The sequence below is a fragment of the Aegilops tauschii genome, chromosome 2, assembly GCF_002575655.3.
Source record: "Aegilops tauschii subsp. strangulata cultivar AL8/78 chromosome 2, Aet v6.0, whole genome shotgun sequence".
In the NCBI taxonomy this organism is placed as follows: domain Eukaryota; kingdom Viridiplantae; phylum Streptophyta; class Magnoliopsida; order Poales; family Poaceae; genus Aegilops; species Aegilops tauschii.
Window position 1 is genome coordinate 534314462 of NC_053036.3, and position 72089 is coordinate 534386550.

A 72089-nucleotide genomic window follows, 5' to 3' on the forward strand; every position below is an offset into this window, starting at 1 on the left:
GGATCTCGACGAAGGTAAGGAGTGAGGTATGACACCTAAGTTTGATTGTGTTAAATCTTTTATGGATACCGATGTTTTCCGTAAGTTTAGCACTAAATATGGACTTGACTCTGAGATAGTAGCCTCTTTCTGTGAATCTTTTGCTGCTTATGTTGATCTCCCTAAGGAGAAGTGGTTTAAATATCGTCCTCCAATAGAAGTAAAAGTAGCTGCACCTATTAAAGTTGAAGAAAAGACTATCGCTTATAATGATCCTATTGTTCCTACTTCTTATGTTGAGAAACCACCTTTCCCTGTTAGAATAAAGGATCATGCTAAAGCTTCAACTGTGGTTCGTAAAAGCAATATTAGAACTTATACACCTCCTGAGCAAATTAAAGTTGAACCTAATGTTGCTATTGTTAAAGATCTCTTGGCTGATAATATTGATGGGCATGTTATTTATTTATGTGACGAAACTGCTAGAATTGCCAAACCTTGTGCTAAAGATAAACATAGACCTGTGGTAGGCATGCCTGTTATTTCTGTTAAAATAGGATATCATTGTTATCATGGCTTATGTGATATGGGTGCTAGTGCTAGTGCAATACCTTTTGACTTATACAAAGAAATTATGCATGATATTGCACCTGTCGAGATGGAAGATATTGATGTCACAATTAAGCTTGCCAATAGAGATACTATTTCACCAATGAGAATTGTTAGACATGTTGAAGTCTTGTGTGGGAAAACTAAATATCCTGCTGATTTTCTTGTTCTTGGATCCCCACAAGATACCTTTTGTCCCATTATATTTGGTAGACCCTTCTTGAATACTATTAATGCTAAAATAGATTGCAAAAAGGATGTCATTACTATTGGTTTGGGTGATTGGTCTCATGAGTTTAATTTATATAAATTTAGTAGACAACACCGTGAAGAGGAATTGCCTAGTAAGGATGAAATAATTGGTCTTGCTTCTATTGCCGTACCTCCTAGTGATCCTCTAGAACAATATTTGCTAGACCATGAAAATGATATGTTTATGAATGAAAGAAGGGAAATAGATGAAGTATTCTTTAAATAGGAACCTATCCTGAAACACAATTTGCCTGTTGAAATCCTAGGGGATCCTCCTCCATCCAAGGGTGATCCCGTGTTTGAGCTCAAACCGTTACCTGATACTCTTAAATATGCTTATCTTGATGAGCAAAAGATATATCCTGTTATTATTAGTGCTAACCTTTCAGAACATGAAGAAGAGAGATTATTGAAAACTCTGAGGAAGCACTGTGCTGCTATTGGATATACTCTTGATGATCCTAAGGGCATTAGTCCCACTTTATGTCAACATAAAATAAATTTGGAGGAAGATGCCAAACCAGTTCGTGATCATCAATGATGGCTGAATCCTAAGATGAAGGAAGTGGTAAGAAAACAAATACTAAAGCTCCTTGAGGCAGGTATAATTTATCCCGTTGCTGATAGTCAGTGGGTAAGTCCTGTCCATTGTGTCCCTAAGAAGGGAGGTATTACCGTCGTTCCTAATGATAAAGATGAGTTGATCCCGCAAAGAATTATTACAGGTTATAGGATGGTAATTGATTTCCGCAAATTAAATAAGGCTACTAAAAAGGATCATTACCCCTTACCTTTTATCGATCAAATGCTAGAAAGATTATCCAAACATACACATTTTTGCTTTCTAGATGGTTATTCTGGTTTCTCTCAAATACCCGTGTCAGCCAATGATCAATCAAAGACTACTTTTACTTGCCCTTTTGGTACTTTTGCTTATAGGCGTATGCCTTTTGGTTTATGTAATGCACCTGCTACCTTTCAAAGATGCATGATGGCTATATTCTCTGACTTTTGTGAAAAGATTTGTGAGGTTTTCATGGACGACTTCTCCGTCTATGGATCCTCTTTCGATGATTGCTTAAGCAACCTTGATCGAGTTTTGCAGAGATGTGAAGAAACTAATCTTGTCTTGAATTGGGAAAAGTGCCACTTTATGGTTAATGAAGGTATTGTCTTGGGGCATAAAGTTTCTGAAAGAGGTATTGAAGTTGATAAAGCCAAGGTTGATGCTATTGAAAAGACGCCATGTCCCAAGGACATCAAAGGTATAAGAAGTTTCCTTGGTCACGCCGGTTTTTATAGGAGGTTCATTAAGGACTTCTCAAAAATTTCTCGGCCTCTGACTAATTTATTACAAAAAGATATACCATTTGTTTTTTATGATGATTGTGTAGAAGCATTTGAAATACTTAAGAAAGCATTGATCTCTGCACCTATTGTTCAGCCACCTGATTGGAATTTACCCTTTGAAATTATGTGTGATGCTAGTGATTATGCTGTAGGTGCTGTTCTAGGGCAAAGAGTTGATAAGAAATTAAATGTTATTCAATATGCTAGTAAAACTCTAGACAATGCTCAGAGAAATTATGCTACTACCGAAAAAGAATTCTTAGCAGTTGTATTTGCATGTGATAAGTTCAGACCTTATATTGTTGATTCTAAAGTAACTATTCACACGGATCATGCTGTTATTAAATATCTTATGGAAAAGAAAGATGCTAAACCTAGACTTATTAGATGGGTTCTCTTGCTACAAGAATTTGATTTGCATATTATTGATAGAAAGGGAGCTGAGAATCCCGTTGCAGACAACTTTTCTAGGTTAGAAAATGTTCTTGATGACCCACTACCTATTGATGATAGCTTTCCTGATGAGCAATTAAATGTCATAAATGCTTCTCGTACTACTCCATGGTATGCTGATTATGCTAATTACATTGTTGCTAAATTTATACCACCTAGTTTCACATACCAGCAAAAGAAAAAGTTTTTCTATGATTTGAGACATTACTTTTGGGATGACCCACATCTTTATAAAGAAGGAGTAGATGGTGTTATTAGACGACGTGTACCTGAGCATGAACAGGAACAGATCCTACGCAAGTGTCACTCCGAAGCTTATGGCGGACACCACGCTGGAGATAGAACTGCACATAAGGTATTGCAATCCGGTTTCTATTGGCCTACTCTCTTCAAGGATGCCCGTAAGTTTGTCTTATCTTGTGATGAATGTCAAAGAATTGGTAATATTAGTAGACGTCAAGAAATGCCTATGAATTATTCACTTGTTATTGAACCATTTGATGTTTGGGGCTTCGATTATATGGGACCTTTTCCTGCCTCTAATGGATATACACATATTTTAGTTGTTGTTGATTACGTTACTAAGTGGGTAGAAGCTATTCCAACTAGTAGTGCTGATCATAGCACTTCTATTAAAATGCTCAAAGAAGTTATTTTTCTGAGGTTTGGAGTCCCTAGATATTTAATGACTGATGGTGGTTCACACTTTATTCATGGTGCTTTTCGTAAAATGCTTGCTAAGTATGATGTTAACCATAGAATTGCATCTCCTTATCACCCACAGTCTAGTGGTCAAGTAGGATTGAGCAATAGAGAGCTCAAAATAATTTTGCAAAAGACTGTTAATAGATCTAGAAAGAATTGGTCCAATAAATTTGATGATGCATTATGGGCCTATAGAACTGCATATAAAAATCCTATGGGTATGTCTCCGTATAAAATGGTTTATGGAAAAGCATGTCACTTACCTCTCGAACTAGAACATAAGGCATATTGGGCTATTAAAGAGCTCAATTATGATTTCAAACTTGCCGGTGAGAAGAGGTTATTTGACATTAGCTCACTTGATGAATGGAGAACCCAAGCTTATGAAAATGCCAAGTTGTTTAAAGAAAAAGTTAAAAGATGGCATGACAAAAGGATACAAAAGCATGAGTTTAATGTAGGTGATTATGTATTGCTATACAACTCTCGTTTAAGATTTTTTGCAGGAAAACTTCTCTCTAAATGGGAAGGCCCTTACGTTATCGAGGAGGTCTATCGTTTCGGTGCCATAAAAATCAACAACTTCGGAGGCACAAATCCGAAGGTGGTAAACAGTCAAAGAATCAAACATTATATCTCAGGTAATCCTATAAATGTTGAAACCAATGTTATTGAAACCGTAACCCCGGAGGAGTACATAAGGGACTCTTTACGGAACATTTCAGACTCCGAAAAGGAGTAGGTATGTGGTACGGTAAGTAAACCGACTCCAAAACAGTTTTTATGGCAATATTTCTCCGTTTTGGAATATTTAGAAAAATAGAAAAATAAGAAGCAGTCCGGGAAGTACACGACGGCTCCATGAGGGTGGAGGGCGCGCCCTACCCTACTGGGCGCCCCCTACCTCGTGGGCACCTCGTGTGCTCTTCGGACTCCGTTTTCTTGCACGTTACGTATTTTGGTCGGTAAAAATTCATTATATAATCTCCCGAAGGTTTTGACCATGGTATCACGCAAATATCCTCTGTTTTCGTTTCGAGCTGTCCTGCTGGAGATTAGAGCAACATGTCGTCCCAGGATTCTGAAGGAGAAAGTTATGTGGCTGATTACCTTGCAAATCCCAAGGTCTATGGAGATGTGGAGCATTGTGGTTGGACTACGGAAGAAGAAGAGGACTATGAGCCCAAGAGAGAGGAGGAGACGAGCTCAGATGAAGATGAAGTCCCATTACCTCAACCTGGGGACATGCAGGTGGAGTTCAAAAAGTAAAGCCTCCCTGATAGAGCAAAGAAATTTAAGATCGAGTTTATCCCTTTTCGTCTCTTCCAGGAAAACAAGCAGGAATTATGCAAAAAGATATTAAGCCTGGAGCAGGAGATTGATGACTTGAGGGATCAAAATTCTGTCCTCAAGCGCAAATTAAGGAAGAAGACTACGTCATCAACTAAACCATCATCTTCTTCGCCAGCAAAGGAGATATAATCACATGGGTATGGGCACTCCCCTTGGCAACTGCCAAGCTTGGGGGAGATGCCATGGTATCGTATCACAACCACATCTCCTATCTTTACCGTTTTTCTTAGTTCGATCCTATTAGTAGTATCTTGATCTAGTAGAATAAAAGTTTTGGTATGATCTAGTTTTGAGTTATCTTTACGATCCCTTTATGTAGTCGAGTCCGTGAGCTATATAATAAAGATTAGTGTTGAGTCAAGGGATTGATTATCTTGCTACGATCTTGAGTGAAAAAAGGGGAAAAGAGAAAAGAATAAAAAGGAATAAAAATATCATATTGATCTTATTGAGAGTAATGACTTCACATAGAAAGAGTATGATGATTAAAAATTGTTGAGAGTTGGCAAACATAGCTTTGGTCATCGTTGCAATTAATAGGAAGTAATAAAGAAAGAGAGGTTTCACATATAAATATATTATCTTTGACATCTTTTATGATTGGGAGCACTCATTAAAATATGACATGCTAAAGAGTTGATGTTGGACAAGGAAGACAACGTAATGGGTTATGTTTTCTTATATCTGAGATAAAGTATATTGTCATGGATCTTCCAACATGTTGAGCTTGCCTTTCCCCCTCATGCTAGCCAAATTCTTTGCACCAAGTAGAGATACTACTTGTGCTTTCCAAAACCCTTAAACCAGTTTTGCCATGAGAGTCCACCATATCTACCTATGGATTGAGTAAGATCCTTCAAGTAAGTTGTCATCGGTGCAAGCAATAAAAATTGCTCTCTAAATATGTAAGATTTATTGGTGTGGAGGAAATAAGCTTTATACGATCTTGTGATGTGGAAGAAATAAAAGCGACGGACTACATAATAAAGGTTCATATCACAAGGGGCAATATAAAGTGACGTTCTTTCGCATTAAGATTTTGTGCGTCCAACCCAGAAAGCGCATGGCAACCTTTGCTTCCCTCTGCGAAGGGCCTATCTTTTACTATTATCTTCTACTTTATGCAAGAGTCATGGTGATCTTCACCTTTCCTTTTTATATTTTGTCCTTTGGCAAGCACGGGATGTTGGAAAGATCCTGATACATATATCTATTGGATGTGGGTTAGCATGAGTTATTATTGTTGACATTACCCTTGAGGTAAAAGGTTGGGAGGCGAAACTATAAGCCCCTATCTTTCTCTGTGTCCGGTTGAAACTCCATAACCACAAGTATTGCGTGAGTGTTAGCAATTATGAAAGACTAAATGAAAGTTGAGTATGTGGACTTGCTAGAAAGCTCTGACATAGACTCTTTCTGATGTTATGATAAATTACAATTGCTTCAATGACTGATATTATAGTTTGTTGGTTCTCAATAAAGTTTCTGATTTATACTTTGCATTGTGAATAGATTATTACTTGAGCATAAGAAATCATATGACAATATCCATATATGTTGCAGTTATGAGAATAATCATGATGCCCTCATGTCCGTATTTTATTTTATCCACACCTCTACCTCTAAACATGTGGACATATTTATCGTTATCGGCTTCCGCTTGAGGACAAGCGAGGTCTAAGCTTGGGGGAGTTGATACGTCCATTTTGCATCATGCTTTTATATCGATATTTATTGCATTATGGGCAGTTATTACACATTATGTCACAATACTTATGCCTATTCTCTCTTATTTTACAAGGTTCACATAAGGAGGGAGAATGCCGGCAGCTGGAATTCTGGGTTGGAAAAGGAGCAAATATTAGAGACCTATTCTGCACAACTCCAAAAGTCCTGAAACTCCACGAAAGTTATTCTTGGAAATAATAAAGAATATTGAGCGGAAGAAGTACGTCAGGGGGGCGCCACCTGGCCACGAGGGTGGGGGGCGCGCCCTACCCCCCAGGGCGCGCCCCCTGCCTCGTGGGCCCCCTGTTGGCCCTCCAGTGGCCATCTTCTGCTATATGAAGTCTTTCGTCCGAAGAAAAATCATAAGCAAGATTTCGAGACGAGACTCCGCCGCCACGAGGCGGAACCAATCTAGGGCTCCGGCAGAGCTGTTCTGCCGGGGACACTTCCCTCCGGGAGGGGGAAATCATCGCCATCGTCATCACCAACGCTCCTCTCATCGAGAGAGGGAAATCTCCATCAACATCTTCACCAGCACCATCTCCTCTCAAACCCTAGCTCATCTCTTGTATCCAATTCTTATCTCCAAGTCTGGGATTGGTACCTGTAGGCTGCTAGTAGTGTTGATTACTCCTTGTAGTTGATGCTAGTTGGCTTATTTGGTGGAAGATCATATGTTCAGATCCTATATGCATATTAATACCCCTCTGATTATGAACATGAATATGCTTTGTGAGTAGTTACGTTTGTTCCTGAGGACACGGGAGAAGTCTTGCTATTAGTAGTCATGTGAATTTGGTATTCGTTCGATATTTTGATGAGATGTATGTTGTCTATCCTCTAGTGGTGTTATGTGAACATAGACTACATAACACTTCACCATTATTTGGGCCTAGAGGAAGGCATTGGGAAGTAATAAGTAGATGATGGGTTGCTAGAGTGACAGAAGCTTAAACCCTAGTTTATGCGTTGCTTCATAAGGGGCTGATTTGGATCCATATGTTTCATGTTATGGTTAGGTTTACCTTAATACTTTTGTTGTAGTTGCGGATGCTTGCAATAGAGGTTAATCATAAGTGGGATGCTTGTCCAAGTAAGGGAAGCACCCAAGCACCGGTCCATCCACATATCAAATTATCAAAGTACCGAACGCGAATCATATGAACGTGATGAAAACTAGCTTGACGATAATTCCCATGTGTCCTCGGGAGCGCTTTTCTCTATATAAGAGTTTGTCCAGGCTTGTCCTTTGCTACAAAAAGGATTGGGCCACCTTGCTTCACTTTATTTACTTTTGTTACTTGTTGCTCATTACAAATTATCCTGTCACAAAACTATCTGTTACCTATTATTTCAGTGCTTGCAGAGAATACCTTGCTGAAAACCGCTTATCATTTCCTTCTGCTCCTCGTTGGGTTCGACACTCTTACTTATCGAAAGGACTACGATAGATCCTCTATACTTGTGGGTCATCAGTTGGCAATCATATCCGGATCCCACTGGTAGTTAGACTGTCGTGGAGCTTCAAATTGTGGTTCCGGTTCCGTGGCTGGTGTAGGGTTCCGGTAGGCGTGAATGGCCGCCAACGGAACGAGATAAGGACCTTCACATAAATTAAACAAGGAGGGAGCAGGCAAGGTAATAGTCTCAGGGTGATGTTTATCAAAGAACAATTTGTATTTAAGCGCTCCATCCCTATTCTTAACAATAAAGTCATGCACTACAATAAAGTCTCAGGGTAATAATCTAAATAAGCATTGGGCAACAATTTTTCATCTTTTTCATAGTGCCTAATAGGTATGTTATAATGTGCAGCAAGGCGTGAAGCATAAATACCTCCAAAGATGGGGCCCTTTGTACGGTTCAGACTTAACCGTTTAGCAATAATACCACCCATACTAACAGTGTTATCGCAAGATAAACCATGGAACAAAATGATAATATCAGGAACACTAAGGTTTCCACAGTTTCCGCGACCAATTAAGCAACGACTAGGAAATATGGCAAAGTAGCGTAAAATAGGAAAATGTATGCTAGTGATTCTTGCATCGGAAACCTTCCTAGTTTCCCCCACAGTGATAGTGTCAATAAATCCATCCACATCTTTACGATGTGGTTCCTCTAAACTACCCTCAAAAGGTATTTTGCAAACCTTGCAAAATTCATCTAGTGGCATCTTCTTAACAACATCATATAAATGAAACTCTACTGAAGGAGGTGATTCCTTAGGATAATAGTAGAAGTTTTGCACAAAAGTATTGGTGAGTAAGAGATACTGATTGCGTTGATCGCAGAGAAGTCGGTGAGGCCTGCATTCTCAGCCAATTCATAAAAATCATCATAAATCCCTGCTTCTCTCAAGAAATCATTGGAAGGCCATTCACATGGCCGGACCTCCGCGGTGCGAGGCAAATTATATTTGGGCCTCTGTGCTTCTTCACTTTGCTTTTCCTTCGAGCTTCGGCTCGATGAGCCCCTCAAAAATCTCTTCATTATTTTCTGAAAAATTCTGAAATTTTTAGTAACTTCAAATAAAAGTGAACCAAGCTCAACAAAATTGATAGCAACTACTCCTACAAGTGCCTAGAGCCTATATCAAGCATTAGAACTACTTGGAACCACATAAATTTGACATGCAAGCTCAAGAACATGGTCACCTAGGCAGCACAAATTTGCAATGAATAAAGCACAAGAAGAAAAACTAATTGGACCAATGGAGGAGTCACATACCAAGGAACAATCTCCCCAAGCAGTTTTGTGAGAGGTGCTTTCAGCAAGGGGATCGAAAATCGCAGCAAAATGAGCTAGAACTCGTGCTTGAGCTGGATGGTGATTTTTTGGGAGGAAGAAGAAGTGTGTGGGTGCAGGAATAAGTGGAGGGGAGCCACCGTGGGCCCATGAGGCAGGGGGGCGCGCCCAGGGGGGTAGGGCGCGCCCTCCACCCTCGTGGCCAGGTGCTTGCCCCTCCTGCTGTGTTCTCAGTGCCAGATATTCTAAAAAATTCTAGAAAAAATCATATTCCATTTTCAGGGCATTTGGAGAACGTTTATTTTCGGGGTATTTTTATATTGCACAGATAAATCAGAAAACAGACAGGAAAATACTATTTTTACATTATTTCAACTAAATAACAGAAAATAGAGAGAGGGTACAGAAGGTTGTGCCTTCTAGTTTCATCCATCTCATGCTCATCAAAAGGAATCCACTAACAAGTTGATCAAGTCTTGTTAACAAACTCATTCCGAATAACATGGAACAGGAGAAATTTCGAATAACACTATGTTACCTCAACGGGGATATGCACATCCCCAATAATAAGAATATCATATTTCTTCTTGACAGTATAGGAAGAGGAAATTCAAAACCTCCAAAAATAATCGATGGAATTTTTCCAATAGAATTGATACTGTGAACTTGAGGTTGTTTCCTCGGAAAGTGTACCGTATGCTCATTACCATTAACATGAAAAGTGACATTGCCTTTGTTGCAATCAATAACAGCCCCTGCAGTATTCAAAAAGGGTCTTACAAGAATAATAGACATACTATCGTCCTCGGGAATATCAAGAATAACAAAGTCTGTTAAAATAGTAACGTTTGCAACCACAACAGGCACATCCTCACAAATACCGATAGGTATAGCAGTTGATTTATCAGCCATTTGCAAAGATATTTCAGTAGGTGTCAACTTATTCAAATCAAGTCTACGATATAAAGAGAGAGGCATAACACTAACACCGGCTCCAAGATCACATAAAGCAGTTTTAACATAGTTTCTTTTAATGGAGCATGGTATAGTGGGTACTCCTGGATCTCCAAGTTTCTTTGGTATTCCACCCTTAAAAGTGTAATTAGCAAGCATGGTGGAAATTTCAGCTTCCGGTATCTTTCTTTTATTAGTAACAATATCTTTCATATACTTAGCATAAGGATTCATTTTGAGCATATCAGTTAATCGCATACGCAAAAAGATAGGTCTAATCATTTCAGCAAAGCGCTCAAAATCCTCATCATCCTTTTTCTTGGATGGTCTGGGAGGAAAAGGCATGGGTTTCTGAACCCATGGATCCCTTTCTTTACCATGTTTCCTAGCAACAAAGTCTCTCTTATCATAACGTTGATTCTTTGATTGTGGGTTATCAAGATCAACAGCAGGTTCAATTTCTACATCATTATCATTACTAGGTTGAGCATCATCATGAACATCATCATTAATATTATTACTAGGTTCATGTTCATTACCAGGTTGTGTTTCAGCATCAGAAATAGAGATATCATTTGGATTCTCAGGTGGTTCAGCAATAGGTTCACTAGAAGCATGCAAAGTCCTATCATTTTTATTTTTCTTCCTTTTAGAAGGACTAGGTGCATCAATATTATTTCTCTGAGAATCTTGTTCAATTCTCCTAGGGTGGCCTTTAGGATACAAAGGTTCCTGAGTCATTCTACCAGTTCTAGTAGCCACTCTAACAGCATAATCATTATTCTTACTATTTAATTCATTAAGCAAATCATTTTGAGCTTTAAGTACTTGTTCTACTTGAGTGGTAACCACAGAAGCATGTTTACTAATGAGTTTAAGTTCACCCTTAACTCTAGACATATAATCACCCAAGTGTTCAAGCCTATCGGAATTGTATTTCAATTGTCTGCCAAAATAAGCATTGAAGTTTTCTTGTTTGACAATAAAATTATCAAACTCTTCTAAGCATTGTCTAGCAGACTTATAGTGAGGAATATCACCTTCATCAAATCTATAGAGAGAATTTACGTTTACTACCTATGTCGGGTTATCAAGATCGTGAGTTTCTTCAATAGGTGGAGGATTAAGATCACAAGTTTCTTCAACACGCGGTAAATTAAGACCATGTATTTCTTCAATAGGAGGTAAATTCTTAACATCTTCAGCTTTAATACCCTTTTCTTTCATACATTTCTTTGCCTCTTGCATATCTTCTGGACTAAGAAATAGAACACCTCTCTTCTTTGGAGTTGGTTTAGGAATAGACTCATGAATTGGCTCAGGAAGTGTCCAATTATTTTCATTTGTCAACATATTATTCAATAGAATTTCAGCTTCATCCGGTGTTCTTTCCCTGAAAACAAAACCAACACAACTATCCAGGTAATCTCTGGAAGCATCAGTTAGTCCATTATAAAAGATATCAAGTATTTCATTTTTCTTAAGAGGATGATCAGGCAAAGCATTAAGTAATCGGAGAAGCCTCCCCCAAGCTTGTGGGAGACTCTCTTCTTCAATTTGCACAAAATTATATATATCCCTTAGAGCAGCTTGTTTCTTATGAGCAGGGAAATATTTAGCAGAGAAGTAATAAATCATATCCTGGGGACTACGCACACTACCAGGATCAAGAGAATTAAACCATTTCTTAGCATCACCCTTTAATGAGAACGGAAATATTTTAAGGATATAAAAGTAGCAAGATCTCTCATCATTAGTAAATAGGGTGGCTATATCATTTAATTTAGTAAGATGTGACACAACAGTTTCAGATTCATAGCCATGAAAAGGATCCGATTCAACCAAAGTAATTATATCAGGATCAACAGAGAATTCATAATCCTTATCAGTAACACATATAGGTGAAGTAGAAAAAGCAGGGCCAGGCTTCATTCTAGCATTAAGAGATTGCAGCTTCCATTTAGCTAATAACCTCTTGAGCTCATATCTATCTTTGCAAGCTAAAATAGCTAAAGAAGCTTCTTTTTCCAAAACATAACCCTCAGGAATAACAGGAGAGTCTTCATCATCACTTTCATCAATATTATCAGTTTCAATAATTTCTTTCTCTCTAACCCTAGCAATTTGTTCATCAAGAAATTCACCAAGTGGCACAGTAGTATCAAGCATACACTACAGGAATCAGCTACGGCAGACGGCAAAGGCAAGGATGGCGGATGGCAAAGGCCTTTGCCGTCTGCTGCGGACGGCAAAAGGCTCCGGCAAAGTAGGCATCGGCAAAGAGCTTCTTTGCCGTCTGCTTTTTGAAGCGGACGGCAAAGGGGCCTTTGCCATCAGCGGCAGACGGCAAAGATGCCCTCCCTTTGCCGTCTGCCAAACGCAATCTTTGCCGCCAGCCTCGTAAAACCACGGACGGCAAAGAACTTAGTAAATATTAAAAAAAAACGTTCGGTGAGCAGCCTGTCCGGTGTCCTGCGTTTGGCGTGTCCGGTGCCCGGCGAGCAGTACTCCAACAATACAAACCGACGAGAGGAATGAACGGACGACGATAAACACTACAGTACCATCAACACTTGCTCCAAGAATCGACGAATGAATTTCACAATACATTACCCACAAACACTACAGTATACACGAACAAATTACAAGAGATTTGATTTAACGAGGAGCTCCAATCCGCCCACTGTTGCGCCGGAGCTCACCACGCTCATCCGGGCTTTGGATCTGGTTGCGACCCCTCCCTTCGATGAGGGCCAGCACCCAGCACCCTTGGTTGCGGGCAGAGCTGCCGCAGGCCACCGCTGCTCGAGGTGGGAGGTGGTGCGGCGTCGAGGTATCGGGCCGACAGGGGCAAACGGGGATCGGGCCAGGCACGGCGGCGTCGAGGGCGAAGAGAGAAGGGGCCGGCGCCGGCGGGCGAGGTGGTGGCCGGAAGGGGCAATGGGGGCCGGGGCCGGCGGGGGCAAAAGGGGATGGGGCCGGGCACGGCGGCGTCGGGGGCGAAGAGAGAAGGGGCCTGCACCGGCGGGCGAGGTGGTAACCGGAGGGGGGCGATGGGGCCCGGGGGCAAACGGGGACGGGGCCGGGCATGGCGGCATCGGGGGAGAAGAGAGAAGGGGTTGTGCCGGCGGGCAAGGTGGTGGCCGGAAGGGGGCGACGGGAGCCGGAGACGGCGGCCGGCTAGGGCGACGAGAGGCGGGGAGCAGAGGCGTATGAGAGAGAAGGGACATAGATCATGGTGGGGGTGGCTCTCAGGAGGATAAGGGAGAGAGAGAGTGGGTGGTGGGGGCGTGGGATGGGCCGCATCAGTTTTGCGTTGTGGAGATGCATGTGTGGAGCAGATCATGCCATGTCATCGACCCGTGTGATCGATCTGCGTGGTGTGCTTTCTCTTTGCCGTCCGCTGACGGACGGCAAAGAATTTTTGCCGTCCGCCAGCAGACGGCAAAGAAACTGGCCATTAGGTTGTCCTCGTAAGCCCGCCACCCACCCTCTTTGCCGTCAGCTAGCAGACGGCAAAGCTTCTTTGCCGTCCGCTAGCAGACGGCAAAGATACGGCTGATGGCAAAGCCTATCTTTGCCATCCGCTGCCTCTTTGCCATCCGCTTTCTGGTGGCTGATGGCAAAGCCTTTCTTTGCCATCCGCTGGCTGACGGCACAGAGTCAGCAGACGACAAATCTGCTGATTCCAGTAGTGATAGAAGTAGTTTCATCATAAGTATCATGCACAACAGAAATGGCATCATCAATAACATGCGACATATCAGAACGAATAGCAGAAGCAGGTTTAGGTGTCGCAAGCTTACTCAAAACAGAAGGTGAATCAAGTGCGGAGCTAGATGACAGTTCCTTACCTCCCCTCGTAGTTGAGGGATAAATTGTTGTCTTAGCGTCTTTCAAGTTCTTCATAGTGACCAGCAGATATAAATCCCAAGTGACTCAAAGAATAGAGCTATGCTCCCCGGCAACGGCGCCAGAAAATAGTCTTGATAACCCACAAGTATAGGGGATCGCAACAGTTTTTGACGGTAGAGTATTCAACCCAAATTTATTGATTCGACACAAGGGGAGCCAAAGAATATTCTCAAGTATTAGCAGTTGAGTTGTCAATTCAACCACACCTGGATAACTTAGTATCTGCAGCAAAGTGTTTAGTACCAAAGTAATATGATTGTAGTGGTAACGGTAATGGTAGCAAAAGTAATATTTTTGGTATTTTGTAGTGATTGTAACTGTAGCAACGGAAAAGTAAATAAGCGGAGAACAATATATGGAAAGCTCGTAGGCATTGGATCGGTGATGGAGAATTATGCCAGATGCGGTTCATCATGTAACAGTCATAACATAGGGTGACACAGAACTAGCTCCAATTCATCAATGTAATGTAGGCATGTATTCCGAATATAGTCATACGTGCTTATGGAAAAGAACTTGCATGACATCTTTTGTCCTACCCTCCCGTGGCAGCGGGGTCCTAATGGAAACTAAGGGATATTAAGGCCTCCTTTTAATAGAGTACCGGAACAAAGCATTAACACATAGTGAATACATGAACTCCTCAAACTATGGTCATCACCGGGAGTGGTCCCGATTATTGTCACTTCGGGGTTGCCGGATCATAACACATAGTAGGTGACTATAGACTTGCAAGATAGGATCAAGAACCCACATATATTCATGAAAACATAATAGGTTCAGATCTCAAATCATGGCACTCGGGCCCTAGTGACAAGCACTAAGCATAGCAAAGTCATATCAACACCAATCTCAGAACATAGTGGATACTAGGGATCAAACCCTAACAAAACTAACTCGATTACATGATAGATCTCATCCAACCCATCACCGTCCACCAAGCCTACGATGGAATTACTCACGCACGGCGGTGAGCATCATGAAATTGGTGATGGAGGATGGTTGATGATGACGACGGCGACGGATTCCCCTCTCCGGAGCCCCGAACGGACTCCAGATCAGCCCTCCCGAGAGGTTTTAGGGCTTGGCGGCGGCTCCGTATCGTAAAACGCGATGAATCCTTCTCTCTGATTTTTTCTCCCCGAAAGTGAATATATGGAGTTGGAGTTGAGGTCGGTGGAGCGTCAGGGGCCCCACGAGGTAGGGGGCGCGCCCTCCACCCTCGTGGACAGGGTGTGGGCCCCTGACGTGGATTTTTCTTCCGGTATTTTTCTTATTTTCCAAATAGATGTTCCGTGGAGTTTCAGGTCATTCCGAGAACTTTTGTTTCTGCACATAAATAACACCATGGAAAGTCTGCTGAAAACAACGTCAGTCCGGGTTAGTTCCATTCAAATAATGCAAGTTAGAGTCCAAAACAAGGGCAAAAATGTTTGGAAAAGTAGATACGACGGAGACGTATCACTTCCTCCTCCATGGCCTCCCCCCTAGATGGGGAGAGGTTCTCCCTCTGGTCCTTGGCCTTCATGGCGATGATGGCCCCTCCGGGATCCTCCTCCATGGCCTCCGGTGATGATGGCCCCCTCTGGCAGGGTGCCAGAGAGGGCCTAGATTGATTTCTCGTGGCTACAGAGGCTTGCGGCGGCGGAACTTCTGATCTAGGTTTCTTTCTGGAAGTTTGGGTATATATGAGAGGTGTTGGCGTCGAGAACATGTCACGGGGGTCTCCGGGTTGTCCACGAGGCAGGGAGGCGCGCCCAGGGGGGGTGGGCGCGCCCCCCACCCTCGTGGGCAGCCCGGGACTCTTCTGGCCCAACTCTTTGACTCCGTGGCCTTCTTATGGTCCAAAAATAAGCTCCGTCAAGTTTCAGGTCAATTGGACTCCGTTTGGTTTTCTTTTTCTTCGATATTTTAAAACAAGGAAAAAACAGAAACTGGCACTAGGCTCTAGGTTAAAAGGTTAGTCCCAAAAACCATATAAAATAGCATATAAATGCATATAAAACATCCAAGGTTGATAATATAATAGCATGAACACTTCATAAATTATAGATACGTTGGAGACGTATCATGGTGCAAGCATCTCGGAGTTGGAATATACGCTTTGATAGTGTGATCAAAGCATATGGTTTTATACACACTTTTGGAGAAGCCTATATTTACGAGAAAGTGAGTGGGAGCTCTGTAGCATTTCTGATATTATATGTTGATGACATATTGTTGATCGGAAATGATATTGAATTTCTGAATAGCATAAAAGGATACCTGAATAAGAATTTTTCAATGAAAGACCTCAGAGAAGCTGCTTATATATTGGGCATCAAGATCTGTAGATATAGATCAAGACGCTAAATTGGACTTTCACAAAGCACATACCTTGATAATGATTTGAAGAAGTTCAAAATGGTCAGGCAAAGAAAGGGTTCTTGCCTCTGTTACAAGGTGTGAAGTTGAGTCAGACTCAATGCCCGACCACTGCAAAAGATAGGGAGAAAATGAAGATCATTCCCTATGCTTCAGCCATAGGTTCTTGTTGGGGAACGTAGTAATTTGAAAAAAATTCCTACGCACACACAGGATCATGGTGATGCATAGCAACGAGAGGGGAGAGTGTGTCCACGTACCCTCGTAGACCGAAAGCGGAAGCGTTAGCACAACGCGGTTGATGTAGTCGTACGTCTTCACGATCCGACCGATCAAGTACCGAACGTACGACACCTCCGAGTTCAGCACACGTTCAGCTCGATGACGTCCCTCGAACTCCGATCCAGCCGAGCTTTGAGGGAGAGTTCCGTCAGCACGACGGCGTGGTGACGATGATGATGTTCTACAGACGCAGGGCTTCGCCTAAGCACCGCTACAATATTATCGAGGTGGACTATGGTGGAGGGGGCACCGCACATGGCTAAAAGATCAATCATCAATTTTTGTGTCTATGGAGTGCCCCCTGGCCACGTATATAAAGGAGTGGAGGAGGGGGGAGAGGGCCGGCCCCTATGGCGCACCCTGGAGGAGTCCTACTCCCACCGGGAGTAGGATTCCCCCCTTCCAAGTAGTAGGAGTAGGAAACAAGGAAAGGGAAGAGAGAAGAGAAGGAAGGAGGGGGCGCAGCCCCTCCCCCTAGTCCAATTCGGACAAGGCCTTGGGGGGGGGGGGCGCAGCCTCCCCTCTCTCTTTCCCCTAAAGCCCAATAAGGCCCATATACTCCCCGGCGAATTCCCATAACTCTCCGGTACTCCGAAAAATACCCGAATCACTCGGAACCTTTCCGATGTCCGAATATAGTCGTCCAATATATCGATCTTTATGTCTCGACCATTTTGAGACTCCTCGTCATGTCCCCTATATCATCCGGGACTCCGAACTACCTTCGGTACATCAAAACACATAAACTCATAATACAAATCGTCACCGAACGTTAAGCATGCGGACCGTACGGGTTCGAGAACTATGTAGACATGACCGAGACATGTCTCCGGTCAATAACCAATAGCGGAACCTGGATGTTCATATTGTCTCCTACATATTCTACGAAGATCTTTACCGGTCAAACCGCATAACAACATACGTTGTTCCCTTTGTCATCGATATGTTACTTGCCCGAGATTCGATCGTCGGTATCTCAATACCTAGTTGAATCTCGTTACCGGCAAGCCTCTTTACTTGTTCCGTAATACATCATTTCACAACTAACTCATTAGTCACAATGCTTGCAAGGCTTATAGTGATCTGCATTACCAAGAGGGCCCAAAGATACCTCTCCGACAATCGGAGTGACAAATCCTAATCTAGAAATACGCCAACCAAACAAGTACCTTTGGAGACACCTGTAGAGCACCTTTATAATCACCCAGTTACGTTGTGACGTTTGGTAGCACACAAAGTGTTCCTCCGGTAAACGGGAGTTGCATAATCTCATAGTCATAGGAACATATATAAGTCATGAAGAAAGCAATAGCAACATACTAAACGATCAAGTGCTAAGCTAACGGAATGGGTCAAGTCAATCACATCATTCTCATAATGATGTGACCCCGTCAATCAAATGACAACTCATGTCTATGGCTAGGAAACATAACCATCTTTGATCAACGAGCTAGTTAAGTAGTGGCATACTAGTGACACTATGTTTGTCTATGTATTCACACATGTACTAAGTTTCCGGTTAATACAATTCTAGCATGAATAATAAACATTTATCATGATATAAGGAAATAAATAATAACTTCATTATTGCCTCTAGGGCATATTTCCTTCAGTCTCCCACTTGCACTAGAGTCAATAATCTAGTTCACATCACCATGTGATTTAACACCAATAGTTCACATCACCATGTGATTAACACCCAGAGTTCACATCGTCATGTGACCAACACCCAAAGGGTTTACTAGAGTCAATAATCTAGTTCACATCGCTATGTGATTAACACCCAAAGAGTACTAAGGTGTGATCATGTTTTGCTTGTGAGATAATTTTATTCAACGGGCCTGTCACATTCAGATCCGTAAGTATTTTGCAAATTTCTATGTCTACAATGCTCTGCACGGAGCTACTCTAGTTAATTTCTCCCACTTTCAATATGTATCCAGATTGAGATTTAGAGTCATCTGGATCAGTGTCAAAACTTGCATCGACGTAACCCTTTACAACGAACCATTTGTCACTTCCATAATCGAGAAAAATATCCTTATTCCACTAAGGATAATTTTGACCGTTGTCCAGTGATCTACTAATAGATCACTATTGCACTCCCTTGCCAAACTTAGTGGTAGGGTATACAATAGATCTGGTATACAACATGGCATACTTTATAGAACCTATGGCTGAGGCATAGGGAATGACTTTCATTCTCTTTCTATCTTCTGCCGTGGTCGGGCTTTGAGTCTTACTCAATTTCACACCTTGTAACATAGGCAAGAACTCTTTCTCTGACTGTTCCATTTTGAACTATTTCAAAATCTTGTCAAGGTATGTACTCATTGAAAAAACTTATCAAGCGTCTTGATCTATCTCTATAGATCTTGATGCTCAATATGTAAGCAGCTTCACCGAGGTCTTTCTTTGAAAAACTCCTTTCAAACACTCCTTTATGCTTTGCAGAATAATTCTATATTATTTTTGATCAACAATATGTCATTCACATATACTTATCAGAAATGCTGTAGTGCTCCCACTCACTTTCTTGTAAATACAGGCTTCACCGCAAGTCTATATAAAACTATATGCTTTGATCAACTCATCAAAGCGTATATTCCAACTCCGAGATGCTTGCACCAGTCCATAGATGGATCGCTGGAGCTTGCACATTTTGTTAGCACCTTTAGGATCAACAAAACCTTCTGGTTGCATCAGAAATCCATTAAGGAATGTAGTTTTGACATCCATTTGCCAAATTTCATAAAATGTGGCAATTTGCTAACATGATTTGGACAGACTTAAGCATCGCTACGAGTGAGAAAATCTCATCGTAGTCAACACCTTGAACTTTGTCAAAAACCTTTTGTTGACAAGTCTAGCTTTGTAGATAGTAACACTACTATCAGCGTCCGTCTTCCTCTTGAAGATCCATTTATTTTCTATGGCTTGCCGATCATCGGGCAAGTCATCCAAAGTCCACACTTTGTTCTCATACATGGATCCCATCTCAGATTTCATGGCCTCAAGCCATTTTTGCGGAATCTGGGCTCATCATCGCTTCCTCATAGTTCATAGGTTCCTCATGGACAAGTAACATGACTTCCAGAACAGGATTACCATACCACTCTGGTGCGGATCTCACTCTGGTTTACCTACGAGGTTCGGTAGTAACTTGATCTGAAGTTACATGATCATCATCATTAGCTTCCTCACTAGTTGGTGTAGTAGTCACAGGAACAGATTTCTGTGACGAACTACTTTCCAATAAGGGAGAAGGTACAGTTACCTCATCAAGTTCTACTTTCCTCCCACTCACTTCTTTCGAGAGAAACTCCTTCTCTAGAAAGGATCCATTCTTAGCAATGAATGTCTTGCCTTCGGATCTGTGATAGAAGGTGTACCCAACTGTCTCCTTTGGGTATCCTATGAAGACACATTTCTCCGATTTGGGTTTGAGCTTATCAGGATGAAAACTTTTCACATAAGCATCGCAACCCCAAACTTTAAGAAATGACAACTTTGGTTTCTTGCTAAACCTCAGTTCATAAGGCGTCGTCTCAACGGATTTTTATGGTGCCCTATTTAACGTGAATGCAACTGTCTCTAATGCATAAACCCAAAACTATAGTGGTAAACGATTAGAAACATGATAGATTGCACTATATCCAATAAAGTACGGTTATGACGTTCAGACACACCATTACGCTGTGGTGTTCCAGATGGCGTGAGTTGCGAAACTATTCCACATTGTTTCAAATGAAGACCAAACTCGTAACTCAAATATTTGTCTCGACGATCAGATCGTAGAAACTTTATTTTCTTGTCACGATGATTTTCCACTTCACTCTGAAATTCTTTGAACTTTTCAAATGTTTCAGACTTATGTTTCATCAAGTAGATATACCCATATCTGCTCAAATCATCTGTGAGGGTCGGACAATAACGATAACCGCCGCGAGCATCAACACTCATCGGACCGCATACATCAGTATGTATTGTTTCCAATAAGTCAGTTGCTCGCTCCATTGTTCCGGAGAACGGAGTCTTAGTCATCTTGCCCATGAGGCATGGTTCGCAAGCATCAAGTGATTCATAATCAAGTGATTCCAAAAACCCATCAGCATGGAGTTTCTTCATGCGCTTTACACCAATATGACCTAAACGGCAGTGCCACAAATAAGTTGCACTATCATTATTAACTTTGCATCTTTTAGCTTCAATATTATGAATATGTGTATCACTACAATCGAGATCCAACAAACCATTTTCATTGGGTGTATGACCATAGAAGGTTTTATTCATGTAAACAAAACAACAATTATTCTCTAGCTTACGTGAATAACTGTATTGCAATAAACATGATCCAATCATATTCATGCTCGACGCAAACACTAAATAACATTTATTTTTAGGTTTAACACTAATCCCGAAAGTATAGGGACTGTGCGATGATGATCATATCAATCTTGGAACCAGTTCCAATACACATCGTCACTTCACCCTTAACTAGTCTCTGTTCATTCTGCAACTCCCGTTTCGAGTTACTACTCTTAGCAACTGAACCAGTATCAAATACTGAGGGGTTGCTATAAACACTAGTAAAGTACACATCAATAACATGTATATCAAATATAGCTTTGTTCACTTTTCCATCCTTCTTATCCACCAAATACTTGGGGCAGTTCCGCTTCCAGTGACCAGTCCCTTTGCAGTAGAAGCACTCAGTTTCAGGTTTAGGTCCAGACTTGGGCTTTTTCACTTGAGCAGCAACTTGCTTGCCGTTCTTCTTGAAGTTCCCTTTTCTTCCCTTTGTCCCTTTACTTGAAACTAGTGGTCTTGTTAACCATCAACACTTGTTGCTCTTTCTTGATTTCTACCTTCGTCGATTTCAGCATCGCGAAGAGCTCGGGAATTACTTTCGTCATCCCTTGCATATTATAGTTCATCACGAAGTTCTATTAACTTGGTGATAGTGACTAGAGAATTCTGTCAATTACTATCTTATCTGGGAGATTAACTCCCACTTTATTCAAGCAATTGTAGTACCTAGATAATCTGAGCACATGCTCACTGGTTGAGCTATTCTCCTACATCTTGTAGGCAAAGTACTGTCAGAGGTCTCATACCTGTCAACACGGGCATGAGTATGAAATACCAATTTCATCTCTTGGAACATCTTATATGCTCCGTGGCATTCAAAACATTTTTGAAGTCCCGGTTCTAAGCCGTAAAGCATGGTGCACTTAACTATCAAGTAGTCATCATACCGAGCTTTTGTCAAAATGTTCATAACGTCTGCATCTGCTCCTGCAATAGGTCTGTCACCTAGCGGTGCATCAAGGACATAATTCTTCTGTGCAGCAATGAGGATAAACCTCAGATCACGGATCCAATCCGCATGATTGCTACTAACATCTTTCAACTTAGTTTTCTCTAGGAACATATCAAAAATAAAACAGGGGAGCTAAACGCGAGCAATTGATCTACAACATAGATATGCTAATACTACCAGGACTAAGTTCATGATAAATTTAAGTTCAATTAATCATATTACTTAAGAACTCCCACTTAGATAGACATCCCTGTAATCCTCTAAGTGATCACGTGATCCAAATCAACTAAACCATGCCCGATCATCACGTGAGATGGAGTAGTTTCAATGGTGAACATCACTATGTTGATCATATCTACTATATGATTCACGCTCGACCTTTCGGTCTCAGTGTTCCGAGGCCATATCTGCATATGCTAGGCTCGTCAAGTTTAACCTGAGTATTCCGCGTGTGCAACTGTTTTGCACCCGTTGTATTTGAACGTAGAGCCTATCACACCCGATCATCACGTCGTGTCTCAGCACGAAGAACTTTCGCAACAGTGCATACTCAGGGCGAACTCTTATACCTTGATAATTTAGTGAGAGCTCATCTTATAATGCTACGGTCAATCAAAGCAAGATAAGATGCATAAAAGATAAACATCACATGCAATCAATAAAAGTGATATGATATGGCCATCATCATCTTGTGCTTGTGATCTCCATCTCCGAAGCACCGTCATGATCACCATCGTCACCGGTGCGACACCTTGATCTCCATCATAGCATTGTTGTCGTCTCGCCAACTTATGCTTCTACGACTATCGCTACCGCTTAGTGATAAAGTAAAGCATTACAGGGCGTTTGCATTGCATACAATAAAGCGACAACCATATGGCTCCTGCCAGTTGCCGATAACTCGGTTACAAAACATGATCATCTCATACAATAAAATATAGCATCATGCCCTGACCATATCACATCACAACATGCCCTGCAAAAACAAGTTAGACGTCCTCTACTTTGTTGTTGCAAGTTTTACATGGCTACTACGGGCTGAGCAAGAACCGTTCTTACCTACGCATCAAAACCACAACGATAGTTTGTCAAGTTAGTGCTGTTTTAACCTTCTCAAGGACCGGGCATAGCCACACTCGGTTCAACTAAAGTTGGAGAAACTGACACCCGCCAGCCACCTGTGTGCAAAGCCAGCCGGTAGAACCAGTCCCGCGTAAGCGTACGCGTAATGTCGGTCCGGGCCGCTTCATCCAACAATACTGCCGAATCAAAGTATGACATGCTGGTAAGCAGTATGACTTATATCGCCCACAACTCACTTGTGTTCTACTCGTGCATATAACATCTACGCATAAAACCAGGCTCGGATGCCACTATTGGGGAACGTAGTAATTTCAAAAAAATTCCTACGCACACACATGATCATGGTCATGCATAGCAACGAGAGGGGAGAGTGTGTCCACGTACCCTCGTAGACCGAAAGCGGAAGCGTTAGCACAACGCGGTTTATGTAGTCGTACGTCTTCACGATCCGACCGATCAAGTACCGAACGTACGACACCTCCGAGTTCAGCACACGTTCAGCTCGATGACGTCCCTCGAACTCCGATCCAGCCGAGCTTTGAGGGAGAGTTCCGTCAGCGCGACGGCGTGCTGATGATGATGATGTTCTACCGACGCAGGGCTTCGTCTAAGCACCGCTACGATATTATCGAGGTGGACTATGGTGGAGGGGGGCACCGCACATGGCTAAGAGATCAATGATCAATTTTTGTGTGTATGGGGTGCCCCCTGGCCACGTATATAAAGGAGTGGAGGAGGGGGGAGAGGGCCGGCCCCTATGGCACGCCCTGGAGGAGTCCTACTCCCACCGGGAGTAGGATCCCCCCTTCCAAGTAGTAGGAGTAGGAGAGAAGGAAAGGGAAGAGAGAAGAGAAAGGAAGGAGGGGGCCCAGCCCCTCCCCTAGTCCAATTCGGACTAGGACTTGGGGGGCGCGCAGCCTCCCCTCTCTCTTTCTCCTAAAGCCCAATAAGGCCCATATACTCCCCGGCGAATTCCCGTAACTCTCCGGTACTCCAAAAATACCCGAATCACTCGGAACCTTTCCGAAGTCCGAATATAGTCGTCCAATATATCGATCTTTACGTCTCGACCATTTCGAGACTCCTCGTCATGTCCCTGATCTCATCCGGGACTCTGAACTACCTTTGGTACATCAAAACACATAAACTCATAATACAAATCTTCACCGAACGTTAAGCGTGCGGACCCTGCGGGTTCGAGAACTATGTAGACATGACCGAGACACGTCTCCGGTCAATAACTAATAGCGGAACCTGGATGCGCATATTGGCTCCTACATATTCTACGAAGATCTTTATCGGTCAAACCGCATAACAACATACGTTGTTCCCTTTGTCATCGGTATGTTAGTTGCCCGAGATTCGATCGTCGGTATCTCAATACCTAGTTCAATCTCGTTACCGGCAAGTCTCTTTACTCATTCCGTAATACATCATCTCGCAACTAACTCATTAGTCACAATGCTTGCAAGGCTTATAGTGATGTGCATTACCGAGAGGGCCCAGAGATACCTCTCCGACAATCGGAGTGACAAATCCTAATCTCGAAATACGCCAACCCAACAAGTACCTTTGGAGACACCTGTAGAGCACCTTTATAATCACCCAGTTACGTTGTGACGTTTGGTAGCACACAAAGTGTTCCTCCGGTAAACGGGAGTTGCATAATCTCATAGTCATAGGAACATGTATAAGTCATGAAGAAAGCAATAACAACATACTAAACGATCAAGTGCTAAGCAAACGGAATGGGTCAAGTCAATCTCATCATTCTCCTAATGATGTGACCCCGTTAATCAAATGACAACTCATGTCTATGGCTAGGAAACATAACCATCTTTGATCAACGAGCTAGTCAAGTAGAGGCATACTAGTGACACTATGTTTGTCTATGTATTCACACATGTACTAAGTTTCCGGTTAATACAATTCTGGCATGAATAATAAACATTTATCATGATATAAGGAAATAAATAATAACTTTATTATTGCCTCTAGGGCATATTTCCTCCAGTTCTATCATGTTTGCAATGCTGTGTACCAGACCTGATGTGTGCCTTGCTATTAGTTTATCAGGGTGGTACCAAAGTAATCCGGGAGTGGATCACTAGACAGCGGTCAAGAACATCCTGAAATACCTGAAAAGGACCAAGGATATGTTTCTCGTTTATGGAGGTGACAAAGAGCTCGCCGTAAACGGTTACGTCGATGCAAGCTTTGACACTAATCCGGATGACTCTAAGTCACAAACCGGATACGTATTTTTATTGAATGGTGGAGCTGTCAGTTGGTGCAGTTCCAAGCAAAGTGTCGTGGCGGGATCTACGTGTGAAGCGGAGTACATAGCTGCTTTGGAAGCAGCAAATGAAGGAGTCTGGATGAAGGAGTTCATATCCGATCTAGGTGTCATACCTAGTGCATCGGGTCCAATGAAAATCTTTTGTGACAATACTGGTGCAATTGCCTTGGCAAAGGAATCCAGATTTCACAAGAGAACCAAGCACATCAAGAGACGCTTCAATTCCATCCGCGACCAAGTCAAGGAGGGATACATTAGAGATTTGCAATATACATACAGATCTGAATGTTGCAGACCCGTTGACTAAGCCTCTCTCACGAGCAAAACATGATCAGCACCAAGACTCCATGGGTTTTAGAATCGTTACAATGTAATCTAGATTATTGACTCTAGTGCAAGTGGGAGAGTGAAGGAAATATGCCCTAGAGGCAATAATAAAGTTGTTATTTATATTTCCTTATATCATGATAAATGTTTATTATTCATGCTAGAATTGTATTAACCGGAAACTTAGTACATGTGTGAATACATAGACAAACAGAGTGTCACTAGTATGCCTCTACTTGACTAGCTCGTTAATCAAAGATGGTTAAGTTTCCTAGCCATGGACAAGAGTTGTCATTTGGTGAACGGGATTAACTTGACCCATCCGTTAGCTTAGCACGATGATCGTTTCGTTTGTTGCTATTGCTTTCTTCATAACTTATACATGTCCCTATAACTATGAGATTATGCAACTCCCGAATACCGGAGGAACACTTAGTGTGCTATCAAACGTCACAACGTAACTGGGTGATTATAAAGATGCTCTACAGGTGTTTCCGATGGTGTTTATTGAGTTGGCATAGATCGAGATTAGGATTTGTCACTCCGATTGTCGGAGAGGTATCTCTGGGCCCTCTCGGTAATGCACATCACTATAAGCCTTGCAAGCAATGTGACTAATGCGTTAGTTGCGGGATGATGCATTACGGAACGAGTAAAGAGACTTGCCAGTAACGAGATTGAACTAGGTATTGAGATACCGACAATAGAATCTCGGGCAAGTAACATACCGATGACAAAGGGAACAACGTATGTTGTTATGCGGTTTGACCGATAAAGATCTTCGTAGAATATGTAGGAACCAATATGAGCATCCAAGTTCCGCTATTGGTTATTTACCGGAGAGGAGTCTCGGTCATGTCTACATAGTTCTCGAACCCGTAGTGTCCGCACGCTTAACGTAAGATGACGATCGGTATTATGAGTTTATGTGTTTTGATGTACCGAAGGTAGTTCGGAGTCCCTGATGTGATCACGGACATGACGAGGAGTCTCGAAATGGTCGAGACATAAATATCGATATATTGGAAGGCTATGTTTAGACACCGAAATGGTTCCAGATGAGTTCGGGCATTTTCCGGAGTACCGGGAGGTTACTGGAACCCGCCGGGGAGTGTATGGGCCTTATTGGGACTTAGTTGAAAAGAGGAGGAGGCGGCCAAGGTGGGGGCTGATACGTATCCAACGTATATCTAATTTTTGATTGCTCCATGCTATATTATCTACTGTTTTGGACATTATTGGGCTTTATTATTCACTTTTATATTATTTTTGGGACTAACCTATTAACCGAAGGCCCAGCCCAGAATTGCTGTTTTTTGCCTATTTCAGAGTTTCGCAGAAAAGGAATATCAAACGGGGTCCAAACGGAATGAAACCTTTGGGAACGTGATTTTCAGAACGAACAAGATCCAGGAGACTTGGACCCTATGTCAAGAAATGAAGGAGGAGGCCACGAGGTAGGGGGGCGCGCCTACCCCCCCAGGGCGCGCCCTCCACCCTCGTGGGCCCCCTATTGCTCCACCGACGTAATCCTTCCTCCTATATATACCTACGTACCCCCAAACGATCAGATACGGAGCCAAAAACCTAATTCCACCGCCGCAACCTTCTGTATCCACGAGATCCCATCTTGGGGCCTGTTCCGGAGCTCCGCCGGAGGGGAAATCAATCACGGAGGGCTTCTACATCATCACCATAGCCCCTCCGATGAAGTGTGAGTAGTTTACCTCAAACCTTCGGGTCCATAGTTATTAGCTAGATGGCTTCTTCTCTCCTTTTGGATCTCAATACAATGTTCTCCCCCTCTCTCGTGGAGATCTATTCGATTAATCTTCTTTTGCGGTGTGTTTGTTGAGACCGATGAATTATGGGTTTACGATCAAGTTTATCTATGAACAATATTTGAATCTTCTCTGAATTCTCTTATGTATGATTGGTTATCTTTGCAAGTCTCTTCGAATTATCAGTTTGGTTTGGCCTACTAGATTGATCTTTCTTGCAATGGGAGAAGTGCTTAGCTTTGGGTTCAATCTTGCGGTGTCCTTTCCCAGTGACAGTAGGGGCAGCAAGGCACGTATTGTATTGTTGCCATCGAGGATAACAAGATGGGGTTTTTATCATATTGCATGAATTTATCCCTCTACATCATGTCATCTTGCTTAAGGCGTTACTCTGTTTTTATGAACTTAATACTCTAGATGCATGCTGGATAGCGGTCGATGAGTGGACTAATAGTAGTAGATGCAGGCAGGAGTCGTTCTACTTGTCTCGGACGTGATGCCTATATACATGATCATACCTAGATATTGTCATAACTATGCTCAATTCTGTCAATTGCTCAACAGTAATTTGTTCACCCACCGTAAAATACTTATGCTCTCGAGAGAAGCCACTAGTGAAACCTATGGCCCCCGGGTCTATCTTCATCATATTAATCTTCCAATACTTAGTTATTTCCTTTGCTTTTATTTTACTTTGCATCTTTATCACAAAAATACCAAAAATATTATCCTATCATATCTATCAGATCTCACTCTCGTAAGTGGCCGTGTAGGGATTGACAACCCCTTATCGCGTTGGTTGCGAGGATTTATTTGTTTTGTGTAGGTGCGAGGGACTCGCGCTTAGCCTCCTACTGGATTCATACCTTGGTTCTCAAAAAGTGAGGGAAATACTTATGTTACTTTGCTGCATCACCCTTTCTTCTTCAAGGGAAAACCAACGCAGTGCTCAAGAGGTAGTAAGAAGGATTTCTGGCGCCGTTGCCGGGGAGGTCTACGCAAAAGTCAACATACCAAGTACCCATCACAATCCCTTATCTCCCGCATTACATTATTTGCCATTTGCCTCTCGTTTTCCTCTCCCCCACTTCACCCTTGCCGTTTTATTCGCCCTCTCTTTTCCATTCGCCTTCTTCTTTTTGCCCCTCACTCTTTCTGTCGTTATGTCTGAAATTGGGGAAATTATTGCCGATATGGACAATAATAATATCATGGAAAATTCTGATGCTCCTGCTGAAGAACCCCCTACCTTGCATACAAAAAAATTCGAATTGGTAGTGGTAATATTATTGGAAAAGGGGTTATTCAAGATTTCTTTACTTGTGCCGGTGCTTTGCCTCCTATGGGCGGTTCTATTCTTCATAGAACTAGTAGTCTTGCGGACGCTATTGCCATGCTTATAATTGAACTTGAAAGACAATTTATGCACATGCACCCTTGCATACAAAGGATTTTTCTAGAATTTTCTAATATAGAGCACTCTTCTGTTAAGCGTGTCGCTACTATCTTTTTGGCTAATGAGTTCAGATTTATAATAAAAGAGGCCAAAGAAATCTTTGCGCATTATAGGGTGGACGCTGGCCGTCCTCCCATAGAAGCTATCCTCTTTGACCAAGAAGAAATAATGCGTTTTCAATCTCTAGACTATGTTGCTTTCAATGAAAACCTTAGAAAAAAGGTCCCTACCAATGTTCTAGTTGATAGAATTTCTGAACTTAATGATGATTTGGCTATTCAAAATAATGAGCTAGGATATTCTCTCGAGTATAGGCTCACAAAATTCTGTCAAAAGAATGCTTATAATGATGAATTGGTTGTGCAATACGAAGGGCCGAAGGAGGAACCTATACCTCCTAAAATTGATCTTGGGGACTTTTGTCCCATTAAATTTAGCCCTTTTGATTACTTTTGCTTGCCTCAAAGAAAACATGCTGCCAAACGTAGAGAGTATGAGATAAGTTTCACCGATCTATCCTATTACTATGGCACTACCTAGATCTATCCTTGCTTTTATGCCTAGCTAGGGGCGTTAAACGACATCGCTTGTTGGGAGGCAACCCAATTTTATTTTTCGTTTTTTTTGCTTTTAGCTTCTGTTTAGGAATAAATATTTGTTCTAGCCTCTGGTTAGATGTGTTTTTATGTTTTAATTACTGTTTGTTCCAAGTTAAACCTATAGGATCTTCTTGGATGATAGTTATTTGATCTTGCTGTAATTTCCAGAAACTTTCTGTTCACGAAAATAATTGTTAAAAATCACCAGAACGTGATAAAATACTGATTCCAATTGCTGCTGATCAATAAACAAATTGTCTAGGACGTCCAATTTTGGCTGTTTTTTTGGAGTTCCAAAAGTTTGCGTTAGTTACAGATTACTACAGACTGTTCTGTTTTTCGCGTGGTTTTTGTTTATTTTGATGAATCTATGGCTAGTAAAATAGTTTATAAACCATAGAGAAGTTGGAATACAGTAGGTTTAACACCAATATAAATAAAGAATGAGTTCATTACAGTACCTTGAAGTGGTCTTTTGTTTTCTTTCGCTAACGGAGCTCACGAGATTTTCTGTTGAGTTTTGTGTTGTGAAGTTTTCAAGTTTTGGGTGAAAGATTAGATGGATTATGGAACAAGGAGTGGCAAGAGCCTAAGCTTGGGGATGCCCATGGCACCCCCAAGATAATCTAAGGACACCAAAAAGCCAAAGCTTGGGGATGCCCCGAAAGGCATCCCCTCTTTCGTCTACTTCCATCGGTAACTTTACATGGAGCTATATTTTTATTCACCACATGATATGTGTTTTGCTTGGAGCGTCTTGTATGATTTGAGTCTTTACTTTTTAGTTTACCACAATCATCCTTGCTGTACACACCTTTTGAGAGAACCATACATGATTTGTAATTTGTTAGAATACTCTATGTGCTTCGCTTATATCTTTTGAGTTATATAGTTTTGCTCTAGTGCTTCACTTATACTCCCTCCGTTCGAAATTATTTGTCTCGAAAATGGATGTATCTAGAACCAAAATACGTCTAGATACATCCATTTCCGCGACAAGTAATTCCGAACAGAGGGAGTATCTTTTAGAGCACGGTGGTGGATTTGTTTTATAGAAACTATTGATCTCTCATGCTTCACTTAGATTATTTTGAGAGTCTTTAATAGCATGGTAATTTGCTTAAATAATCCTAATATGCTTGGTATTCAAGATTAGTAAAAACTTTCTTATGAGTGTGTTGAATACTAAGAAAAGTTTGATGCTTGATAATTGTTTTGAGATATAAAGATGGTGATATTAGAGTCATGCTAGTTGAGTAGTTGTGAATTTGAGAGATACTTGTGTTAAAGTTTGTGATTCCCGTAGCATGCACGTATGGTGAACCGTTATGTGATGAAGTCGGAGCATAATTTATTTATTGATTGTCCTCCTTATGAGTGGCGGTCGGGGACGAGCGATGGCCTTTTCCTACCAATCTATCCCCCTAGGAGCATGCGCGTAATACTTTGCTTTGATAACTTGTAGATTTTTGCAAATAAGTATATGAGTTCTTTATGACTAATGTTGAGTCCATGGATTATACGCACTCTTCTTCCTTCCACCATTGCTAGCCTCTCTAATACCGCACACTTTTCGCCGGTATCATACACCCACCATAAACCTTCCTCAAAACAGCCACCATACCTACCTATCATGGCATTTCCATAGCCATTCCGAGATATATTGCCATGCAACTTTCCACCGTTCCGTTTATTATAACACGCTCCATCATTGTCATATTGCTTTGCATGATCATGTAGTTGACATCTTATTTGTGGCAAAGCCACCGTTCATAATTCTTTCATACATGTCACTCTTGATTCATTGCATATCCCGGTACACCGCCGGAGGCATTCATATAGAGTCATATTTTGTTCTAAGTATCGAGTTGTAATTGTTGAGTTGTAAGAAAATAAAAGTGTGATGATCTTCATTTTTTAGAGCATTGTCCCAAGTGAGGAAAAGGATGATGGAGACTATGATTCCCCCACAAGTCGGGATGAGACTCCGGACGAAAAAAAAGAGGCCATAAAAAAGAGAGGAAAAGGCCCAAATAAAAAAATAAGAGAAAAAGAGAGAAGGGACAATGTTACTATCCTTTTACCACACTTGTGCTTCAAAGTAGCACAATGATCTTCATGATAGAGAGTCTCCTATGATATCACTTTCATATACTAGTGGGAATTTTTCATTATAGAACTTGGCTTGTATATTCCAATGATGGGCTTCCTCAAAATGCCCTAGGTCTTCGTGAGCAAGCGAGTTGGATACACACCCACTTAGTTTCTTTTGTTGAGATTTCATATGCTTATAGCTCTAGTGCATCTGTTGCATGGCAATCCCTACTCACTCACATTGATATCTATTGATGGGCATCTCCATAGCCCGTTGATACGCCTAGTTGATGTGAGACTATCTTCTCCCTTTTTGTCTTCTCCACAACCACCATTCTATTCCACATATAGTGCTATGTCCATGGCTCACGCTCATGTATTGCGTGAAGGTTGAAAAAGTTTGAGAATGTCAAAAGTATGAAACAATTGCTTGGCTTGTCATCGGGGTTGTGCATGATTTAAATATTTTGTGTGGTGAAGATAGAGCATAGCCAGACTATATGATTTTGTAGGGATAACTTTTTGGCCATGTTATTTTGAGAAGACATAATTGCTTTGTTAGTATGCTTGAAGTATTATTATTTTTATGTCAATATTAAACTTTTGTCTTGAATTTTTCGGATCTGAATATTCATACCACAATTAAGAAGAATTACATTGAAATTATGCCAAGTAGCACTCCGCATGAAAAATTCTGTTTTTATCATTTACCTACTCGAGGACGAGCAGGAATTAAGCTTGGGGATGCTTGATACGTCTCCAACGTATCTATAATTTTTGATTGCTCCATGCTATATTATCTACTGTTTTGGACATTATTGGGCTTTATTATTCACTTTTGTATTATTTTTGGGACTAACCTATTAACCGGAGGCCCAGCCCAGAATTGTTGTTTTTTTTGCCTATTTCAGAGTTTCGCATAAAAGGAATATCAAACGGAGTCCAAACGGAATGAAACCTTCGGGAACGTGATTTTCAGAACGAACAAGATCCAGGAGACTTGGACCCTACGTCAAGAAATAAAGGAGGAGGCCACGAGGTAGGGGGCGCGCCTACCCCCCCCCCCCAGGGCGCGCCCTCCACCCTCGTGGGCCCCTTGTTGCTCCACCGACGTACTCCTTCCTCCTATATATACCTACGTACCCCCAAACGATCAGATACGGAGCCAAAAACCTAATTCCACCGCCGCAACCTTCTGTACCCACGAGATCCCATCTTGGGGCCTGTTCCGGAGCTCCGCCGGAGGGGGCATCAATCATGGAGGGCTTCTACATCATCACCATAGCTCCTCCGATGAAGTGTGAGTAGTTTACCTCAGACCTTCGGGTCCATAGTTATTAGCTAGATGGCTTCTTCTCTCTTTTTGGATCTCAATACAATGTTCTCCCCCTCTCTCGTGGAGATCTATTCGATGTAATCTTATTTTGCGGTGTGTTTGTTGAGACCGATGAATTGTGGGTTTATGATCAAGATTATCTATGAACAATATTTGAATCTTCTCTGAATTCTCTTATGTATGATTGGTTATCTTTGCAAGTCTCTTCGAATTATCAGTTTGGTTTGGCCTACTAGTTTGATCTTTCTTGCAATGGGAGAAGTGCTTAGCTTTGGGTTCAATCTTGCGGTGTCCTTTCCCAGTGACAGTAGGGGTAGCAAGGCACGTATTGTATTGTTGCCATCGAGGATAACAAGATGAGGTTTTTATCATATTGCATGAATTTATTCCTCTACATCATGTCATCTTGCTTAAGGCATTACTCTGTTTTTATGAACTTAATACTCTAGATGCATGCTGGATAGCGGTCGATGAGTGGAGTAATAGTAGTAGATGCAGGCAGGAGTCGGTCTACTTGTCTCGGACGTGATGCCTATATACATGATCATATATAGATATTGTCATAACTATGCTCAATTCTGTCAATTGCTCAGTAGTAATTTGTTCACCCACCGTAAAATACTTATGCTCTCGAGAGAAGCCACTAGTGAAACCTATGGCCCCCGGGTCTATCTTCATCATATTAATCTTCCAATACTTAGTTATTTCCTTTGCTTTTTTACTTTGCTTTTATTTTACTTTGCAGCTTTATCACAAAAATACCAAAAACATTATCCTATCATATCTATCAGATCTCACTCTCGTAAGTTGCCGTGTAGGGATTGACAACCCCTTATCGCGTTGGTTGCGAGGATTTATTTGTTTTGTGTAGGTGCGAGGGACTCGCGCATAGCCTCCTACTGGATTGATACCTTGGTTCTCAAAAACTGAGGGAAATACTCGCTACTTTGTTGCATCACCCTTTCCTCTTCAAGGGAAAACCAACGCAGTGCTCAAGAGGTAGCAGGGGCGCCCCCCAAGCCCAATCCGAATTGGGGTGGGGGGCCGGCCCCCCTTTCCTTCTCCCTCTCTCTTCCTTCCTTCCTCTCCTCCTCCAACTAGGGAAGGGGGAATCCTTCTCCCACCGGGAGTAGGACTCCCCCGTTGGGCGTGCCATGAGAGGGCCGGCCCTCCCCTCCTAAACTCCTTTATATACGGGGAGGGGGGCACCCCATAGACACGTAAGTTGATTGTTTAGCTGTGTGCGGTGCCCCCCTCCACAGATTTCCACCTCGGTCATATCGTTGTAGTGCTTAGGCGAAGCCCTGCGCTGGTAGCTTCATCATCACCGTCATCACGCCGTCGTGCTGACGAAACTCTCCCTCGACCTCAACTAGATCTAGAGTTCGTGGGACGTCACTAAGCTGAACGTGTGCAGATCGCGGAGGTGCTGTACCTTCGGTACTAGGATCGGTCGGATCGTGAAGACGTACGACTACATCAACCGCGTCGTCATAACGCTTCCGCTTTCGGTCTATGAGGGTACGTAGACGACACTCTCCCCTCTCGTTGCTATGCATCACCTAGATGGATCTTGCGTGTGTGTAGGAGAATTTTTGAAATTACTGTGTTCCCCAACAGAGAGTAAGAGTGGAGTGGAGAGGGGAGAGTGAGGGACACCCGGTTGGAGAAGATAGGCTGGCTTTAACCGTAGCGCACGTTAGGACAAAGCGCTACTGCTAAAGTACATTAGCAGTAGTGCGCTTAAGGAAACGATGCTACTATTATACCTAGGCTGGAGGCAACGCCATGGCAATTGTAGTAGTAGCGCACTATTTGACTAACGCACTACTGCTACTTGGATATTAGTAGCGAGCTTTTCTAAAGCGCGCTACTGCTAAGTAGCAGTAGCAGGTTGTTCAAACCACGCTGCTGGTAAGATTCTGTGTATAAGGTTTTTCCTAGTAGTGTGTGGTTGGTCAAACGAGATATAACGCCCATGATCGAGACTAAGAGCATGCTTAGCTAAACTATGTGCTTCATAATTCACAACATGAATTTTAAAAGTAAAATTACAAGTAAAAAACGACACTTGAAGTTTGATTTCATTGATGATAGCTCCATAGCTTCCCTTCGCGCCTTTGATAATGTCATTCACTGCTTGCTGGGAGTCGGAAGCTATAACAAAATTCTATTGACGCAGGTCCATCGCTAGCGCCAGTGCCTCCTTGCATGTGATCACATCAAGAGTAGCTGGGTCATGTAATCCATCGATTACTAAGCTTGAACTCCCCAAATAGTTTCCTACACTATCTCTGCACACTGCTACAGCCGGTCCATCTTAATTCCAGTATTTTTTATTTACTTCAAAATAATTCTCCAAAAATCACCGTTCAATTCCGAGAACTTTTATTTCTGCACAAAAACAACACCATGATAGTTCTGCTGAAAACAACATCAGTCCGAGTTAGTTTCACTCAAATGATGCAAAGTAGAAGAAAAAACAAGAGCAAAAGTGTTTGAAAAAGTAGATACGTTGGAGACGTATCAACTCCCCCAATATTAACTTATTGCTTGTCCTCAAACAATTCAGCTGACAAACTGAAAGTGATAATGAAAACTTTTACAAACTAATTTGCTCTTGTAGATGAACATAAACATAGCTAGTGCGCATATTTCAACAAAAATCAGAGTAACCATCTATATGATAACAATTAGAAACCACATTTACTCATATCAATAACATAACCTACTAGTGAGCAATACTACTATATCCATTCTATGAATTATCCCCAAAGTTGTTACCACGAATAAGAAAACATATGGGAACACCAAAAAACGGCGGACAAACTAACTGAGATAACTACCCCTGGATCATTGCAAGTGCTTGTTCATACTGGCCACACTTAGACACGACCATGGTGCCGAAAAAGGTCAAGTGTGAACGTTGGTATGGGCCGTGAGGGGAGAGTAGTGCGGAGCAACAACGCGATGTCGGCATCACTCCGTCGAGGCGCATCGCTTCGCGTCGAGTTCGCTGCACATATGGACTCGATACAATCAAGAAACCGGTTTGGTCCGAGCCTTCTTAGATGTAGGTCCTTATCACGCATGGATCCAAACCCGGGCTCTTCGCCTGACTTTGATGCCATCGGTGGGAGGCTGTTGCCATTGTCTCGCGTGGGAGGTTGTTGTCAGCGTTGGCCGACCAACATGTATTGCTGCCAGAATTGGGTACACTATATTTTCATAATGTTTAATTGTATAAAACATGAATATTTGGATTAAAAACATGAGAACTGAAACTGAAAATACATATGATTTATTGTATTTGATTATTGCGTAATACAAAAATTGTTGAATCTAAGTGGTATAATCATCTTGATATGGGATAATTGGTTTTATACCCTTAGTTATGTCTCCCTCGTCAGGATTGCCCCTAGTTTCTGAAAACACGGTCTTGTCCAACCCACTTTAGCATCTTGTGCTTTTGCCCTTTGACCGTTTGATCGTCACTTTGAAAACTTCATACCTAATTCATACTAAATCAGAGAAATGTAAATAAGATACCAAAATATTTTGAAAAACATCATCTATATCTCAATGTCAATTGCATTCATGACAAAAGTGTTGGTAAGTGCCCATCCGAGTTTTAGCTCTTATCACACCATCATGAACAGTAAAATCTAAAAAAAAATTCAGAAAAGAAGTTGGTGGCAAAGAATGACAATTCTTTTAAGTGGTTGCTAAGTTTCAACAGGGAATGACATTCGTGGAAGTCGTGGCAAAAAAAATTCTAGGTCAAACTTACCTTTTTGGTCACTTTCAGAAGTTATAGTTCCAAATTTTGAGAATTCTAGGCCAAACTTTCAGAACTTTGAACGTTCGGAAAATGTGAAAACCTTCAAAAGTTTCTCATTCAAAATTTAACAAGTTTTAGAACTTTTCAAAATTCAAAACTTTCATAGCATTCAAAAATAGGAAATTTTTGAACGTCCTAAAAAACCATCTTCTCGAAATTTTGGAACTTCATTTTTTTTGGAATTTCCATGAAAGAAAAACAAAGTGAAAATTTGGGTCGCATGTGCACGCCCTACTAGGTGAGGGTAACACTTGTGTGTGTGTGTGTGTGTGTGTGTGTTTGGTGGCTTCATGTCCGCTGCATACATGAGTTCAGTGGCTTCATGTCGTGTGTCCGCTGCAAGCATGAGCTCTCCCTTGGAGCGTGTTGTCCAAATTAGATCTTGGATTACTTGTCTATCCGCATATCAAAAGACCGACATAAAATATTTTCTTTCTATCTTTTGAGTTCTTTTTTCTTGCAATTTTTTGGGCAGTTCTTCTGATACTAGAAGGGTTCGACGCGCTTTGCTACGCCGTTGGTGTTGTTGGGTATCTTAAAAAAAGATACTCACTGTGTTTCAAAATATAAGGTGTATTACTTTTTAAAAAGTTGAACATTTTAAGTGTGGTCAAATTTTTAGAGAAATATATCAAAATTCATAATATCAAATAAGTATGATTAGATTCATAATGAAATGAATTTTCATACCTTTTCGTTTAATATTGTGGATGTCAATATTTTTTGCTCTAAACTTGGTCAAAACTAATGCCCCTTATATTTTGGAATTGATGGAATATTTAGTTTGGCGGGGGATGATGGAGTGTGTTTTATTTTTATTTAATAATGTTGTGATTTGGTGGGCTTTCCGCGGTGTGATTCTGTGTTATCCACTAGCTAACCTATATTTATGTGAGGAAATTTCCGCGCCGGTGGTTTCATGTACTATATTGGGGCTACATTATCACATAGTGGCGCCTCTTTTTTCTAGATGGTGGGAGGGTGCACGGGATTGATATGTTTTTATATGCAGGTTGCTGATGATTGATCTAAATAATCGTTGACACTGTCAAAATTGTAAACCAAGTCTGAAATTGAATACCTCAATTCAGTGAAAGAACTTTAAAATTAAGGAACATAGTGATTTAAGAATTGAATAGGTGAGCTCTCCGATAAATTGTTGACCCGGTCAAAATCGGTAGACCCAATTCAAAATGAAAGACCTCAATTAATTATGATGTCTTAAAATTAGAAAAGATAGTGTATAGTATTAAAGAATCGAATAAGATAGTTCTGAGAAATTGTTGACCTGGTTAAAATCGGATGACCCAATTCTAATTGCAGACCTCAATTGAATGTGGGCTCTATAAAATTAGGGAGTTTAGTGTTATAGAGGATAATATTTTAAGGTAGCATATCCTACTGTTTTTGATAAAAAAATATGGCTCCTGTAATGAAGTAAAAGGACAAGAATATAGATAATGAAGATTTGTGTTGGGTCGTGAGAGGAAGAAGAACGTGCCTGAAAAAGACGAAAAGGCGGGACATGGGAAGAACATTAAGAATGTGTGTTCGATTGAATCAGAAAATTTTATTTTCATAGAGATTCTTCCAAGTTCATACTATTACGTAGGCGAATGCATCTTTCGTACGAGGATCCATGCATGCGTTCAATGTTCATTATTCAAAATCCACTTCTTTTCCAAAAAGATTCGAAATCCACATATACATCATAGTGTAGCTAGCTGATAAACCAATACTCGATGCTGGATGGACTGATGTAGTACAAATGTTTATTTTCATATAGTACAAGCTTACAAATTTGTGGTATTACATAGGCAAATGGATCTTTTTTACAAGGATCCATGCTTTACTCAGAAAGTAAATCAGTATATACTGCATGGTGCTGATAAACTATAGTACTCGATGATGCATGGACCGACTGATGTACAGTAGTAGTGGTGTTTAAGAGCCGTCCATGGTCGGGTAGTAGGCGTAGGTGGCCATGCCGCAGTTGCCGCCGTTCCCGCGCGTGAGGCGCATGTAGCCCCCCTCGCCCCACCCCGTCCCCCACTGGTTCTTCACCATCCAGTACGCCTGCCCGCCGCTGTCCGTCCCGTAGCCCACCACCGTCACGCCGTGGTTCAGGTTCTGTCCACACGACGAGCTGCCGGTGTACACGCCCCTCATATAGTGCTGGAAGTCACGGTCAGCCTCCACGGGCACGGCCACCGGCTGTCTGGCCGCGAGCTCCTGCAAGGTGCCCTCGTCGCCGTGCAGTTCCACCATTCGGGGGGCGCCGATGGAGGCGGCCGAGTTTGGGCTGACGCTGCTGCTGCGGCACGCGCCCTGCTGGCCGGTATACGCGTAGGATTCCTCTGGCTGAAGGCCGCCGCTCGAGGCGACGTAGCTTAGGGCGGCGTTGATGTCGCCGCCGTTGCAGGAGTTGGCGCCGCCCGTGCAGTCCAGCACCTGCTGCTCTGACATGGAGATGAGGTTGCCAGTGGCTATCTTTACGAGCCCCTCCGTCGCCGCTACCGCCGCGAACGCCCAGCAACAACCTGTACGTGTATATTCATTTGGGAACTTTGGCTTATGCTACGGCGTTACATTAAATTAATAATATGCATGCATGCATTGCAGGAGCTGTAGATTCTTACCGCATGAGCCTTGGTTCTTGACTTGGGTGACGGCACCCGCGGCCCTCCAGTCCACGCTGTCCGGCGTGGAGTCGAACTGAGCATTGGACATGTTCACCGCGGCCACCGGCGTGCTGTCCACGCCGTGCTGGTGGCGGTACCCGAGGTGCTTCTCCGCGAACTCTTCGCTGGTGAGGTCCGAGAACTGATTGAGGCCGAGCGTGTATGTCCGGTTGCCCGCTCGATTGACAGCCTCGACGTGCCGCGCGTTGGCCGCGAACACCTCCTGCCGGCGTAATTTCTCGGCAGCGTCCGTGTACTCGCGCCCGAACTTGGCCATCCACCGCTCGTGCCGGGCGGCCAGCGCGTCCCCTCGCGCCGCGGCAGCACTGACAAAGGCGGTGGCGGCCGCAAGCACGAGCAGAAGCGCAAACAGTGTGCCGTCGAGGCGGCGCGAGCTGTGAGTCGACGCCATTAAGCTAAGCTATATAATTAGTTGCTTGCTTCTTCTTGCAATGCAATGGTTTACGAGCTACTAAGCACGTAGCAACCATGCTGCCGGCGCTTCTATTTATAGGAGCGGGCATGGCGAGCAAGACGGGGCATACGAGTGGATTCCATACTTTTCGTCCATGGATCCGCGTTCAAACGCCGAAGTCGAACGTACGTATTGACTGGGAGTCCATGGATGTTTGTATCCGACGACGGTGGTTGTTCTCGTCACTCTGTATACTCTTCTTCTACTTCTCCAAGGTTTTTCTTGTTTGCCGGATGGTGCGGCAAAGTGCTCTATCCACACCGTCGCACACGCACAGAGCTGGAGTACGTTGCTGCCTAATCGAAATTGACCGGATCAGCGTGCAGTTTCGCATATAGTTTGGCCGATGTGTGTGGTTGGATTTCAAGTTTGGTTTACGCCATCTAGTCGGACCTCTTAAACCTGCCTCATACGTCCGTGCGGGCCGCCTGTTCATTATCCGGCCATGAAATTTTTAACCCACACGGACCCATCAAACGGCCCTTAAACGCCTGGGCTGACTGGCGCCCCCATATCCAGCCCAAATATGGGGCGGATATGGGGCGCCCGGGCACGTCCGCCACGTCGGACCCGAAAGTCCGACCCCACCCCAAAGTGCACCAAATCCACCCCGAAGACCAGCCGGATCCATTTGCTATCTCCTCTCTTCTTCCTCCTCCGCACCGTCCGTCTCGCGCTCCGCCGCCACGGCCGCTCCGCAGCCGTTCCCAGGCTCTTCGCCGCCAGCTCCGAAAGAGCCCTCCCGTCCTCGCCGCGGGGGACGTCATCGCCGGCCCGGACACCACCGTGGTACGGTCGGCAACTCTCCGGCTCCGCCACTTTGCAACAATGCAGGAAGCGGCTAGGAAGGACGTGGAGAGGGCATTTGGTGTGCTTCAGCCTCGTTGGGGAATTGTGCGGAGCGCTGCAATGAAGTGGGAATCAGAAACTTTGTGGCAGCTGATGATATGTTATGTTATTATGCACAATATGATTGTCGAGGATGAGGGTGATGGTGTAACCCAAACCCATGATTTCGAAGCACCCGGATAACAAGTTGAAATCCCGGAAAATCAAGATGCGGCTCAGCTTATGAACTTACTGCAGATGCAACAGAATCTTCGAGATCAGCAGGTGCACACGCAACTACTCAATAATCTTGTGGAGCACATGTGAATCCACAATGGCAACCAAGTAGGCAATGCTTGAGTTTGGCACCTAAACTAAATTTTATGTGAACGCTATTTATGCTTGATACCAACAATTAATTGCTATCTACGTGCGACATTGTATTGCATGATCGACGTGCATGTATTTGCATGGATTTAAGAGTCCGGATTTGAGATATGTGGATATCCGGAAGGAAATATGAGGGCCCGTCCGGATGCTCCCGATCGCGTCCGCGGGCGTTTGAGGAGCCAAATTTGCCAAGTCCGGCTTTAGATGCCCTTATATTTTCATAGGAGAACGACAAAACACATAACTTCTCATTCTATTAAATAACTGTTCTAGATATTACATCAAATGTGCTATATATATAAAGCAAGAAAATTTGCATGGGTAACTCCTATAAATGCTACTCCATCCGTTCACTTTTGTAAGTCGTTTAGAATAGCTGAAATTGAACTATTTTAGTTGCTGTCTTAAATGTCTAAAAGGTCTTACAAAAGTGAACAGAGGGAGTACATGTATTTTTATGACTGAGTTAACTTCATGCATTTTCCAGCGTGTTAGCCTTAATTATCTTCAGCGCGCATGCACAAAGACTAGAAGCTGTCGCGCGCTTTGCCGCGCCGTTCTTCAATTATAGGGACCACTTTTTTCGTGGATGTAAATTGAGATCAAAATCAATGTTTTGACCTTTTAAACAAAGTTTAGGATGATTTGACCTTCTTTTAAAAGAAAATCCTTATATGACCATTTTCTGGTGGTGCCCACATCCATGACGCTTGGGTTGCATGGAAAACGGCATGGTCCATGACGTTTTGATCCTAAAGTTTCTCCAGTGTGGCTTGGCGTCTCTTCCAGAGGATGAAACGCCATGAAGCATGGCATTTTGGCGTGGGCGGGGGGGGGGGGGGGGGGGGCAGGGGGTTAAACACCATGGACCATGGCGTTTTCCTTGCAACAAAAAAGCCATGAATGTTGGCGTCATAAAAAAAGGTCAAGAGTTCATTTTTGAAAGAGGGTCAAATCATGCTGAAATATTTAAAAAGGTCAAATTAGCGATTTTGTTCGTAAATTAAGTAGATATATCCATATTTGCTTAAATCATCTGTGAAGGTGAGAAAATAACGATACCCGCCGTGAGCCTCAACATTCATCCGACCTCATACATCTGTATGTATGATTTCCAAAAAATCTGTTGCCCGCTCCATAATTCCGGAGAACGGCGTTTTAGTCATCTTGCCCATGAGGCAAGGTTCGCAAGTACCAAGTGATTCATAATCAAGTGGTTCCAAAAGTCCATCTATATGGAGTTTCTTCATGCGCTTTACACCAATATAACCTAAACGGCAGTGCCACAAATAAGTTGCACTATGATTATCAACTCTGCATCTTTTGGCTTCAATATTATGAATATGTGTATCACTACTATCGAGATTCAACAAAAATAGACCACTCTTCAAGGGTGCATGACCATAAAAGATATTACTCATATAAATAGAACAACCATTATTCTCTGATTTAACTGAATTATCGTCTCGCATCAAACAAGATCCAGATATAATGTTCATGCTCAACGCTGGCACCAAATAATAATTATTTAGGCCTAAAACTAATCCCGAAGGTAGATGTAGAGGTAGCGTGCCGACCGCGATCACATCGACTTTGGAACCATTTCCCACGCGCATCGTCACCTCATCCTTAGCCAATCTTCGCTTAATTCGTAGTCCCTGTTTCGAGTTGCAAATATTAGCAACAGAACCAGTATCAAATCCCCAGGTGCTACTGCGAGCATTAGTAAGGTACACATCAATAACATGTATATCACATATACCTTTGTTCACCTTGCCATCCTTCTTATCCGCCAAATACTTGGGGCAGTTCCGCTTCCAATGACCAGTCTGTTTGCAGTAGAAGCACTCAGTCTCAGGCTCAGGTCCAGACTTGGGTTTCTTCACCTGAGCAGCAACTTGTTTGCTGTTCTTCTTAAAGTTTCCCTTCTTCTTCCCTTTGCCCTTTTTCTTGAAACAGGTGGTCTTGTTGACCATCAACACTTGATGCTCCTTCTTGATTTCTACCTCCGCAGCCTTTAGCATTGCGAAGAGCTCGGGAATCGTCTTATCCATCCCTTGCATGTTATAGTTCATCACGAAGCTCTTGTAGCTTGGTGCCAGTGATTGAAGAATTCTGTCAGTCACGCTATCATCCGGAAGATTAACTCCCAATTGAATCAAGTGATTGTTATACCTAGACATTCTGAGTATATGCTCACTGACAGAACTATTCTCCTCTATTTTACAGCTGTAGAACTTATTGGAGACTTCATATCTCTCAATCCGGGCATTTGCTTGAAATGTTAACTTCAACTCCTGGAACATCTCATATGCTCCATGACGTTCAAAACATCGTCGAAGTCCCGGTTCTAAGCCGTAAAGCATGGCACACTGAACTATCGAGTAGTCTTCAGCGTTGCTCTGCCAGATGTTCATAACATCTGGTGTTGCTCCTGCAGCAGGTCTGGCACCTAGCGGTGCTTCCATGACGTAATTCTTCTGTGCAGCAATGAGGATAATCCTCAAGTTACGGGCCATCTATCTACAATCAACATAGACAAGCAAAATACTATCAGGTACTGAGTTCATGATAAATTTAAGTTCAATTTAATCATATTACTTAAGACTCCCACTTAGATAGACATCCCTCTAATCCTCTAAGTGATCACGTGGTCCAAATCAACTAAACCATGTCTGATCATCACGTGAGATGGAGTAGTTTCAATGGTGAACGTCACTATGTTGATCATATCTACTATATGATTCACGCTTGACCTTTCGGTCTCAGTGTTTCGAGGCCATATCTGCATATGCTAGGCTCGTCAAGTTTAATCTGAGTATTCCGCGTGTGTAACTGTTTTGCACCCGTTGTATTTGAACGTAGAGCCTATCACACCCGATCATCACGTGGTGTCTCAGCGCGAAGAACTTTCGCAACGGTGCATACTCAGGGAGAACACTTATACCTTGATAATTTAGTGAGAGATCATCTTATAATGCTACTATCAATCAAAGCAAGATAAGATGCATAAAAGATAAACATCACATGCAATCAATATAAGTGATATGATATGGCCATCATCATCTTGTGCTTGTGATCTCCATCTTCGAAGCACCGTCATGATCACCATTGTCACCTGCGCGACACCTTGATCTCCATCGTAGCATCGTTGTCGTCTCACCAACTTATGCTTCTACGACTATCGCTACCGCTTAGTGATAAAGTAAAGCATTACAGGGCGATTGCATTGCATACAATAAAGCGACAACCATATGGCTCCTGCCAGTTACCGATAACTCGGTTACAAAACATGATCATCTCATACAATAAAATATAGCATCATGCCTTGACCATATCACATCACAACATGCCCTGCAAAAACAAGTTAGACGTCCTCTACTTTGTTGTTGCAAGTTTTACGTGGCTGCTACGGGCTGAGCAAGAACCGTTCTTACCTACGCATCAAAACCACAACGATAGTTTGTCAAGTTAGTGTTGTTTTAACCTTCTCAAGGACCGAGCGTAGCCACACTCGGTTCAACTAAATTTGGAGAAACTGACACCCGCCAGCCACCTATGTGCAAAGCACGTCGGTAGAACCACTCTCGCATAAGCGTACGCGTAATGTCGGTCCGGGCCACTTCATCCAACAATACCGCCGAACCAAAGTATGACATGCTGGTAAGCAGTATGACTTATATCGCCCACAACTCACTTGTGTTCTACTCGTGCATATAACATCTACGCATAAAACCTGGCTCGGATGCCACTGTTGGGGAACGTAGTAATTTCAAAAAAATCCTACGCACACACAGGATCATGGTGATGCATAGCAACGAGAGGGGAGAGTGTTGTCCACGCACCCTCGTAGACCGAAAGCGGAAGCGTTAGAACAACGCGGTTGATGTAGTTGTACGTCTTCACGTTCCGACCGATCCTAGTACCGAAGGTACGGCACCTCCGCGATTTGCACACGTTCAACTCAATTACGTCCCCATGAACTCTAGATCCAGCTGACGTCGAGGGAGAGTTTCGTAAGCACGACGGCGTGATGACGGTGATGATGAAGCTACCGGCGCAGGGCTTCAACTAAGCACCGCTACGATATTATCGAGGTGGATTATGGTGGAGGGGGGCACCGCACACGACTAAGAGATCAAGAGATCAACTGTTGTGTCTAGAGGTGCCCCCCTACCCCCGTATATAAAGGAGCAAGGGGGGAGAGGCGGCCGGCCAGGAGGAGGCGCACCAGGAGGAGTCCTACTCCCACCGGGAGTAGGACTCCCTCCTTTCCTAGTTGGAGTAGGAGAAGGGGGAAGGAGGAGGGAGAGAGGAAGGAAAGGGGGGCGCCGCCCCCCTTCCTTGTCCAATTCGGACTAGAGGGGGAGGGGGCGCGCGGCCTGCCCTGGCCGCCCCACCTATTTTCCACTAAGGCCCATGTTGGCCCATTAATCCCCCGGGGGGGTTCCGGTAACCCCCCGGTACTCCGGTAAAATCCCGATTTCACCCGGAACACTTCCGATATTCAAATATAGGCTTCCAATATATCAATCTTTATGTCGAGACTCCTCGGCATGTCCGTGATCACATCCGGGACTCCGAACTATCTTCGGTACATCAAAACACATAAACTCATAATATAACCGTCATCAAACTTTAAGCGTGCGGACCCTACGGGTTCGAGAACTATGTAGACATGACCGAGACACGTCTCTGGTCAATAACCAATAGCGGAACCTGGATGCTCATATTGGCTCCCATATATTCTACGAAGATCTTTATCGGTGAAACCGCATAACAACATACGTTGTTCCCTTTGTCATTGGTATATTACTTGCCCGAGATTCAATCGTCGGTATCTTAATACCTAGTTCAATCTCGTTACCGGCAAGTCTCTTTACTCGTTTCGTAATACATCATCCCGCAACTAACTCATTAGTTGCAATGCTTGCAAGGCTTATAGTGATGTGCATTACCGAGTGGGCCCAGAGATACCTCTCCGACAATCGGAGTGACAAATCCTAATCTTGAAATATGCCAACCCAACAAGTACCTTCGGAGACACCTGTAGAGCACCTTTATAATCACCCAGTTACGTTGTGACGTTTGGTAGCACACAAAATGTTCCTCCGGTAAACGGGAGGTGCATAATCTCATAGTCATAGGAACATGTATAAGTCATGAAGAAAGCTATAGCAGAATACTAAACGATCGTGTGCTAAGCTAACGGAATGGGTCAAGTCAATCACATCATTCTCCTAATGATGTGATCCCGTTAATCAAATGACAACTCATGTTAATGGCTAGGAAAGATAACCATCTTTGATCAACGAGCTAGTCAAGTAGAGGCATACTAGTGACACTCTGTTTGTTTATGTATTCACACAAGTATTATGTTTTTGGTTAATACAATTCTAGCATGAATAATAAACATTTATCATGATATAAAATACATAATAACTTTGTTATTGCCTCTAGGGCATATTTCCTTCATCTTGATCATTTTTTTGGCCCCAATTGCAAGTTCACCCCGTCGATGCGAAAATCGGCGGATCTAGGGTAGGGGGTCCCGAGCTGGTGTTCTGGGCACGATGGTAACAGGAAGTAAAAGGGACACATTTTTACCCAGGTTTGGGCCCTCTCGAAGAAGTAAAACCACACGTCCTGCTTGTTCTTCCTCGCTGCTTGCTATTCATTACATCGAACAACTATTTATTTTCTTGAATGGCCAACCTTCCTGCCACAGACATGATACGAAATGATGTTTTGCAAAAGGGTAGAGTGTAGTAATATTTTACTAAATTCTAAAATGAATTATGAGGATAAACATAGAGATAAATATGAAAGGCGAGTATAGTAATTTTTACTATGTCCCCAACGCATATGTAAACCTCATTATCAACATCAAGGCCGTAGTATTTCTTGCAACGGGTTTCAAGGTATGCAGTCGAACTTGCCCTATGATGAAGTTTTAATGACAAATAGATGACCCATTGCGCTCTTGGCGCAAAGGCGAACTACAACCAGCAAGTTAAGTAAGTTATGGAAAACACATAATAAATAATAAATATTCATTTTCTGAATTATCCGCCAAGGACGTTAACACGAATAAGAATACATATGGGAACACGAAGAAGTAATTGACAAACTAACAAACTGAGATAACTACACCTGAATCATGGCAAGTGCTTGTTCATACTGGTCACACTTAAACATGGCCATGGTGCAGGAAAGGTCAGGTGTGAATGTTTGTTTAGGTGGCGAGGGGAGAGCAGTGTGGAGCAACAACGCAATAAACATCGACATCGCTCCGTCGAGGAGCGTCCCTTCACGCCGAGTTTGCTACACATATGGACCCGATACAATCGCGAAATAGGCTAGGTCTGAGCCTTCTCAACTGCAAGTCTTTATCGCACGTCAATGCGGACAAGGGCCCTTCTCCTTGCATTGATGCCATTAGTGGGAGGCTGCAGCCAGTGTCGTGTGGGAGGTTGTTGTCAATGTTGGACAACCAACATGTATTGCTTCGAGAATTGGGTACAATATATTTCAGTAATATTTAATTGTATAAAACATGAATATTTGGATAACAATATGAGAACTGAAACTAAAAATACATATGATTTATTGTATTTGATTACCGTGTAGTTTTTATAAAATAATTATTGAATATAAGTGGTATAATCATATTTAATACGCACAAACGCATGTTAAGTTAGCTTTTTCCCGATGCATGGTTGTACATTGATGTAGTATGTTTGCATGTTGAGAAATATCATAGTAATGATAATCTATTGACTTATATATGCATGATATGTCATTTTCCCCTTGTGTGCCTCTACCGTGCCTTCAGCCCATTGTCTCAAGTGGTCCCTCTGGTGCTCATACCACAAGCCCCGTCAATTGATAACTCTAAGTCAAACTTTCATTTTTTGTCACTTTCAGAAGTTATAGTTTGAAATTTTGAGAATTCTAGGGCAAAATTTTAGAACTTTGAACTTTTGGAAAATTTAAAACTTTCAGAAGCTCTCAATTCAAATTTAATAAAATTTAGAACTTTTCAAATTCAAAACTTCCTTAGCATTCAAAATATGAAATTTCTAAACTTTCTCAAAAAACATCTTTTAGAAGTTTTCAAACTACATTTATTTTGGAATTTCCGTGAAAGAAAAATAGAGTGAAAATGTGTCACATGTGTAAGCCCCACTAGGTGAGAAGGGGGGCTTCATGCTCTATGTCCGCTACACGCATGAGCTCTCCCTTGGTGTGTGTTGTCGAAATTGGATCTTGGTTTACTTGTCTATCCGCTTACGAAAAGACTGACATATAATATTTTCTTTCAAGTTTTTCAGTTGTTTTTTCTTAATTTTGGACAGTTTGTTTAATATAATCTTGCACCTTAGCTATATGTAAGTCGCCTTAATTTTAAATTTGTTCAGTCAATTTCTTGCCCATTGATTCTTGCTCTGAGATTCGTTATGTTTTTCGGACTACTTTGTGAGCTGGTTGCATTTTTTTTACTGACCACATATTTGTGCCCGTCAAGTTGCCACTGGGCTGAAGCCCATTACCTGTACCGCCCTGCCCATCCCTCTTTCCCTTTGTTATGTCTTCTGTTTTTCTATTTTTGTGTGTTTTCCCCTTTTTGTTTGTTTTTATTTATTAGTTGGTTTATTGTATTTTATTTTGTAGGTATTTTTGAGATGTTGGGTGAGTGTAAATGTACACACACACAAATACTATGTAACATGTGTGAAAAATACACTATTATATTGCAAAGTCATGTGCATATTTTTTTAACTTTTGATTATCTTTATTCATAAAGAGTAATACCAATGGCACTAATTAATTATTCCTTATAAAAATTTATTATCTTGATTTAGTTATTATTCATTTTATTCCTTCTTTTAGGATAATACCAATGCCACTAATTCGTTCATGCTTAGTAACCTTTTATTTGCAAAAAACATCACCATTATATGATTATTCTTGCATTAAAAAGCACAATTTTTGTGTATATTGTGTGCAAAATTTTTAAACCTTTATTTTTCATTTTCCTTCTTCTTAAAGTGTAATAGAAATATCACCAATTCATTATTTGTTCGAAAACATCATTATTTGATTTTAATTTTATTTTATTTTTTCTTCTTAAAGGGTAATACCAATGTCACTAATTCATTTTTCCATATAAAACTTCCTGGTTTTGATTTTTCTTATTTTTTATTTTCTTTATTATTAAAGGGAAATAGTAATGCCACTAATTCATTCTTCACTAAAAACCTTCACTTTTTTGGTTTTCTTGTAATTTTTTACTATTAGTATGGGGGGGGGCAGAGAAAGAAGAAGGTGCGTCGGCCTTTGGATCTTGATCGGGTGGTGGAGAGTGATAGAGAATATTTAACTGAATACCCAAAACATGAATAAGCACCTATCAAGTAATAGGCCCCACAACATGAATATATACTAACTAACTTTTTATGCAATGTGTGTGTGATTGATACCACTGTCTAAAAAAATCCACTAATATATGCTTAATTTTGCATATTATGAAACAATGCAATTTTATGCCAATCGTGTGCACTTCTGCGTCGTTGTTTGTTTTATGCGTTTTTACATTTTCTTTCTTCTTTTAGGTAATAACAATGCCCTTGATTCATTCTTTCTTAGAACAAATTCTGTTTTTTTTGTATTAGCTTTGGTTTTAGTTTTTGTTTAGTGAGTGTTGCATACATGTTGAAAGATCGTGGATGTCGCCTAGAGGGGGGGTGAATAGGCGCTTTAAAATAATTACGGTTTAGGCTTGAAGAAATGCGGAATAAACCTAGCGGTTAATTTGTCAAGCACAAAACCTACAACAACTAGGATCACCTAGGTGCACCAACAACTTATGCTAAGCAAGATAAACAACTAAGTGATAGCAAGATATATGACAAAGAACAATATGGCTATCACAAAGTAAAGTGCATAAGTAAAGGACTCGGGTAAGAGATAACCGAGACACGCGGAGACGACGATGTATCCCAAAGTTCACACCCTTGCGGATGCTAATCTCCGTTTGGAGCGGTGTGGAGGCACAATGCTCCCCAAGAAGCCACTAGGGCCACCGTAATCTCCTCACGCCCTCGCACAATGCAAGATGCCGTGATTCCACTAAGGGACCCTTGAGGGCGGTCACCGAACCCGTACAAATGGCAACCCTTGGGGGCGGTCACCGAACCCGTACACTTTGGCAACCCTTGGGGGCGGTCACCGGTACCCGTCAAATTGCTCGGGGCGATCTCCATAACCTAATTGGAGACCCCGACGCTTGCCCGGAGCTTTACACCACAATGATGAGCTCCGAACACAACCAACCGTCTAGGGAGCCCAAGCACCCAAGAGGAACAAGCTCAAGGGTACCAAGCACCCAAGAGTAATAAGCTTCTCAACTTGTAACTTCCACGTATCACCGTGGACAACTCAAACCGATGCACCAAATGCAATGGCAAGGGCACACGGAGTGCCCAAGTCCTTCTCACTCAAATCCTACCGAAGCAACTAATGCTAGGAAGGAAAATGAGAGGAAGAACAAGAAGGAGAAACACCAAGAACTCCAAGATCTAGATCCAAGGGGTTCCTCTCACATAGAGGAGAAAGTGATTGGTGGAAATGTGGATCTAGATCTCCTCTCTCTTTTCTCTCAAAACTAGCAAGAATCCATGGAGGGATTGAGAGTTAGCAAGCTCGAAGAAGGTCAACAATGGGGAAAGAACACGAGCTCAAAGTATAAGGTTCATTGGGGAAGAAGACCCCCTTTTATAGGTGGGGAAAAAATCCAACCGTTATGCTCACAGCCCGCACCGAGCGGTACTACCGCTCGACCTCACGGTACTACCGCTAGGGGTAGCGGTACTACCTCAAAGGGTAGCGGTACTACTGCTTGCGAGCGGTACTAAAAAAATACATCCGTGCCTACCACCGCTGGACTTGTGACGAGTTTTTGGTCCGGAGCGGTACTACTGCTGTAGAAGCCGCGGTAGTACCGCTCTTGAGCGGTAGTAAAAAATTACATCCGCTCCTGTCTGCGGTAGTACCGCTGCAGCCTTTTTAGAATACCAAAACTGCCACAACTTCTGCAAACGAACCCCGAATTCAACGAAACCAAGTTTGTTGGAAAGCTAGCGACAAGGGCTAACACATTCTTAATAGAAATATCAATAAGCAGCAAATTAGAAAAGTCCCATGAGAAAATGATGAGAACCCTTCCTCGAAAAAGACCGGTAAAACCTCCAACACCGAAAACGCGATAGAAGAAGCATATGAAATCCGTTTTCGATGAACTAGAGCTTGTCACGAATATAACCACAAGCTATAAAACCTAAAAAGGAAATACAAATAAAAATCAAGAAAGATGATGCAAGGATGCAATGGTTTGAGCTCTCAACGAATGATACAATCAAGCTACTCACTTGAGAGCCCCCCTTGATAGTACAGCTATCGATCCTATAACCCGGTGTCCAAACTACCACCATGAGACCGGAAAAATAGAAAACCTATCAAGGGCAAACCTTTGCCTTGCACATGATCCACTTGAGATAGATGATGATGATCTTGTCCTCCTCAAGATGGACCACCTTTCTTGATTGCGTTGGGCCGATGAAGACTAGATGATTGCTCCCCCATACTCCACTATGGGTGAGCCACTATTCGACACATCTTCACAAGTCCATTGACACAACAATGGACGACAAGCTTCAAGCACTTGATCTCTTCGTCATGCTCCACTTGAACTTGCACACGGCAATCTTGATGACGATCACCACTTGATGTCATCCTCTCCATGGGTTGAGTGATATCTTCCTCTTGACCCAAGCCCATGAACACGTACCTAACCCCACATAGAACTCTCACATAGACCATGGGTTAGTACACAAAGCACAATGGACAATGCTTACCATACCATGGGATCACTTGATCCCTCTCGGTACATCTTCTACGCTTTGTGAGTTGATCAACTTGATTCACTCTTGACTTAGTCTTGATCAGCCTTGAATCTTTCCAACTCTCTTCATTTGGATGATGTCTTGCAGGTAAACATGAATGATCACACAATCTTCTTCCTCAAGACATGGTTGCAATAAGCTCAACACTCACATGACCAATCTTTGGATAATTCCTTCATAGCACCTTGGTCAACTCATAAACTCCTTGAGACCAACACATGGACTTCAAGAAAAGCCTATGGAAAAATCCTTCAAATATAACTCAAGACAACCATTAGTCCATAGAGATTGTCATTAATTACCAAAACCAAACATGGGGTCACCGCATGTCCTTTCAATCTCCCCCATTTTGGTAATTGATGACAATCACTTTCAAGAGAGTTTATATAAGGAATTATGCATCACCATGCAATGCAACGAACAATAATGCATGCGTAAGAGATGCAAACGCTTGGGAACAAAACCAAAGCAAGGAGAAAACTCTGAAGACTTCTCCACAAAACTCTCTGAAACTTCTCCCCCATTGGCATCGATTGCCAAAATGGGCGAAAAGCTAAGAAGACCAATATAAAAGGTGTTCCTCCAAAAGTTGTGTATTTCTCAACAAGAGAGTGGAATGCCATACACATATCCAAAGGTAATACTTGGATGAAGACCAACTATATTGAGGCTCCAAGATTGCAAAAGAATGATATGCCACAAAGACATAACAAAGAGAGAAACAAGCAATCAAGCAATCAAAAGATACCAATTGAAGAAGCTATCAAAATATACCAATTGAACCAACTAGACCAATGATCCTACGCGCCACAAGAATAAATATATTATGATATGAGCATAGGAGTGTTCTAAAGAAACTAGAGAAGCTCCCCATGATTTGTGAACATCAAGAATTTTTGTATTTGGATACAAAGTGCACAAAATAGGATCATAGCTCCCCCAAAATCAATAGAAACTTACAACAAGTGCAAGTGAGCATATAGGAAACTAAGCCTAGTACTTGGAACAAACACATGGTTGAGCAACAAGTAAAAGAGGCAACTTAAGAATGGGCTCAACCAAAATGATGTGTGTTAGTCAAGGCAATGCACTTGAGAAGACTAATGTAAGGATGAGCATAAGCATCAACATAGTCTTGGATAAGTGAGATACACGGTGCATGACATGTCCTCCCCACACACACCCAACTAGCAAATGGGTTCACAAGCTCACTAAAAAGAGAATTAGCAACAAAGCTTGCGACCACCCATGGTGAAGATAGAAGATGAAAGCCTCATCAAGACGAGGGATACCAATTAAAATGGCAAAAGCCTCGTAGAGATAAGCATGAGGAAAATAATATTCACCACACAAGAGTGCAACAAGATGCAACGAGATAAGACACGCACTCAAGGCAAAAGCTTTCACGGAGCCACCAAATAAATAACAAGAAAGACAAGGTGGACGTGGAAGAAAGGATATCATCTAGAGATGAAATTTCTCTCAAGTGTATAAGGTTCTAGGTAGACGAGATCATGATGATATATATCTACAAAGAAGGATGTACACCCGAAATAGTTACAACACGAAGGAAAAAGATATCCAAGAGGAAGTCATACATATACCAATAAGATATTTGCTTGGAAGCATAGCACATGGCTAGATATGGTCTTATAGTACATAAATGAATTCCTACCACACACCCATCAAAGACATCACAACTAGCAACATGAGATCATCGTTGAGATGCTTTGAGAAAGGAAACAAGTAACACAAGAACTAATCAAGAAATTCATGCCATGATGGAACCTACACAAGGTAGTATGAAGGAAATGTATGCATGAGTAGATACTTGTTACCGAGATAGCATTGGAAGGATGTAGTAGATACCAATTGAATGTAAACGATAGTAGTTCATTGAGCGTCCTAGCTTGACTCCAATAAGCACATGGTGACACCACCTTCCTTTTGAATGAGCCGAGCATCCAATGCATCTCTAGTTGTTCCTAGAACAACACCACAAACAAAATGGTACCCAAACTCATTGGGACCAAAGAGTTAGCAAACCAACAATACATATGACAAACTCCACATAAATATGTGCATATAGATATGAAAATGAATTTCATGCACATCTCATCCAATTTGATACTTGGTGGAGTTTCCCTTATATATTGGGTCAAAGAAAGAAAGCATGCCAAAGAAACTACATGGTGTAAATATGCATGACCAAGACTTTCAAGAGCTGAGACCAAAAGATAAGGAAATACCAAGCGAAGAAAAGATACCAAATGAATAAATCATCACTTGGAAGACATCAATTGAAAGATACATCAAGGAATGAGATATCCATTGATACATGCAAAAAGAAAGATGTCAAACTCCCAAAAGAGAGAATGGTTCTAAACAAACCAAGCCCTCTACAAAGTTTCATGATGGCACAAGGTACCAAAAAGAAACGACTTGCCTTCCACAAACACACACTTGATAGGGATCGCAAGATGAGTGTTTCATAGAAAATAGGATAGCTCCCCCAAGACTAGTGCATTATAGAGAATTTGCATTTGAATACAAAAAGCACAAGTTGGGATCACCACTTTCACTATATCTATACAAACACTAGAAAAGCTCAAGGAAATAACAAGATCCACAAGTGGTATGAAAAAAATGGGAGTTGACACAATCCAAGGCAAGAGAGAAGGCAAATAAAAGCAAAGACCAATGTAAATACGATCAATAATTTCTACCACACATAAGTGAGTACCAATTGTCAAAAGACAAGAAGTATTTGGAAATAATTCCCGTTGGTAGATAGCAATGATATCCAACATCATTTCACACCAAACACAGGCAAATTGCGACTTGTAGAGCTAACATGCCACCTAGGAACAAGATAATTTACAATATCAATTCTAGGTGATAATATCTCAAATGTACACATTTTCTAGGCTTGTAGTATGCACATAGCATATTACTCCCCCATAATGTGATACCAATTAAAGATAGACAAGAGGCAATTAAAAGGATCCAACAAGAGATAATTAATGGACTTTTTAGAATTTTAATTTCTCATGAGAAGACATACCACATAGCGACTAGATAATCTTGTAATATCAATACTAAGTGGTATTCTCCATGTACCCACCTTTATAGGATTGTGAAGTGCACAAAGCACATCACTCCCCCATAATGAGATATTCCATTAATCTCTCACAAGAGCCAACTAAGATACAACCAAGATGCAGTAAGGCTCAACGAACGACACACATGTACATGATGTGCAAACCAACATACACAAAGGCAATTTGGAGACACATCATATACAAACACATGCAATGAACAATACCAAAAATGCAAGGGGGCAAGTAACTTTCAATGTAAGCAATTTAAGTACAAGTTACCGCAAGGAGGCACATTGGATATAAGATATAAGCTTGATGATTCAATTGACTTGGCTTGAGACAATAAGAGTGATGAAGTCCCCTTAATTCTTGATAATGTAGCCAAGTCTCCAATGTCCTCCAACATCACCTATTGATCAAGTTTGAGCGAGTTGGTCCCCAACCAAGTTGGGTCCTAAGAAGTTAGTCACAATAGGCTTGGCTACCCAAATGGTTCTTTGCTTCAAACCACTTTGAGTACCAACAAACTTGGCAACCACATTGCCAACCTTATCCTTCCCAAGAGAATAGACATCATCAATAATAATTGGGTTGGATAAGTTACAACTAGTGCATGAAGAAGCAAGGTGACCTTTCTCACGACATAGGTAGCAACGTCTACTCTTCACTTTCTTCTCACTTGATTTCTCAACTTGAGAAGCATTAGCTTGAGTCTTCTTGGGAAGAGGCCTTTCTTCAACTTGAGGTTGAGCATGAGAATGCACTTGTAGCCGCTTCCCTTGTTGCTTGTCACTAATGGCCTTCTTCTTCAATGGGCAAGATCTAACATGATGCCCTTCAATTTTGCACTTGAAGCAAATAATATTGGCCGAACTCTTGACTTGTTTTTGGCCCTTCTTGTTGTTGCTCTTGGACTTCTTCTTCTTATTGGAGTTGAATCCAAGTCCACCTTTGTCATTGGGGGATTTTTGTACACTCAAGATATTGTTGAGTGTGGCATTCCCTTCATGACACTTTTCCAAATCTTTCTTCAAAGAAGTGACTTGGGACTTGAGCTCTTTGATTTCCTCTACATGGTTAGTCTCAACACAAGCACTAGAGGAAGTATAAGCTTCATCTTTAGAGCAACAAGGCAAGGAACACTACTAGAAACTTCCATTTTACCTAGGGCCAAGTCCTTTACCTAGAGTTCATTGGCCTTCCCAAGGGACAGTAAAGTAGTAAACAGTACACCCTAGGGGAAGATGGATTTTTGGGCAAAAAAATTTGGAAATATAGTTTCCCTAGGGTCGGCCCTACTTAAATGGCGTCAAGCCTGGCCTCGGTGTGGAATGTAGATGGACTCCGTCGCAATTTTGGTCCACTTCGAGCCACTTATTTTGATGCCCCGCGCCTTTTTGTTCCTTTTCGTGTAGTTGGGCCCACTGTTCAGTGAGCGATGGCACACGAGAGCTGAGAAAGGGCGCGCATGTGGCAATATTTCGGTCGATTAGGTTTCTTCTTCCCTCGCTCGAAGCCCTGCGCCGCCAGAAGCCAAAATCTTATCCCCTTCTCTCCCGAAGCATCCCACTCCATCCAAGATTCAAACGCTCTCACCCCTGCCTCGCCGTGCCCCACCGCCGCCCGCCTCCCCGCCTCCTTGTCGTGTCCCTGCCTCCTGGCCACCCGCGCAGTTGCCTGCCGCATCCACGCCCTGCTGTGTCCCCCGCCCACCGCCACCCCGCCTCCCCTCTGGCCCGCCTTGTTCCGCACCGCCCCACGCCGCCCCACACCGCACTGCCCCCTCTTCTTCCCCTTCTCTAGTTCCACAGCTCCAGCGGAACCATGGCGTGACGGGCGTGGTGACCATGGCCACGCCGGCCGGGATGGCAGCGCCGCGCCATCCGTGTTGACCTTGTCGCGCCTGCTAGTCGAAAGACTATCGGATTTACCCGACGTTGTACCCCCCTCCTCTCCAACAAGTTACCTCTATATCTCTCACTCTAATGTTTTACTTGTGTGATGGATATTCAATATAAATCTGCATATTCAGTAGATCAATAGACTACGTGGTGATAATCATGTGACATTATTTCTGAACTATCAAGTAGTTATTATCAGTTCGATTACAATTGCATAATCTACCCATCAGTTGTAGACATTCTAATCGGTAAAAGAGAGTAGGTTCAGGAAATGTTTGACATGAACGCAGCAACAAGAGATACTCATTAAGAGTTGGGTCGAATCTCAAGTTATTAAGAATGTGTCCATGGACACACAGCAAGTATAGTTAGTATAGTAACCTTGTCTTGTTATAAAAGGGCCACTTTGAGTCTATATAGCTGATAGTAGTATAACTGATAGTAGTAGTATCTTATTAGTGCAGTCAGAGAGGCTGTGGTCTTAAGCACATTCTTGTACCAGGGGGCCTGGTAATTTTCTACTATCTAGGCATTTCCCCTTTGATATTACTATGGCTATGTAAGTATGCAACATTGTGGCAAAGTTTCAGCAAAATGAACAAAAGCTAATTTTTTACTGAAGAATATGTCGAACTGACCACCATGTCCATCTAATATCTACTATTATATCAATTTGATTTCGATCTCTAGTTGTATGCTAACCTTTGTAGTGTCGATTGAATTGAGGTAAGCATGGAACATCAATGCTCATGAAAAATTGAGCCAAGAACTAGAAATAGTTTAGTTCGTTATGTAGTTATACTGCCATAACTGATACTATTGTTGATTTATAGGCTAGAAGGGCTAGATGATCAGTCCAGCAATGGTGTCAGGCATGGTTTGCTACATATGTAGACGCGCCATCTCTGAAAAACTGAGATCAGGTTAGCACAAATCATTTGTACCATCAGGCACTTAAATTATACTATGATGACTACGTGTTTGGTTTATTTGCACAAAGGAAACCATTAGTTGTTCACACTTTATTTATCATTGAGTTATCTTCTTTATCTGCAAGAACATGTTCTTATGGGTGTCATAGTCTAATGGCCGATGTATACTATCATTTAATGCAATGGGTGAAGCCAGCAATCTGGCGTGGTTTGGCGTCTGCCATACGTAAAATTTGCTACAAAGTCTATGGATATATACCGCTAAACCCCTATACACCACGCATATGAAAATTTGAGCTAAGACATGCCTCCTTGTGGGGCCTGATTTCTCATGGGTCGTGGCCTGATGCAGTGGGCTTGTAGGTTATAACTTGACTGCACGTCAGCACATCAGTAAAACTAGCGATTACTCCGGCCAAACCCCCGTGATCAGGAGGATTGCTCCTCTAAACGTGGCAATGCGCAGATGCGGCGGGGCACGGCCTGACGGATGCTGGACACATGGGGACCGTGGCACTGCTGCTGCGAGGCGAGTTTGCGACTGGAGAGAAAAGCAAGTGCGTACTATAATGAATGGTAACTGTTGTGGTCGAGTGAAATATGCTCTGCTATTCAATCCGTTCTAGTGCACTTCCATTGTTGAATGACCAATTGATTCGATTCTGCTTGTAATTTTGTTATACAGATTTAAAGAGCAGTTTTGCCAAGCAAGTCTCACTGAAGCCAGTCTAACTTTGGATGTAGTTGCTGGACAACGATAAGAGGAATGTCATTGCCATGTTCTCTTAAGAAAGTAAAGCTTCATTATGGGTTTATGACTACATATTCTTTATCGATCTTCACTATGATTTTATCCTACTAGTTACCAATTCATGATTTATCTATAGTATCTATGTTTTATAGATCATCTTTATGTCTGTCTGGTTAATATACATGATAAATTATTGATCGGTCGTCCATCTAGTGACGTATGTTGAGTGCGAACACATCAATTTTGGATTTTGGTTGTATTTTCAGAACACAAAGTAATATACATCTACTACTCAGTGAGCTCTTGCATAATTGCATGATATATGATTCTCCTTCATAAACCCCGCCACACCTAAAAATAATTTCTGCCTTCGCTTATATGCAGGCTCTTACACAAAGAAGATTCTTGAGGTGATGCTATGTAAGTTCAAGCTTATCAACATACTTGCCAGCCTTTGGAACTAACCAGTTGGTGTATCCCTATTCATTTGCAGACTTTGGCAGCTAAACAAGGAGTGTCTATCAACAAAATTCCACCACCTCCAGTTCCACCAACTGCTGTAGATTTTGGAAACAAGCACAGAATTGCCAACTTTGTGTGCTCAGCAACCTGTAGAACATGAAGCCTGTTTGAAGACCAACTTTTGGGTGAATGCATAGATACCATATTGGTACATGTTTTGTTTGTAGTAGTAGATACTTGGTTTGACCAACAATGCTTGTACGTGCTGATTTAGGTAATCTGCTAGCTGTAGCATTTTTTTTGAATTTTGGTTCTAAACCGACCTTGAATCTGGTTTCAAACTGACCTTGGGTCTGATGTATGTGTCATTTGAATCTGATGTGTACATTGAATCACGGCTGTAATTTATAAATTTGAATTATGGTTCAGAATTTAATTATTTGAATTATGTCTGCTATGAATTTAAATCTGAATAGCATATTTGTATATTAGGGGAAATGATTCAAAAGGGCTCCACGATCTTTCCCTAGAGCCAAACTTGTTTGTAGGTAAAGCACCTTTCCACCTTGGACAGGCAGCCAAGTTCAATTCTTTCCCTAGGGCTTGCAACCCTAGGTAACCAAATCGTTTCCCTAGGGCTTGACGGGTGCACTCTAGGGAAAGAGCTCTTTACCGACTATACTTTACCTAAGGTTCTTTCCCTAGGGCAAGCTCTAGGTAAAGCCTTTACCTATGGTTTTTTGCATTTCACCTAGGGTATATGGCCCTAGGTAAAATCGTAGTTTCTAGTAGTGGAAAGCAATTCATCACAAGATGTACCAATGTTATGCATGGATGAATCGCGAGGACTAGCACAAGGCAATATAGCATTTTGAATAAAAGTAGTGCTAGTATCCACATGAGGCTCACTAGATGTTACCTTAGCACGCATGGCCTCATGAGCTAACTTTAGCACATTATGGGATACTAGAAGATCATCATGAGAGCACGTGAGCTTTACATGATTTTCTTCCAACATCCCGTAATTGCTAGATAGCAACTCAAGTTGAGCCCTTAGCTCAACATTTTCCTTCAATATGGATGCTTCACAAGAGATAGAGTTAGTAGCACAAGCACCATCATTAGCAACAAGAGGAGAAGACAACTTGGCAAGCTTTTTTGAATATGAAGCTTTAAGTTGAGCATGAGACTCGGTGAGTTTGATGAGCTCACTCTTAATGACCCTTGAGCCATTTTCGAGGTGCTCAAAGTCCTCAAGGAGTTTGGCATGCGCAACTTCAAGCTCCTCATTTTTAGTTTCAAAATCATTGACCACCTCAAGAGCTTTATCACGAGATTCCCTCACTCTAGATAATTCTAGAGCAAAAGTCTCCTCAAGAGATTCCTTGGTGGTTTGTTCAAGTTCAAGAGCTTGAGAGAGGTCCGCGATCTCATTACCGTAATCACGCTCATGACCTTCCATTTTCTCAGTGGTGACCTCATGCTCCTCGAGATGAGATTCCAACTCCTCAATATATTTCTTGCCCTCAATGGCAATGGACATAATTTCCATGAAGTTGGAATGAGCAATTTTATTTTTATTAAGAGCTTTAAAAACCATTTCCCCCTTAATTTTTAAGGAGGCAACATTATCATTCTCTTCAACATAATCAACATCATCATCATTCTTCCATCATCAATATCATCACAAGATATATTGGAATTCAAAGTGGGAGATACCTTTGAAGCCTTAGCCATAAGGAAAAAAGCAATCGATGATGATGTAGGATCCCTTGAAGCACCGTTCAAGACCACATCTTGTTCCATGGAGTGTTGGGTTTCCTCTACATTGTTAGCACAACAACTCTTGGAAATAGATACATTTTTATCATGGCAACAAGACATAGCAAGCATATCATCATGAGATTTGAGCAAGAAATTTCTACATGATATGCAAGGACTACCAGCACGAGCATGTGAAACATGTAAGGTGCTCGAAGTGTTAAAGTCCAAAGAAGGACCATTACAATAAGATAGTGATGAAGAATCACCAAGAACAAGCACACTATCATCATTGCAATGACCACCACTACTCAACCTAGCATTACCTTGTGGCAATCCACATGTAGGTGAAGTAGAAGAAGTTGAGAAGGCAACACGGCCGGAGGTGGAGAGAGAACAATCATCCCCACAAATCTTGGACACACCATATTTATCTTGAAGCTTTGTCCACAACTCATGAGCATCCCGAAACGGCATGAGTTGAAATATAACTACATTGCTCAAAGCATCAAAAAGCACATTAGAAGCTTGAGCATTGAGATAAGAGTTTTTCTCATCCTCTAAAGATAATCTTTGGGGATCTTTTGGAGGAGAAAAACCCATATCTACAATTCGCTCTAAATTTGGGACCATGACCCTAAAGAGATTAAGCATGCGAATTACCCAAACATCAAAATTTGTGTCATCAAAACTAAGAGTGTCAGAGAATCCTAATCCCCTAGTCGACATCTTTACTCTCTAGGCAGTTAAGCCTAACGAAGAGAGACGAGGCTCTGATACCAATTGAAAGATCGTGGATGTCGCCTAGAGGGGGGGGTGATAGGCGCTTTAAAATAATTACGGTTTAGGCTTGAACAAATGCGGAATAAACCTAGAGGTTAATTTGTCTATCACAAAGTAAAGTGCATAAGTAAAGGGCTCGGGTAAGAGATAACCGAGACACGCGGAGACGACAATGTATCCTGAAGTTCACACCCTTGCGGATGCTAATCTCTGTTTGGAGCGGTGTGGAGGCACAATGCTCCCCATGAAGCCACTAGGGCCACCGTAATCTCCTCACGCCCTCGCACAATGCAAGATGCCATGATTCCACTAAGGGACCCTTGAGGGTGGTCACCGAACCCGTACAAATGGCAACCCTTGGGGGCGGTCACCGAACCCGTACACTTTGGCAACCCTTGGGGGCGGTCACCGGTACCCGTCAAATTGCTCGGGGCGATCTCCACAACCTAATTAGAGACCCCGACGCTTGCCCGGAGCTTTACACCACAATGATTGAGCTCCGAACACAACCAACCGTCTAGGGCGCCCAAGCACCCAAGAGGAACAAGCTCAAGGGTACCAAGCACCCAAGAGTAATAAGCTTATCAACTTGTAACTTCCACATATCACCGTGGAGAACTCAAATCGATGCACCAAATGCAATGGCAAGGGCACACAAAGTGCATAAGTCCTTCTCTCTCAAATCCCACCGAAGCAACTAATGCTAGGGAGGAAAATGAGAGGAAGAACAAGAAGGAGAAACACTAAGAACTCCAAGATCTAGATCCAAGGGGTTCCCCTCACATTGAGGAGAAAGTGATTGGTGGAAATGTGGATCTAGATCTCCTCTCTCTTTTCCCTCAAAACTAGCAAGAATCCATGGAGGGATTGAGAGTTAGCAAGCTCGAAGAAGGTCAACAATGGGGGAAGAACATGAGCTCAAAGGATAAGGTTCATTGGGGAAGAAGACCCCCTTTTATAGGTCGGAAAAAATCCAACCGTTATGCTCACAGCCCGCACCGAGGGGTACTACCGCTCGACCTCACGGTATTACCGCTAGGGGAGCGGTACTACCTCAAAGGGTAGCGATACTACTGCTTGCGAGCGGTACTAAAAAAATACATCCGTGCCTACCATCGCTGGACTTGTGACGAGTTTTTGGTCCGGAGCGGTACTACCGGTGTAGAAGCCGCGCTAGTACCGCTCTCGAACGGTAGTAAAAAATTACATCCGCTCCTGTCTGCGGTAGTACCGCTGCAGCCTTTTCAGAACACCAAAACTGCCACAACTTCTACAAACGGACTCCGAATTCAACGAAACCAAGTTTGTTGGAAAGCTACCGACAAGGGCTAACACATTCTTGATAGAATATCAATAAGAAGAAAATTAGAAAAGTCCCGTGAGAAAATGGCGAGAACCTTTCCTCGAAAAAGACCGGTAAAACCTCCAACACCGAAAACGCGATAGAAGAAGCATATGAAATCCGTTTTCGATGAACTAGAGCTTGTCACGAAGATAACCACAAGCTCTAAAACCTCAAAAGCAAATACAAATAAGAATCAAGAAAGATGATGCAAGGATGCAATGGTTTGAGCTCTCGACGAACGATACAATCAAGCTACTCACTTGAGAGCCCCCCTTGATAGTACAGCTATCGATCCTATAACCCGGTCTCCAAACTACCACCATGAGACCAGAAAAATAGAAAACCTATCAAGAGCAAACCTTTGCCTTGCACATGATCCACTTGAGATAGATGATGCTGATGATCTTGTCCTCCTCAAGATGGACCACCTTTCTTGATTGCGTTGGGTCGATGAAGACTAGATGATTGCTCCCCCATACTCCACTATGGGTGAGCCACTATTCGGCACATCTTCACAAGTCCATTGACACAACAATGGATGACAAGCTTCAAGCACTTGATCTCTTCGTCATGCTCCACTTGAACTTGCAATCTGGATGACGATCACCACTTGATGTCATCCTCTCCATGGGTTGAGTGATATCTTCCTCTTGATCCAAGCCCATGAAAACGTACCTAACCCCACATAGAACTCTCACATACACCATGGGTTAGTACACAAAGCACAATGGACAATGCTTACCATACCATGGGATCACTTGATCCCTCTCGGTACATCTTCTACGCTTTGTGAGTTGATCAACTTGATTCACTCTTGACTTAGTCTTGATCAGCCTTGAATCTTTCCAACTCTCTTCATTTGGATGATGTCTTGAAGGTAAACATGAATGATTGCACAATCTTCTTCCTCAAGACATGGTTGCAATAAGCTCAACACTCACATGACCAATCTTTGGATAATTCCTTCATAGCACCTTGGTCAACTCATAAACTCCTTGAAACCAACACATGGACTTCAAGAAAAGCCTATGGAAAAATCCTTCAAATATAACTCAAGACAACCATTAGTCCATAGAGATTGTCATTAATTACCAAAACCAAACATGGGGGCACCGCATGTTCTTTCACATGTACTCCCATCCATTTATCCAACAAAGTTTGGCTCTGAATGGCATGTATGTGTAACCCATCCATTTATGACATGCCCAGGAAATAGCATGCACATGATGCCAAAATGGTGGGTCCTTTCATCCTCCTCAATCTATGAATGGTGCACGGTGAGGAGAAGCAACAAACATGCATGTATTATCTGACCACGCAATGCACTCCATATTTTATATTTGTATTTATTCTTTTCTTTAGTTTATGTTCTTTTTTAAATTTATATTGCACTAGTGTGACACTAGTTAAGAAGGTAGGAAAGTTTCCTAGGTTATTTTTGGTCTCAGGCCCCCGCGTCGCCCCCCGCTCGAGCGACTCCCCAACCCTAGCCGCCGCCGGGGCTTAGCCCATCTTCCTCCCCTCCTCCCGCCGCCGCCGATCTAGAAGCGACGACGTTGGCTTCGACGGCGGCGGCGGTCGGCCCTGCCTCGGGCCACGGGCGGCTGCTGCGGCGGCTGGCCTGGATCGGGTGGCGGCGCGATGCGGTATTTGGCGGCATGTCATCTGGCTTTAGATCGGCGGCGGCGTCGAGGGCCTGGTGGACTGCTTGGCGGCACCCATGGCCGATCTGTTCTGGCTGATGTAGTCAGTGGTGGTGGTCATCTTCCTCATCGGCGGTGGCCGGCCAGAAGCTTGGTGATCGGATCTCGAGATCCATCATCTAGTCCCGGCTGCGAGTTGGGGAGACATGCTTGCCGGTGAAAACCGAGCCGACGACAGGCGATGGCGGCGTTCTACGTCGTTACCTTGATGAAGTCATCGTCGTGTAACTACTGTCGACCCACTCGTGCTGCTCCGGGGGAAACCCTAGGATCTGGTGTTCCAGATCGGACGATGGCGGCACTGCGGTGTCGTTTCTCTCCTGGGAGCATCGTTTGTGGAGTAGCGCTGGAAGTCAGAGGCAGGAGGTGCAACGGCTTCGTCTTGCACGGAGCTTCGGTGGAGATGGCAAGTCATGCCTGACCGACAGATGCTACGCTCTGTCATGCCTAGTCGGCAGGTGCTACGCACGACAGATCTTCCAAGGACTTCAAGCTGTGTCGGCTGGTGGTACTTGGCAGCATGGCGCTGAGGTGTATCAGTGGCAACCGCGACGTGCTCAGCTGTTTGTGCGCAGGGAGGAGGTGCCGTTGGGCGCCGTGGTGGCGTCGACGATAGCTAGACCGAGCAAGGTTGATGCATCAGTACAGTTCTAAAGATGGAGCGGTGGTAGTTGGCGGCGGCGGCCTCTGAGAGCACGTCGGACCAGTGTGTGCCCCAGACCCGGCAAGTGGCTAGTTTAGGGTCTCAGGTCTTAGATGTTAGGCTTGGCTGCGATGTCTGTTTGGTATTAGGCCGAGGCTATCTGCGCCCCTTCATCAACTGGATAGGTGTAGCGACAGTTTGTTTGCTTAGACGGCGGCTTTAGTCTTACTGTTGTATGACTTTGTAAGGTCTTGTGAGAATCATTAATAAAGTGGCCGTATGCATCGCCCAGATGCAGAGGCCGGGAGTCATCCTCCTTTTCAAAAAAAAGCAACTAGAATATACCGGAGGCTTAAACTGTGTATTTTGGCATATGTATGTGACATGCGTGCACTCAAATAGTCCTATCAATTCATCAAGCAATGCAACTAAATAAACATTCAGCAAAGCTCACCTGAGTGAACATGATCATCAATTGCACGCGATGCAAAAATTTAACAGGAAACTCACCCGCATGCATGCATGTTCACCTGGACAAGACGGAATACGAAAAAAAAAGTGAATGACCTAAAATGAGAATTCAGTCACTTGTTCAGTAGCCGGTTCCATAATGTTGCAACATAGCCTATCGTACCATTTTGGTGAAAATGCTCCTGCAATGAGGTAATACGAGACAAATATAGATGATGCAGATTTGTGTCGGGTTGTGAGAGGAAGAAGAACCGGCATGAGAAAGACGGAAAGGCGGGACATGGGAAGAACATTGAGGAACGTCCGTTTCATTGAATTTGAAAAACTTTATTTTCATAATATACAAGCTTCCAAGTTCATACTATATATTAGGTACGTAGGCAAATGCATGGTTCCTACGACGATCGAAGCATGTGTTCAATCCATTTTTTTCAAAAAGATTCGAAATCCATATATACATCATACTGTAGCTAGCTGATAAACCAATTAATACTCAATGTTGCATTGACTGATGTAGTACAAGCAGTGTTTATTTTCATATACAAGCTTACAAGTTGGTGCTATTACTATTACATAGGCAAATGGATCCTTTGTACAAGGATCCATGCATGCTTTATTCAAATATAATAAATCTGTACATACGTCGTATTGCAGTGTGCAGCTGCATCGTATTGTATGTAGCTTATACAGTAGATGATAGATCATACTCGATGATGCATGGACTGACTGATGTAGTAGTAGTTCTGGTGTTTAAGAGCTGTCCACGGTCGGATAGTAGGCAACGGTGGCCATGCCGCAGTTTCCGCCGTTCCCGCGCGTGAGGCGCATATAGCCCCCCTCACCCCACCCCGTCCCCCACTGGTTCTTCACCAACCAGTACTCCTGCCCGCCGCCGTCCGCCCCGTACCCCACCACCGTCACGGCGTGGTTCAGGTTCTGCCCGCACGACGAACTACCGACGAACACGCCGCTCTTGTAGTGCTGAAAGTCAGGGTCCGCCTCCACGCCCACGGCCACCGGTTGGCTGGCAGCCAGCTCCCGCAACGCGTCCTCATCGCCGTTCAGGCCCACCCAGCGGGGGGCGCCAACGGAGGCGGCCGAATTTGGCATGACGCTGCGGCACGCGCCCTGCTGGCCGGTATACGCGTAGGCTGCCTCCGGCTGCAGGCCGCCGCTTGCGGCGACGTAACGTAGGGCGGCGATGACGGAGCCACCCTTGCAGGTGCTAGTGTCGCCCGTGCAGTCGAGCACCTGCTGCTCTGACATGGAGATGAGGTTGCCGGTGGCGATCTGTACGAGCCCCTCGGTCGCCGCCACCGCCGCGAACGCCCAGCAACTCCCTACACAGACGCAACGTTGTTTTTACGTACGTGTCAACATTTATTCATTTGCCAACTTTGGCCTGCAGATCCTTACCACATGGGGCTTGGTTCTTGACTTGGGTGACGGCGCCCTGGGCCCTCCAGTCCAAGCTGTCCGGCGTGGACTGGAACTGAGCCTTGGACATGTTCACCGCGGCCACCGGCGTGTCCTCGGGACGGAGCCCGCCCGGCTGGTGACGGTACCCGAGGTGCTTCTCCACGAACTCTTCGTTGGTGAGGTCGGAGAACTGGTTGAGCCCGAGGGTGTACGTCCGGTTGCCCGCCCGGTTGACAGCGTCTACGTGGCGCGCGTTGGCCGCGAACACCTCCTGCCGGTGCAATTTCTCGGCAGCGTCGGTGTACGCGCGCCCGTACTTGGCCATCCACCGCTCGTGCCGGGCGGCCAGCGCGTCCCCTCGCGCTGCGGCAGCGCCGACAAAGGCAGTGGCGGCCACGAGCACGAGCAGAAGCGCAAGCACCGTGCCGTCGAGGCGGCGAGAGCTGTTACTGTGAATCGGCGCCATTTTTCTAGCTAGCTAGCTTGCTTGCTTCTTCTGGCAATGCAATGGTTTACGAGCGAGCTACTTAAGCACGTAGCAACCATGCTGCCCGCGCTTCTATTTATACGCGCGCGCATGGCGAGCAAGACGGGCATACGAGCGGATTCCATACTTTTCGTCGATGGATCCGCGCGCGTTCATACGCCGTAGTCGTACGTACGTATTGACTGGGAGTCCATGGATGTTTGTATCCGACGACGGTGCTTGTTCTCCTCTCTGCGTATCTTCTTCTTCTTCTTCTTCTTCTCCAAAAAAAAATTCTTGTTTCCCCGATGGTGAGGCAAAGTGCGCTGTCCACATGCATATACCGTCGCACACGCTTAGAGCTGGAGTAGTACGCTGCTGCCTGATCGAAATTGGCCGGATCAGCGTGCAGTACTCTCCCATATATAGTTTGGCCGATGTATTACAAGTTTGGCTTACATTTTCATAGGAGAACGACAAAACGCATGACTTCTCATTCTATCAAAAAATCGTGGTAGATACATCAAATGTATTAGTATAAGGGTGTGTCTAGGTCTCAGTCGACTGAAACTTAACCAAGTCTCACTCAAGTGATATAGTATATGAGAAGAAAAAAAAAACTGAAAGAAATTTTTTGTACGAATCTTAATGCAAGATCAATGGAATATAACATCGACTGAGACATAACGAAGTCTAAGTCGACTGAGACCTAGCAAAACTGTTAGTATAAAGCAAGAAAATGTGCACGGCTAATTTTTCTTTCTTCCAAAAATGATCAGATCTATTATAAAAGTTCACCGGAAGTACAAAAAATCTCAAACATAATAAAAATTCACTTCTGATTTCGTACACTCCCGCTAAACGCAAGGACGGCTCAAACTAGCCCATACCTCTTTATAAGAAAGGGCACGATGGTCATATTTTATAAACTCTTCTTTCACTGTATACGTATACGCTGTACATGGAGTAGTGTTTATCTTTTTTTTAACCTTCAAAAAATACGTACATGAATTAGAATTCAAACTCCAAACCTCTTGGATCTCTTCCACCCGCTACAACCAACTGGGCAGCTTACTTGTTGTGCCTAATTACTTCTTTTATTCTTCTTGTTGCGCATCCTCTTAGCCTGGTTTCCTTTTTGTTTTGTTTGGTCTTTTTTTCGGTTTTATTCATTTTTTATTTTTCTTTATTTCTTCTTCATTTAATCTTTTCTGTTTCATTTTCTTAAATTTGTGAATATTTTCTAATATTCATGAAATTTTTTCAAATCTTTAAAATTATTTTTTAAATAGAAAGATCACAAATCAGAGGGGTGATCAGTCCTCTTTTAATCCTTCATCTTCTTATGAGTAGCTTCATTTTTTATTTTTGTTTATTTCTTCTTCATTTAATCTTTTCTGTTTCATTTTCTTAAATTTGTGAATATTTTCTAATATTCATGATTTTTTTTCAAATCTTTAAAATTATTTTTTAAATAGAAAGATCACAAATCAGAGGGGTGATCAGTCCTCTTTTAATCCTTCATCTTCTTATGAGTAGCCGCCACAGGGGTCCTCAGTCTAGCTCTCGCTCTTATCCAATTTCCTTATCCTTTCAGGACAAGATCGGAGTAGTAGGCAAATACAATTTCTTTTGTTGCATGCGGACCCGCTTGTGAGTCTGAAGAAATTGAAGCTAAATGACAATATTAACCTACTTGCGTACAGGATCCTTAAGAAACTATGGACTACCGTGATTTTTTAAAAGGAATAAATATTTTTTCAATTTTTGTAAACTTTTCACAAAATCATGAGCATTTTTTATCTAATTCATGAACTTTTTAAAATACATGAACTTTTTTTAGTTTCACAAACTTTTTCTAAATTCATGATTTTTTTGTCAATTTCACTAACTTCTTTGTCGAACTCGAAAAAAAAATCAATTCATGAACTTTTTCAATTTTATGAATTTATTAGTCATACTCATGTACTTTTTTCAAATTGATGAATTGGTTTTCAAACTTGTAAAGTTTTCTTTAATCTCAGGGTGGGTGTCAAGGTGGTAATAGGGTCAGGTTTGCTCGGGTCGACCTCATTCAAACCCATGCCCGAATCCACAATTGGGTGCATCGCGTGCCATGGCCGTACCCATGGGTCTTAATGACCCATTCCCGAACCCATAGGGGCACCGGACCCGAGTGGGCACCCATCAGGTCAGTGCAACAAGGATTATTTTTCCGTTATTTTGTCGCAAAAGAAGACACACAGACGACTACTCTGCTGCTCCGTTGTGGTTATCTTATATAGGCATCCACCCCATCATTTTGTACTACCGTGAGCAAGGTGGTACTAACCTCATGAGGACTACTTTCTTTTTAGCATTAAGCCAAGTCTTTATTCATCGAATTTCACAAAGTGTGGGATACAAATTGGGTCATGACACTATTAAGGAAAAGCCTAGTAGTAGCGCGGGTTTAATGCCTACTAGTAGCGCGGGGCCCCGCGCTACTAGTAAGGCGCTACAGTTATTTCTTAGCAGTAGCGCCGGTAACACACACTACTGCTAAGACGTATAGCCGTAGCATGTATAATTTCCAGCGCTACTGCTAATCTAACTATTAGTAGCGTGCTTCCAATCCAGTGCTACCAGTATTCTGTTTTTTTTTCTTTTATTGTATTTATACGCCGTTATACAAATTTTAATACAATACCAATTAAGAAGTTGTTATATCATTATGTCCATAATGAATTAATATATCATTGTGAGGAAGAAACATGAATTAGATTCATTTGGATGAATCAAAAGTTGAATTTGGACGACGATCCTACTAATTCAACTTTTGGTCACATTTGATCCATTCACATTAATCTAATCCGCGTTCCTTCCACCAATGATATAATAACTAATCATGATCATAATAACAAATCATCATGATAATCATGATCAACATCATCATCATATTAATATAAAAACTCTTGCATCATATCATCACCAACAACACAAGCTAATAATCATCATAGTCATTACCACCAACACTATTCAATTAACATAGTCATAGTGTAGCTATCTAATCACCACCAACACTAGCTAATAATAATCATCATAGTCATTACCACCAACACTAGCTATTTAATCATCATAGTCTTAGTGTAGCACATCATCATCTTCAAACTCATTCTAGCTAGCTAATCACTCATGCTGCTCTCTCTCAGGTAAAATAGCATAAAACATGTGTAGCACTCCTACTTCATCATATTGGAGAATGTAGATGAACCTGTCTCCTAATTGTGGGTTGCGCTTCTGATTGCTGCCCCTAGTACTTCTCTGCTGTGATCCTTCACAATTTTGCTCCAGTCTTTGACTATTAAGACTTGCTCGCTTTGAGAAATCATGAATGCACTCATGTGCAATGTAGGATGTCTTGCCGTAAGCTAATCATTATCATGCGACCTTTAGGCTCGATCCAACGAGGCACAACATTCATCGGGAGTCCCTATCGAAGAACACCATGGTAACATACTTAGCAGTGAAGTTTAGCTTAAAAAATAATGTATGCAAAAGATGAAATGAGGACAAATAGTAAAAATCTTACCATCTTTCCTAAATAGATGTGACTGTAGTTCACACTAGTGGTCGCACGTATCGAGTACGAATATTTCGAAGTCCAGGAAAATAACCTGTCTTGACAGTATCAACATCCTCAAGCCATGAAACATAATGACTTATCTCCTCGCAGTTTAGTTCAGCCCCGGAAAAGTAGTAGGTGCTGCCTACCAAGAGCCGGACATGTTTGCTTGAATGGAAATAAGTTGTCAATAGAAATTAGTTGTCAACTATTTTTAAATAAACAATATAAATACTTAATAAATATGGTTGAGAAACTCACAAATAGGTAGAACTGGAGGCGTCTGCATATTGACCCAGATGTCGATATTACCTTCAATCTCATCTTCCGGACGAATATCAAAGGTGATAAGCATATTAGGCTCAAATGCATACGCCTTACATAGCGCTCTCCAATTTGAGCATTCAAAATAGGAGTAGTTCTCTGCATTGTATAATTTTACGGCAAAGTATAACCATGCTCGGTCCTCAAGTGAACTCTCTTTACCTCCATACTTTCCATAGTACTGAAACCAATCTTATTCAAGACATAAAATATTGCATGGCAGGGGATATGCTAGTAGAATTGTAAAAAATTAA

General features: G+C 42.6%; 2 protein-coding genes across 2 annotated transcripts; both read right to left on the reverse strand.

The window, feature by feature from the left end:
- Nucleotides 1–37616: 37616 nt before the first annotated feature.
- On the reverse strand, nucleotides 37617–40240 carry LOC120970838 (fruit bromelain-like). The gene is made up of 2 exons (XM_040397677.3): nucleotides 39471–40240; nucleotides 37617–39371 (listed from the first exon to the last, which is right to left on the reverse strand). Exons 1-2 carry the CDS (start codon nucleotides 39922–39924, stop codon nucleotides 38776–38778), a joined length of 1050 nt encoding a protein of 349 aa, XP_040253611.1. The 5' UTR covers nucleotides 39925–40240; the 3' UTR covers nucleotides 37617–38775.
- Nucleotides 40241–65411: 25171 nt separating this feature from the next.
- Nucleotides 65412–67981, reverse strand: LOC109754391 (fruit bromelain-like). The gene is made up of 2 exons (XM_020313304.4): nucleotides 67439–67981; nucleotides 65412–67362 (listed from the first exon to the last, which is right to left on the reverse strand). The coding sequence occupies exons 1-2, from the start codon at nucleotides 67905–67907 to the stop codon at nucleotides 66773–66775; spliced, it is 1059 nt and encodes a 352-aa protein (XP_020168893.1). The 5' UTR covers nucleotides 67908–67981; the 3' UTR covers nucleotides 65412–66772.
- Between the last annotated feature and the right edge of the window lie 4108 nt (nucleotides 67982–72089).

What these genes read in the sequence shown, in the direction of transcription:
- LOC120970838 (XM_040397677.3), bottom strand. Translation starts at nt 39,924, where the DNA reads ATGGCGTCGACTCACAGCTCGCGCCGCCTCGACGGCACACTGTTTGCG. An exon ending in CAAGAACCAAGGCTCATGCG is followed by an intron (nt 39,372 to 39,470) that starts GTAAGAATCTAC and finishes ATACACGTACAG; the next exon opens with GTTGTTGCTGGGCGTTCGCG.
- LOC109754391 (XM_020313304.4), bottom strand. Translation starts at nt 67,907, where the DNA reads ATGGCGCCGATTCACAGTAACAGCTCTCGCCGCCTCGACGGCACGGTG. An exon ending in CAAGAACCAAGCCCCATGTG is followed by an intron (nt 67,363 to 67,438) that starts GTAAGGATCTGC and finishes GCGTCTGTGTAG; the next exon opens with GGAGTTGCTGGGCGTTCGCG.